Source organism: Caretta caretta, chromosome 17 (genome assembly GCF_965140235.1).
Source record: "Caretta caretta isolate rCarCar2 chromosome 17, rCarCar1.hap1, whole genome shotgun sequence".
In the NCBI taxonomy this organism is placed as follows: Eukaryota; Metazoa; Chordata; order Testudines; family Cheloniidae; genus Caretta; species Caretta caretta.
The window spans coordinates 7,827,312-7,888,259 of NC_134222.1; the positions used below are offsets into that span (position 1 = coordinate 7,827,312).

At 42.6% G+C, this 60,948-nt stretch overlaps 1 protein-coding gene and 1 long non-coding RNA gene across 3 annotated transcripts; one reads left to right on the forward strand and one right to left on the reverse strand.

Moving 5' to 3' along the window:
* Positions 1–23,229: 23,229 nt before the first annotated feature.
* LOC125623945 (uncharacterized) lies at positions 23,230–38,697 on the reverse strand. Its single transcript, XR_007353161.2, has 2 exons — positions 38,530–38,697; positions 23,230–23,705 (listed from the first exon to the last, which is right to left on the reverse strand). It is a non-coding gene; the product is annotated as an uncharacterized LOC125623945 (long non-coding RNA).
* Positions 38,698–38,705: 8 nt separating this feature from the next.
* LHX1 (LIM homeobox 1) lies at positions 38,706–53,249 on the forward strand. Of its 2 annotated transcripts, none has more exons than XM_048824113.2 (5): positions 38,706–40,150; positions 43,644–43,870; positions 45,446–45,723; positions 49,106–49,271; positions 51,463–53,249. In XM_048824113.2, exons 1-5 carry the CDS (start codon positions 39,981–39,983, stop codon positions 51,840–51,842), a joined length of 1,221 nt encoding a protein of 406 aa, XP_048680070.1. In that variant the 5' UTR covers positions 38,706–39,980; the 3' UTR covers positions 51,843–53,249. The 2 variants fall into 2 exon arrangements, with proteins under 2 accessions (XP_048680070.1, XP_048680071.1); XM_048824114.2 differs by having other exon boundaries at positions 45,488–45,723.
* Positions 53,250–60,948: the final 7,699 nt, after the last annotated feature.

Here is a 60,948-nt window from a genome sequence, read left to right on the forward strand (position 1 = left end):
AATCAGGGCGAACCTTCAAAAGAACTTAGCTCCCATTTAGACACCTCAGTAAAGTCCACAATTTCAAAAGAACTGAATTCTGTCGCTAATTGTGGGTACTGAGCATTTGAAAATCTGGTCCTGAAAAAACCTTGGGCCAGAATTGCAAAAAAGCACAAGTGTGGCCCACAAAATTGGAGGCCATTTTTGAAATTTTGATCATGGAGTTTTTACCCCATGTGTATTCTACAGTTTTTATTTGGAGCTGTGTGACTAGACAGACACACACATACACGATGCAGATTCTCAAGTATTTTAACTACTTTGCTTCAGCCATTTCTATGTCCACCAGCAGCAGAAGACTCAGAAATACCCATTTCTTCGTTAATTTTGCAGACATTTGAAATGCACTTGATGAAGTTTCAGCAGTGGGATTTTTGTGAAATGCTGAGAGGACACTGGCTCCTTCCAATGGCTTTTTTAGCCTATTGTTTCATATGTCTGTCTAGAGGCTTAAAAAAAATACACCATCTCTGACCCTCATGTCTTCTCAGTATTGTTGTTCTGTTGAGGCCTTTAAGGAGCAAGTGAGGTCTTCGAGAGATAATAGTGAAAAAGCATCTCCATTCCTCTCTACATTATTTGTTTGACTCTCATTGACTTGAATGGACTTTGGATCAGGGCTCTAAAACCTGGATTTGAGGCACTTTTGGAACGGGAATGCCTTTTTCCATTCCTTTACTGTCATTTCCCCCATCTCGTGTTATTTAACTGTGTAAAGCATTTGAGGGTAACGTTTGCATGAAAGACACTCTAAAAATGTATTCTGCCTACTGGTGGCCTTATCTCAAATGCCCCCAAACGATAGGAATGAGTCAAAATCCAGTGACAGATCCCAACATATGTTTTACAACTGGCCACCTGTTAGTGTAATGGGCCAATCCAAAACCCTGGCTCCAAACATTTCCAGACTTTTTGACATGGAAATTTGAATCTGGATTTTGCAATTTGGGCTCAATCTCAAATTTTATACTATCATTGATTTATCCCGTAGTAGCATCCAGAGGCCCATTGTGCTAGGTGCTGTACAAACACTAAATAAGAGACAGTCCCTGCCCTTGTAGTTCTCAGTTTCCGGAGGAGCATGTGGATAGGTCAGATTGGCAGACCCCCTGGGGATTTTTCGCCTTCTTCTGCAGCATGGGGCACTTGGTTTAAATTGTGTAAATGGTGGATTCTCTGTAATTTAGTAACTCTTAGGGGTCTATTACAGGAATGGGTGGGTGAGGTTCTGTGGCTTGCAATGTGCAGGAGGTCAGACTAGATCAGTGCTTCTCAACCTATTTACCATTGTGGGCCACATATGCAGCTCTCTATGTTATGTGGGCTGCATCCACGCAATATATATACTACCTGTATGGCCCTGAAGATATCACATGGGCCACGGCTGTGTGTTGATTGGGCCATGGGTTGAGAACCACTGGACAAGATGATCATGATGGTCCCTTCTGACCTTAGTCTAGGTGTCTATGAATATACTGGTTTCAGAGTAGCAGCCGTGATAGTCTGTATTCGCAAAAAGAAAAGGAGGACTTGTGGCACCTTAGAGACTAACCAATTTATTTGAGCATAAGCTTTCGTGAGCTACAGCTCACTTCATCGGATGCATTCAGTGGAAAATACAGTGAGGAGATTTATATACACACAGAACATGAAAAAATGGGTGTTTATCATGCACACTGTAAGGAGAGTGACCTCTTAAGATGAGCTATTACCAGCAGGAGAGTGGGGGGGGGGGGGAGGGGAACCTTTTGTATCAGTGTCTCACAAGACAGTGCACCTGGAGGCAGTGCAGAGGACCCTGGGATATCTACCTAGAGTGAAGCCTGCCTGTTGCTGCTACAACTGGATGCTGTGTGGATGAAACATGCCAGCATAAGCAGCCAAATGTGAAGGCTGTCCATTCAAATAGTTTTATTGGTGGCACTATGCTGGCAGAACTTTTGCTGATAAAACTCTGGTGTAGACAGGCTTTAGCTGAGTAAAGAGGAAAGATCAAAAACAAAGCATGATAAGAATTTGCTCCCACTTAATCCTCCTCCTCCTACACACACACACACACATACAATTTTCCTATTCTAAAGAGTTCTAGACTTTTAAACAAAATAAGTTATTCATATATAAAACTTAGGAAATTTGGAGTTCCCCTTTTCCTGTGTTGTCACTACCTTAGTCTTTGATGTTGTGAAAAGAGGGGCAAATCCTTTTAGAAACATGTAAATTGGTAAACAGACCTGGTGTCACTCTGAGTCATACCTCCTCACGGGTGTTCATTGAGATTAAGAGCTTTTCTTCTCTCTCCTTCTACTTACATTGATACGTGATTGTTTTAACAGATACTAAAAGGGGAAACAGCAGAGTAAACAGGTTGCTAATAATTTCAATACAGCAGCTTCAGGAAAGCAGGAGGTATTTGAACTTAAACCTACAGTGATTGACTCATTTGTATTTCGATAGCCCCCAAAATTGCTAGTCTCCCGTAATTAAAATAGCAGACACTGGTTCGCAGTATCTTCAGGAGATACTTGGGGAACAGGTGCTGGAATGTTGATGTGTTGATGATCTGTGAATGGCAAACAATAAAAGGCAAACTAGGACCAACCATCTAGGAAAAACATCATTATCAGGCACAGTTTTATTTTGGGTACTTGTTAATTAATACAGCAGAGGCCTGTCTTAGCAAGTGTTCCTGCACAAACAGTGTGTACTAGACTCTTTAAAGGCCCAATTCTGTTCTCACTTAAGTCAAAGGTGAAATTCCTACTGACTTCAGTTGCAGCAGGCTTGAACCCTAAGGGATTAACACCATATTCTTTCACACTTTTCAGTTTTGTACGTTTCAATACATTCATCATAGCATAAAACTTGGTTCTACTCAATATACCCCAAGACACTTTGCAAAGGAATGGATTAGATCAGAGAAGCAGTGATCCATAATCTCTGGACCGGCTGAGATATGCTCAGCACATGTCCAACGTTGGAGTAAAAGTGGCTTTAAATTATCTTCATGCCTCCCAATCCCCAAAGCCAAGCAAAGCAGTGGATCCAGCCCAGTGACTCTCCAGATACTTAGGACCAGATGATACACACCTTCCTCAGGCAACACCAGAGTTTTGCCTGCATAATGTATGCAGGATCTAGTCTTCAGTGCACACCTACAGTCCTGTATGCTATAGAATCTGTTTTACCAAGATGGAAAGCATTAGCCAGGAAGGACGTCACTCAGATTTATCCGTCTCCTTCATTAACTGTGATGTGTCACCCATGTAGGGATATGAACCTCTTACTGCTACCAGTCAATGGAATCACTTCTTCAGCTCAAGTGGATTGAGGCTGTTGTTTTAGAGCAGAAAGTCATCGTGGGTTCAATCCTTGCTGATGACCTGTGGATTTAAAGATTTTATTAAAGCTAATGTTAAAAAAATTATATAATACATAGGTTGAGAAAAGAGTATCTGTACATCTGGGTATACTGCTTAGATTATCCAAAAATACAAAGTTTGTTTTTAAAGTCATAAAATACATATAGTGCATAATCAGCAATAACCCAAATTTAGGTGAATGAATTTAAGAATACAGTTTAGCGATCTAGCATCCATGCATTCGGGTACATTACTCATGAAAAAAGTTGTACAGAGAGTTGGTGGCAGAAAGCAAAAGATATCAATGAGTGAAGATTGGCTCTCAGTAACTGAGAATTTAGGATAGGTTGTCCATTTAGAGAAAAAAACAGTCCATCAGGAAAATATCTGAGTTACTTTCCCAGACTGCGCATCTGATCGGCATTCCAGCTCATCCCTCCTGGTATTGCCAATGTCTGGTGATGTGTTCTATGTAGATGTCCCTCGACCACCTGATGGCATCCGACACCATGAGTTGCCGCATCAGCCGAGCGTAGCATTGACCAACTCCACGTTCTCTCAGTACTTGCTCGTTACCAGGGTCCCATACACCCAAAGACAGTCAGTGGGTGAATTTGGACCACGTAGCCCCTACCTCTCAGGGTGTCGGGCAGAGGGGCATATTTCTCCAGCTTCGAGATCGGGAGTCATGGAAAGCCAGGGTCTTTATTACACCTGAACCTTGGCCAGTTCTTTTGGATACCATCAGATACTGGCAGAAGGAGCCTTGCCTTAACATTTCATCCAAAGGACAGATGTTCCTTTTAACAAGTCTTCCTGTAGGAATCTACTTGTTACTACATTAACTTCTCTGAAGCCCAGAAAATGCATTGTTTTCTCAGGTGCTTGGCAAAGACACATCTTAGAAGTACATTTTTTCCCAAGAATATATTTTGGTTTGAGCTACATACAAGATGTTTAGTAGCACACTGTTCCACTCAATGGATATTGGTTCCAGCAGGCTTTCACTGTGCTAAGTTTGCCTTGTAAATCATATAAAGATTCAAAATGCCTCGTGTATGAATCACATTCAGGGAAGACCCCAAACAAACACTCAGTACAGATGCTGCCTTATGTTAGCCTGATTCTTCCTTTATACTTAAAGCATGCATCATATTTTGTGCTGACTTAACACAACATGGATAGTTGTACTTTCCAAGTAGCTAGCAACCCTTAATCAATGTTAATTGGCTCTAATTAGCATATGTTAATTAATGATATTTACTACAAATTAAAGGTATGAGTGCTCCCAGAGGGTTTCCTGTTCATCCAATTAGTGCCAATTAGTTGCAATTAACACGTGTAAATGAGATGCCATTGAACCCAAAACAAACAGCACATAGTCTGCTATATTCGCTTGCAGTTGAACTTACATACATTGTGCTGGAGGGGAATAAAAGAGAAGGACTACAGAGAGGTTTTAAATAACTAAAAGGTCCCCAACATATATTTAAACCCGTCTCATTATGTCTTATTTCTTGTCTCACTCTGTAAAAGCAAATTGAGAGGAAGTTGATCTGTATAAAAGCCCCTGACAAAATAAAAGGCATGTATCTTGTCTTGTTGGAATGTAAAAAGGACTATACATTTTTGTACAAACAAACAAAGAGCTGATGAGTCAGTATTCATGCCCAGCTACTGTGTGTTATCCATTCACAGGGAGTGACGTTCAGCCTGTGGAGAGGGCCAGCACATTATGAACACTTAAGTCCCATGTATGCCCTGTTTAGAGGGCTAAAGTGGGACTTACATGATGCACAGACTTTGTGCTGGGCCAATGGACAGAGGTGAATTTCAGCCAGAAGGCTGAGCGCTAAAGAAATCTGAGTGGGCTTAAGTGTAGATCTGGAAACCTGGGAACTGTTCCAGTGACTTGCTCTGTGACTTCGGGTTGTTACCAGATTGTCCAAGGAATTTAGGCACCTACAGATGCAGATGGGCTTCTCAGTGAGACCAGCCCTACCTTTGCCTCCGATGACTTACTGGCCTTCATAGCTGGCTGAATGCACAGGGGACCGTGAGCTGATCCCCAAAAGTAACTTAGGCCCAGATCCTCAAAGGCATTTAGGCACTTGAAATCCCATTGAAATCAACAGGAGCTAGGAGCCTAAATACCATTAAGGATCTTGGCTTTACTTCCCTCCCCACAGAGCAGAGGGGAATGATCATTCCCCGAGTCACAATATTGTTTCTGGGGCAGTGCCGCTACATGCCATCCCTTACTTGGGACAGATTGTGATGTTACAGTCTAAGTTTCTGTGAGTGCAAAGTGTTGTTAATATCTGTTTTGGGAGGGAGGTATGAATGCCAGGTTAGGTTCCATTATGTTCATATACTTGGGTTCTCCCTACTGGACATCACATGACTCCAAATCACCCTTATGGAAAATTCCTATTGAAATTGATAGAAAATGATCTCCTTTCCAAAGGTTTGGGTTGGGTTTTTTAACCATCCTGTTGTGTTTAATAGAGGACCGTATCTCTGCTACAGAATTCTATGGAACAGCTCATTAACTCCTATAGAAAGGATCACATCCTCCATTAAACTGTATAGATTTTTAGAATCGTTTGTATAGAAGCCTATTCAATTTCCACAGAGACCTATTGGTTTCATTCTTCCTATAGGACTTTTCCATAATAATGGCAATGATAGGAGTTAGGGCTGTGTGAAGCTACCAAGGAGTCATGGGTGAAAATGAATTTGCCAGTCTTCAAAAAAAAACCCATCTTTTAATTTTCCTTGTATGTTTGTAGATGTCCAGAATTTTAATCTGCGTTTGGAAAGGGGTGGGTTTTTGTGCTGGTTTTGACAATGATAAGGATGGGTTTGGCCTACATTCTCAACACATCCATCTGATCAGAATGCTAAACAGCAAAGCAGATCTGCTTTAATGTATCCCTGCAATCTAGAGCACCCACCCCCATGACCAGTCAGAGTTTTGGAAAGCCTTCATGAACTCCTATACAGCTGAGAGGAAGTGTGATCTAGCACATGCAGCCCCAGCCTAGGACTCCTGGGTTCTGTTGTGAGCTCTGAAACTGACTGGTTGTGTAATCTCTTAGTGCCTCATTTTCCTGATCTGTAAAATGGGGATAATATTTACCTCCCCCACAAGGGTGATATGGGATTTAATTAACTACTGATAAAACCGATTGCAAGTCCTGGATAAAAGGCACTGTATCAGTGCAGAGTATTAATACTATTATATGAAACATGAATCTTGTGCTCTTGGTGTTGCAGGAATTTCACAAAAAAGAAAAGGCACATAGCTGGTAAATACATATTCCTGATTACTTCCCACTGCTGCATTTTTTCCTACAGAATCCTCAGTGCCCCCACACACACACACCAAAAAATGTGGTTTCAGCACATTTAGGTTCCTTTTTATCCCTGAAGATAAACATGTTTTCAAAAGTTTCTTGCCATCAGCTTAGATTCCACTTGCAGTCTGGCAGGCAGCAGAACAAATTGTGATAATTGTGTTTAATTAAAAAGCGTAAATGGATTATCTTCAGGTATGGATGATTTATTTAACTAATCAGTCTGATCACAGTGAATATATAGTCTGAAGAATGGAAATAATTTGGGCAAATCCTCTTCTCATCAGCCTGCTAACTGCCCAAAAGTATATTAGGATTACAGGGCAAAGAAAGTAGGACAGTGTCCAGAGAGAACACTTTACCACAGTGTGTGTCATTTCCGACTAGGAGATCTTGAGGGATCTATTTAAATATACCCTTGCACAGGATTCAGCCTTTCCTTCAAAACTACATCCCCTTCTCCAAGGACAATCATTGTGAATAAGGGATTTATGGTCTCATATTTATGTCCTTGATGTTCTAAATTATTGGCCCAATCCTGCAAAACAGTTTCTCATGTGCACACAGTGATTGTGCCAGGGCATCCCCCTGGATTCAATAGGACACTGAGTGAGAATAAAAATGGAAGACTAGTCCCTGCATGGAAACTCGATTAATTCTTTGCATGTGTTTGTACAGTGCCTGGCATGCTGGGGGCCTGGTTTAGGCACTGTTGCAATATAAATACTAAATCAGAATAATAAATATAAATGTGTCTGAAAAGCCAAGTGTACACTGGGACAGAGTCTAAATTGACCCTGACCTCCATAGCATTACTAAAGTAATGGATTTGCACAAAATAGGAGCGGCCTATTTGTTGATTGGGATTGACAGGTGGCGCCCACACCAAAGCAACAGAAGACCCGCCCTCTCAAGCCAGGGAGGGGTCATAGGCGCTGCTTTGTGCAGGAGGTCAGACTAGATGATCATAGTGCTCCCTTCTGACCTAAGTATCTATGAATCTATGACATTAACCAGTAGTAGACACTGAGTAGAGAACACCCACTGCTGTGAGGTTGGCAGCTCCAGTCCTCTTTTATTCACAAAGTAGGGGCAGCAGCACTGCATATTGACACCCTGCCAATATGACTCAATATTATCCTGCAAAGATCACCCCTACGGACGAGACACTCAGTCTTCCAAGTCCATTTGCTCCGAGATTGCCAGCAAGGATGCCAATTTTGGCCAGTCTTGGTGGTATGTTTTGAGGCTGACGCCTGTCTACTGAGAACCAGCCACTTGACCAGCTCACTTCATTTCACATAGACCATCTCAACAGTTATCACACTGCGAAGGCATTTGCTCAGTTCAGTCCTGAGTGGCATTGAATCCAGGGATGCCTAAGAGAATAAGACTCTATATTAAGCATCCCTATAGTCGTTCAGTCCCCCAGCTCGCTGGAGTTAAACGCGACCTTCCCTCCCCAGTTAAATCATCCCAAGCACACTTTGTTCATTTTAAATTGTGACTTCTCTGATCTGGGTTGCCGTTTTTAAATAGAAACCATCCCGTAAATCTCACCATTCCCTCCCACCACTTAGCACTTTTTCCCTCTCCTCTGTTAGTAGGCAACCTTCCTTCACAGTTCTATTAACTGGTGCTTGGAGAATCCCTTTTCCGTTATATTGTAGTGTCAATAACTTAATCTTCCTCAGTAACATTAAGAATCTGCGGCACAGTTTGCTGCCCATTCACACTGTGTGTTGAAAATATTTCTTGTTGCATTCTTCTTGTGTTAATGGGTGATGTTTAATAAAAATGCCAATTAGCTTACCCTAAGGATACCCACGTACACCAAAATCTGGCATTTAAATTAGAAATTATGATTTAATAATTTATCCAGAAATGCACAAATGCAACCGTTTGATAATTATTGAAAGGAGACTTCATAAATATGAGATCACTGTGATTGGTTACTAAAGCTAAGCTACAGAAATGCCCGGTAAGGTAATAGCACGGAGCCAGACTGTGAACCCCTTGCCCCCATTCAGGAACAGTTACTCACAGAAGTAGTCTCAATTAAATCAATGGAACTATTCTTGCAAGTAACTGCTCACCAGTGGAAGCAAGGGATTTCCAATCTGTACCTAGTCTATATTACTATTATTTATTATTTGTTTTGCGATAGGACCTGGGAGTCCCAGTCATGGATCAGGACCATCGTACTAGGTGCTGTACACAGAACCCAAAGATGGGTCCTGCCCCAAAGAACTTACAATTGAAGTAATTGTGGATTTGATATTTTGAACATTTTAATATAACTTTATTGATTAGTTGGCGATTGGTCATGCTTTGAGCAGGGGGTTGGACTAGATGACCTCCTGAGGTCCCTTCCAACCCGGATATTCTATGATTCTATGAACTTTGGAAAGTTACATTCCCGTAGTAAGAGTTGCATCAGCTCTCCGTGATCCTGGGAAGGATTCCTTGTCTGTTCCAGCTGACGTTGTTTGGGAATGAATGATATTAAAATGAATGGACAGTTAAGAATTATGCGTTCAGAGGCCTGGATACCTCAGGGGATTGCTATATGGGAGACAGAAGCATTTGCTTCTGAGTCACCAAGCCCAAGTCACTAGTGGGTAAAATTCACCCTTGAGCAAGGGCCAGGACAAAGGACTGTGGATCACTCTCAAAACAGGGCGTAAGTGGGATTTATGTGGTGACTAGGCATTGTGCTGGCTCCTCTGCGCAGGCAAGGATTTCGCCCTAGTGAATGGCCGTCATTACCATCTGAAGGCTGTTTGGCTATTTATGGGAAATAAGCTGGCACTCTTAGTCCAGTTCCCAGGGAACAGGTGTCCCCATTACAAAAGCCTTCCTCCTAATTGTCCCTCTCATCATCTCTCTGCTGAACTTGCCAAAGGATGGGCCCTGAAGACTGGACTGCCATCTCACCATGACAGAAGAGTACATTCAGGTCTAGGCTGAGGCCTATTGTCTGGCAGGGTTTGCTGCTGTACTGTACCTGCTCTGTGGACAAAGACGAATCTAGTATCCAGGCTCAACCAAGCTTTTATATGACTTAGGAATTTGGGCAGCCTGGTGATCTGGTAGTAACCTGCCACCCAGAGATCTGAGCTCAAGACAAAATCTTTATTTCCAGGCTGGGAGCACTGTGCACTAGCCCGTTGGGCAGAGGGGCATACCTCATACCGCTGTATGGTTTCTCATCTGGCTGTCTTGGGAATGACATTGCTTGACTGTGAAGAGAGGCATGTCCAGTCCTCCTACAGTGGAAGGATAGTGGCTGCAATACATCCAGGCTTGGATGGGAGGTGTAAAGGGGAGAGACTTGCAGAGATCCACAGGGCTGCTACACAGTTTTAGTAAATCCCTTTAGAAAAGGAAACCAACATTATCCTAAAGGATGGGGGTGGATGGAACCACTTCTAGATACTGAGGGCGGGACTTTCACAGTCATTAGAAATTAATGGTAATTGGGCATCCAAAACCCATTAGCAGCTTTGCAAATCTCACCCTGCATATTCTGTGTAACTCGGTGAGGCCAAGCGCTACATTAACCGGCACTGCTAGCTTCATAGCTTTCCAAAACCACGTAAAGCAGGCACGTACGCAGGGCAGTGGCAAGCTTCATTTGCAGACTGGATCTGCAATAACCGGAATAAATGTGCAATAAAATGCAACTGTAGTTTGCGTAGCCTCTTTCATATGTGTTCAATAAGACCGATTAAATAGTAGCAGAGGGGGAGAGAAACTGGGAGACAGATGCAAGGGGGGACACATCTTTTACCATGATTCAAAATGAGCGCGAGTTTGATGTGATAGATTCAGCAAGGCCATTTCAAACACAGGCTGCAGAAGAGAAAGCTCTTCCGCCAACCATGGTGAGAGTGTGTCAAGAGATGGCGAGCAGCCGGGTGTTAGGCAGACAGAGGGAGCAAATAGGACAGGAAGGATGGTCTTGAGGTTAAGGTGCCATAACGGCACTCAAAAGATCTGGGTTCCACTCCCACTCTGCCATTGACTCATACTGGATGAGTCACTTCACCCCTTGGGGCCTTCTCAATATGTAAAATGGAGATTAACATTTACCTACTGGAGCGGTGGTGAAGATTAATGTCTATGAGGCATTTGGATAATACAGTGATGAGGGCCATATAAATACCTAGATAGATATTTACAATGTCATGACCATCCTATTGGTTATCACCAGGGATTGAAGCCAGCCTCTCCTGATCTAAGAGCATGATCCACTACAGCTTGAGTTAAAGGATTAAGAGCCAGATTTTTAAAAGTATTTAGGCACCAAACTCCCTTTGAATACCTTTAAAAATCTGGCCTTGATTCCCCTTACTTAGCAGCTGGAGCAAACTCCTAACCTCCTGTGGATTGAGCACAGAAAAAAGATGAGCAACACACACTGAACAGTGGGCTAAGTAAACATTAGGTATCTGGAGGAAGCTCCTGTGGGGTTTCAAAACCAATCAGGCCATTTTGAACTGGACCCTTCTCTGAAGGTGGCACTCCTAGGATTGCTTGATGATAAAGGTGATGTGATCGTTAGTCCAGAGATGCGTTTTCAGGAAGCATCTTCATAAAATAAAATTTCTGAAATGTTGCTTAAAAGCACCCACACTAGGAAAAATCCACTGCTCAAGTAATATAACAAGAAAAAATAATTAAGGTCTAATGAGGCCAATGTTCCACCCTAACACCTTTTCAGTTTCATTTAAAACCTCTACTAATTTGCCAGGAAAAATAGTCTTCACTTGGGTCTGATTATTTGAATCATGTTCTGTCTCTTCATTTAAATGAGAGGTTCACATAAAGAATTTTTTAATATATATTTTAAATTACAATCCTGACTTTTTCCTATTTGATGATAGTGTATGACTCTTGGTCAGAAGGCCATGATTTTTTGCTGTGATTTCCAAAGCATTTAAAGTGAAATCAGTGCAATAGATATTGAAACAATGTAATAGATAATTCCATATATTTAACCAAAGACAGACCCCACGACACAATATTTGGTTAGCAGAAAGAAGAGAAAACCCTTGACAAAAAGACTGGCAGACTGGGATTTTTATATGTGTATGTATATTTAGCTCTGATATTCTGATCTCTCTCAATTTATATCAGGCGTATTTCCATGAACTCCAGTGTTAGTTATTGCAAGTCGAGGCAAATTCAGCAAGTTTGCTGTTGTCAGAGTGGTGATGGCTAAGAGGCAGAGTGATGATAGCTAAGCACAGCAAACTTGGCTTCCCTTTTGATCAACAAACCCAGGTTTGCTGCCAGTGAAGCCTGGTCATTGCTGACTAGAGCTCCTGCTCCACTGATTTCCTCCCTCTCCGCCTGTAAATAAACAATGAGATAGGAAGAGACTTGTCCTGCATTTGTAACTAAAAACACACATGCATCCATCTGACTGCAATCCCCATACCCATATTCACACACACACACAAATCCTGACTTTCACACACGCCTCATGGTCCTATCCACACACAGAGACAGATCCTTGCACACATACACCACGTTCATATCTGCTTTGTGTACCACATGCTGTATAACAACAAGAGAGGACTCCGTTTTTAAAAAAAATAAACTGGCTCTTTATTAAGAGAAGTATTTACAGAAATGTTGCAACTGCTGCTAATGTTCTAGCCAGGTGCACACAGACTGACTTCCTCGTGCCTCCTCCAAACTCTTCCCTCCTGCAACCTGTGCTCTTCCCTCCAAGTTCCATGCAGGTTGCTGCAATAACATCCACACACAGGCAGATCTGTGCCACATACATATGTGCACACAGGCATTTCTATGCATACTCTTGGCTGACCACATCAGTGTGCGCACTTAGGCAGGTGCTTGCACGCATTCACACACACACATGCCATGTTGACTTGTGCATGCAATGGAACTATCCTGCAATGGATATTGAAACTATAGCTTGCCTGACTCTCTGTGAATTATCTTCTACAATTACAGATTCAGAGACACACGCTGTTCACAATAGATGCAATGAGGACTCGAACTGGTCCCTCAACCAAAAAAAAAAAAGTTTGCCCATTAAATATTACCCATTCATCCCATTATGTTGCTTATGTTATGTTGTATTAGCATAGGCTGTGCCCTAATAAAAAGAGGCCTTAAGACTTAAGTCTTGCCACCAAAATGGGAGTGTGAGAACCCTGTGTTTATAGCAGATTCCTGCCATAAATTCAAGGAGTGGACACCCAACCCAGATTAATTGCAGCTAAGAAAAGCAAAAGGCAACTATACAAGGGAAGCAGAGATTTACTGCATAAACCACGGTACCACTGTTTTGTGCCATTCAGTAAAACGGCATTACCACAAGATAAATCAAAGCAACTCAGGATAGTGCGTATCAGTAATGGTGCAGTATCTGTGGGTCACCTTGCACCTTCATATCTCAGGATGTTGGCAAGGGAAGGGGTCTCACCTGTAATTCCTGTACCGTAGAGCCTTATTCATCCACACTAAAGACTGAGAGGTACTTTGCAAATTGCCCTGCTTTGTGAATTAGTGAGTGTGTGATGAAACAAGGCTAAAGCAAATCAAGGAGGCTACATCACAAAATATCTTTTTTTTCTTTGCCCACTTATTTTGGCAAGTACTGCTTACAGTTATTCGGGATGGTGCTTCGGTGTCGGGGAATGTACAATGGTACATTCTGTAAAAGTGATGAAAGCTTAGCTGGGTGGAGCAGAAGGGTGGGTCTTGTGGCTAAGGCACTAGAATGGGACTCGGATTTGGGTCCCATTCCTAGCTCTGCAACGTACCTCCAGCATCATCTTGGGCAAGTCACTTGGGCAGAGATGTTCAAAGCCTTCTAGGGGATTTGGATACACAGTTCCCATTAATTTTAATCTCTCTATGCCTCAGTTCCCCAATTGCAAAATGGAGATAATATTTCCTTTCTCCCACCCTTTGTCTGTTGTGTCTACTTAGGCTCCACTCCTGCAAACATTCACGTGTCCTTAATTTTACACACCCCATTGAAATCAGTAGGACTACATTCCTGCTCAAAAGTAAGGACCCTCACAAATGTTTGCAGGATAGAACCCTTCAGCAGTAAACTATTTAGGGCAGGGATTCTCTCTTGATATACATATGTACAGCTCCAAGCACAATGTGACCCCCATCTCAGGTGGGGCCTCCAGGTGCTACTGTAATACAAATTAAACTGATTCATAATCTCAGATTATTGTTTCTGATGTTAAATTGGAGTGAGACTGGCAGGGTTCTAGGGAGGTTTTGCAGATAAACAAAGAAAGAAAACATGAAGTTCTACTTCAATTCCTACGTAAATGCAGGTTTAACGATATCCTCTGCTCCTGCAACCTTTGCTGATGCATCTGCCAGAAACTCCTCAACTGCAGAGCCCCCAGCCTTCATCTATCTTGACCACCCCACATGCAAATCTTACTTTTATTAAGGTTCTCCATTGTAATTGACGTTGTCAGTGGCACCATATTGATTAAACATCACTCTGGAGGGCTAAGTACAGAGCGGCAAATACCCCAGCAAAGACATTACTAGAGATATGAGCCAGGTGGAACAAAGGCTCATCACCAGGTTGAACTTTGGCAGCCTTACAACTCCAATTACCGATGCTTCCCAAAATTTTGCTGCTTTGGGGTTGTTTTCTTGTTTTAATCCGGATCGTTTCTGTGACTTAGCCATTTTGTGGCCTTGAATTATTATTTTATGTGCCAAAAAATTGCTGTCCTGTTTTTGGTTTTAGTTTTTTTAAGCTTCTGGCTCTAGGAATCATTCCTCTGCTTAGCACTCAAATGTCATTGTGGTAGCAGCTGCTCGGTTTGCCTCTTGCTGGCCGCAGGAATTTTGTGCTTCTCAATTTAAAGGTAAATCAATACAGTCATCTCAACTGAACTTTTCTGTGTCGGGCGGCAGGGGTTAAATCTTTGACTGTGCAGGTCTCTGAACAGATACCCCATAGCCAGATTCTGATCTCATTTACTCCACTGTAAATCCAGAGTAACTCCAGATTCCAACTCCAGATTTGCAGTGGCCTAAATAAAATCAAAATCCGTCTGTGTGTGGTCGTTGTTGATCTGGTAGGTAGCCATCATATAGTCCTGCTTATTATTGAATTTGGTTCACATGTGTCTGCATTGGCCTCTTCTCTGCAAAATACTTTTTCTTCAATCAGCTCTAAAATTAAAAAAGAGTTAGAGGAGTGAGTTGAGTGGAAATAGTTGCAGATACTGTGACGTTGGTTTTACCTGGGTTTTTCCCCTGTATCTCCTGCACAAAATGTAGATCAGAAAGTTCAACAAACAACGCAGCTTCCACAACCTCAGATGATGCAGTATGGCCTTTATCCAAAGTCAGTTGAAGTGAATGAAAAGACTCCCATTGATTTCAGCCAGCTTTGGATCAGGCTCTTAGAAAAGCCAAATTGCATACGAAGTTTTATTTAAGTACTGATTACAACTATTAAAACACATGCACAATTACAGAGACCTCCATCTGGACTGCTCCTAACCGTTTGCATGCATAGCTGCTTATAGGCAAAGGGATGCAATTTGTCAGTTCTCAACTGGCAGAGCATCAGTTACAAACTCCTCCTCTGTGCAGAGATCAACTCTTCCAATGATGCTTAATAGGTGGTGATGGTGATCTTTAGTGGCTAGTAATACTTGGTGGCTAATAATAATTTGTATGACTATAGTATCTTTCATCCGAGGATCTCAAAGAAGCATTTATCATTCAGACTTTACACAAACCTTTATAAGTCAAGTAACTTCTGTGTTTCCCATTTTACAAATAGGAAAACTCTGGTATAGAGTGTCACTTGCCTGAAATCCTGTAGTTAGTCATTAGCAGAGCCAAGAACAGAATCCAGGAGTTCTGATTCCCAGTTTTACGCTCCAACCACCATACCTCACTCCCTCTCTACTATACTTTTGACTTTGTAAGAATCGTATCGGTTTTCTTAATGAAAACTAGAGCTGGTCAACTACCAGAAAACGTTTTTACAAAAAAGAAATTCCAAATTTTGAAATCCTTATTCTAGAGATTTAAAAAAAAGAACAATTTTTGATTTATTTGAAATGCTTTGAGTTTCACAGAGTTTTATTGGATAATTTTTGTCGCTGAAATGTTTCTTTTTGTTTTGTTTTGTTTTGCAGTTGTCCTTTTTAAAACAAAACAAAACTTTTTTTCTCCTTTCCCCTTTTGCCAATGAACAAGGGGGACAAACGTTGGGGGTGGAAGGGAGAGAGAGAAAAAAATTATCAACCAAAAAACTGCATTTTTCACTTTTTCATTTTTGATAAAACTGGAAATTTCAGGGGGAAATTTTCATGCAAATTTAAAAGGTCAAAAAATAACCCCTTTTTGATAAAAATATGTTTCATGTGAAAAAATTAAAATAATTTCACTGAATAGATAACTGTATACCTAGTACATTTTTCTGGCATGGGAAGTATCCTACACATGGCAGGGTTTGAGAGAGAAGAAGAGGGTATTCCACTAAACCAAATACAAGGTGCTTTAAAATAACCGGGAAGGCCTAGACAAAAGAGCCTTTATAATTTTGAATTATAAATTGGGCCTTATCCTTTATGAAAAGAATCTCAGAGCGTTTTCACAACTCAAAGGTTCTGGCTGTGCAGCCATCTCGCATAACTGAATTGTCCAGGGTCTGTTCAACTGTGTCACAAATAAGATTTTAGATAAGCAAGAGCCCGCTCTTTGTTTTGACTGAAGATGTATTAAGATGAAGTAGTTAGTAATAGTAATACATAGTAAGGGATGTATTCAGGGACAGAGTGGGTAGCTAGTACCTCTCTTCTCTCTGTCTATCCGTGCTCTGATTATAGCTCCCTTCAATGTAGCATTTGACCACTTCTGTAATATCTCTGATGATCATACAGCTTAATGTGTTGACTCTCCTTGTCCTCAGGTAGGTATCCGTGGGTGTGTCTACTTTGCTGCTTAATTGTACAATGTGATTCTCAAGCTCTGTTCAGGGCCTCTGACGTACAGCCAGAGTAGAATATGGGCCAGATTCTCAGCTGCTGTAAATCAGCATAGGTCTATTGAAGCCAATGATTCCCACCAGCCGGGATTCTGGGCTTGTATGCTGTCAGCTCAAGCTTCCTCTCATTCAGACGGGCCTTGTAGGATTAAAATGCATGACCCATCAAGATTTCCTCTTTAAAGACAGTAGCACACATTAAAGTCCCTAAAGTCTAGCTGACCCTATTTGGATTCCTTTTGTGTTCCTCAATTGTATATGGACATTACAAAGAGGAATCTAGTTGAGTGTCTTCCTGGCCCCATTTCATTGCCCCTGACTATCTCAGACAGTTCGTTGCTGATTCTGTGGCCATGAGGCTGATGTATCTTGCCAACTTCAATTCCTATCAAATATGTGGCAGAAGAAGGGTTATATTAAGGTCACTCCTCCTTGATCACATGGTTCTGAGGGTGTCACTTGGAAAACCCCTGGGGATCCCAGAATCAGTGGCATCCGTAGCCTCTAACAGCTGGGGCGAATTTTGGAGTCAAGGTGAGAATCATAGCTCGCCTAGAGGTCACTGCCCTATTAATGATTTTACAGTCCTTTGCTTTTTACACCGAATCCCAGTCAAAATAAACAAAGTTTATGACAAGTTAGGGTTTGGGGGCTGAACTGTAAACAAATGTGTCTTTGAAGAGTGACAATGAAATAAATCATGATTGCTTAATTGGCACACTTGATAATGCCATTATGATAAACAAGGGACTGTCGGGAATGCATTTGATGATGCCTATGGCATGGTTTGGGAGAAATATTTTTCATCCTCATGGGAGAGCCCAGAGTGTCTGGTGATTAGGGCAGAGGAATGAGTCAACAGAACCCCTGGGTTCTTTCCCCAGTTTTGCCACCGACTCACTATGCAAGTCGCAGGTTAATCCCTTGTCTTTATTACTCACCATCTGTAAAATGGATTTCCCTAAAAACTTGCTGGACTGTTGTGAAGTTTAATTAATTAATATTTGCTGCGTGCTTAAAAGTTCCTGTGAAGATGCTCTGTGTGTATTGTATACGAAGTCGGTAAGCAACTAGAGTAAAATCTCATTATACCGTGCATCCCAGCACTGCTACCATTATCCCATAGAATGTATTTCTGAAGATGCTCTTGCCATGCTTCATAGAGCTCAATTAAACATTTCATAGCTCCAATTTCTATAGGTCCTGATTCAACGACCTTTGACTTCTATAGACTCTTATGATGGAGTAGCCCAATGTATAAAAAAGTTATATCACTTTCTTTACGGAGTTCATCTGTCCACACAGGTCTACATAGCTCTTTTCCATTTCTAATTGCAGGAGGAGTTGGGGAATGGGATTTTCAAAAGTGCTTTAGCCAGTGGGAGTTTTCACACTGACTTCAGAGGGAGCAAAGGTAGGCCAACACCGAGCACGTCCGTAAAGTCTATCCATATTTTCACCGTCATGCCTGTGGTGCAGTGCCCTAAAAAAAAGAAAAGTCCAGCCCAAGCCGCTCCATCAGCCAACAATACACTAGGCAGTGAAGAACACAAGATCTGTGGTTTATACATAGTTGTGAAACTGCCATGGTACGAAGGCTCCCCAGAGGAATGGCATTCGAGCCTCAGCAGGGAAAAACGGCATTGAATCTTTACTCCGGCGGTTGATTCAGGCACCCCGTCTCCTGAGTGGAGACTCATGTCTTTTTAAAACATGAATTTAACCGGGGCCGATAAATTAAATTGACTCAAAAGTGGGCACACAGACTTGCACGGATTTAACTAAACCTGTGTAACTTGGTGCATCAACCAGGCCTTACTGGTTTAAAGCAATCAAAATAATCCTAGTTTAAACTGAAATAAGGATTTCCAGAGGGCTTTTTGCACCAGTTTAACTAAACCAATTAGAAGATCACACTTTTAATTAAACTGATACAACTTCCTCCTGTAGACAAGCCTTCGGTCTTTCCTGGTGAGGAGGCGTCCACACCACACAAAAAGGCACCATTAGAATTGGCACTCACTGGAACCCTTGTTGGCAATTTCAGCAAAGAACAGCCCTCAAGATAAAGAGTTAGGTACATTAGTAGGAGCAATATAGAAAGGCTTGAAGCGTCTGTACCCATTCTACGGGTATTCTTTGGATAAGTAGAGGACTTTCTTTTGCAGGGCTGCAATATGGCATCTTTTACCACCCCTAAATGGGAAAGAGTGGAGGGAGAAGAGGTTGGAGGGGGAGGAATATGGGGTTGGATCTGCCTGGCGCAGAACACTCTAGCTGTGGTTGAGCAAAACACTTGATTTCAGTGGTACTATTCTCATGCTTAATGTTTGATCACATGCTTAAGGGTTTGATCCTGCACCATTCAAATCAATGAGGGTTTTCCATTGATTTGAATGGGATCAGACTCAAGCCCTAAATGCATTGCTGGATCAGGGCCAGAGGTTTCAGCACTATGTAGGATCCAGCCGATAAAGGAAGAGGCGATAGGGAAGAGGGAAAGGAAGGTAGAGACCAAAGAAATACAGATATGAAGTCTTACATGTTCAATTTCCTCAGATGTGCAGGTCTCTCTTGTTAATATTAAGCAACCCATGACAACACCGTTGCTCTGCATTTTCTAAAGGAATAACTATTAGCCTGATAAACAAACCTAGAAGTGTCCTAAGTTCAACAGAATGTCTCCTCTATAGAGATTTTATGATAAATGTAACTAGGTAATAGGTATGCAAAAAAATAAAACAGAGAAAATTAACACTGGCATTGCGCTAGGATGTTCACTATAAATGCTGGATTCTTATAGGTAAGGGGGAGAAAAAAACCCACAATCCTTTCTTAAAACCCAGTGATACAGGCTAATTTATATGCAGTTATTCACGTGTGCAGTAAATTCCAATTATGTTTACAGATGTCTGCTTAACATTTATGGAAAAGGAACCTCAGCATGTCTGAAATATCCATATAAGGAGCTTGGACTGGGCTTTCTATTTTTTTAACCCAATACCAATATAATTATATTTTGCAGATTTAAAAAAAAAGAAAATCCAGCTGAGCTCTCTGCTAGAAGGTTTAAGATTCAGTGTATTTGTTTTGGTTATATGACCATACTGTAAACATTTTAAGACTCTACCATCTTTTAAAATGGCTTTATACACCACTAGTAAGGGTTAGTCAGTTTTGCAAAAAACCAAATAAGTAAATTTAAAAAATATGTAGGTCTCCAAACGGCTTGTTCACTCTTCATCTGGGAATTTCTCATGCTGGAAAATATTGCCTGGTTGTTCTCCTTTGAACACCTCTCTGTTATGTATCTGACAAGTGTGTAACACTCTCACCCCTAGGGACACTGGCATTTTGTTCACAAATATGTGAAAAAAACACAGAACTGTTGTTGTTTTAAATCCTTTTTTCCCTAGTAGTGCATGTTCATTGAATTATTGTCAGTTTTGCCCATTTCGTTACTGATTTGTGGAATGTGTTGTTATGCTGTTTGTGATGACGATGACAATAATACTTGTATATAATTATTCGTATTACCCATCAGCCCCTGTTGAGATCAAAGCCCCGCTGCACTAGGTGCTGTACATATATGTAGTGAGAAATGTCCCCACCCCAAAGATTTTACAATCTAAACAGACAAGAGTGTGAGAGAAACAGAAGCACAGAGAGATGAATTTTCTAACTGTGACAATAATGCATTTACACAGCACCTTTCATACCAAGATGTTCATATCCCTATTTTTGGTGGGGAAACTGAGCAACAGAGAGGCTACGTGACTTGCAGTCACAGTGAGTCAGTGGCAAAAGAAGGAGCAGGTCCGAGTAATCCTGACACCCAGTCGCCTGCTCTAAGTGGCAATTACATTCCCAATAATGTTGCTACCTCTCTAATGAAATCTCCTGATGCACTGTACTGAATCGGTAGCACTTTGCGCCCACTCCTGCACTGGTGTAAATTACTGTACGAGGCACGGGGCAATGGAGACTCTGGCCCTGAAAGTGAAGGTTTGTTTCTTGCTATTCCTCTGTCTGAGGATATTGAAACTGCCCATTCTCTCTTCATCTGAAACACCTATATTTTGCTACAGCACATGCTCATGGCATCACAGTAAGGGACTAACTGGAGTCTGAAGACTCTGTCAATCCATGGGACAGGGACAGTCGGCATCCACGCAACATCCCCAACATTTACAAGGCACGGCCATGAAGAACGAGCGAAAATCACTTAGTAAAGGAATTTTTTTTTTTAAGGCAAAGTTGCTTATTTGTGTGTATCCACCTCACTTTTCCATTGGACACTGCTGGCTGATCTCACACACAGCATCCCCCGCAGCAATCTTATGTGTATTTGGTAGTTACTTAACACACCATGTTAGCATGCAGGAACTGTGTAGCAACTTCAGCAAGTAACTAAACTGCAAATCACCACTGCCATTGTTCAGTGACCCATCAGGCATTTTAAACACTGTCTCAGTACTTCTCTGAGCAGAGTTAGTCCATTTTGCCATTGTTTAATCAGAGGCTATGAGAAGGCCTGCTTTTTCTTTTGCTAAATAACTACAGATCTGTAATATTAAAGCAGGCAAGCTCAGGTGTGTGAATTTAAACTACACGTGTATTTGGAAATGGAATATTTTTTTCTCCTCCTTCTGAAGCGCTAACCCAGTTAGAATATTAATCTGGGATTGTAAAAGCTACTGTATGAAATCATTTCTCCAGAACACACACAGCCCTAAACCATTCTTCAAATATTGAAGCAATCCTGCCGCACCAGAGGACTTTGTTTTGTGTATTTGCTCGTCCGGCCTACAGACTGAGGTGGGAACTGAATCTTTCCATGTGTTTCCTTGTGGAGACAACATAATCTCCAGCAGGTATGCACAAAAGATTTGTTTTGAATTAACACCTTATTGGTTTTGTGTAAAGTCATCTGAGGGCTCAACAGCGAGCAGAGATTATGCCCGCTGCACTTAAAGCATACGCAGGAGTCATATCAGAACAGCAGACCCGGCTATGCTGTCACGCCGTATTTTGTAACATTTTCTCAAGGTGTTCAGACACCAGAGTGATGAATGTGGTTGTCATAAATATAAAGGGAAGGGTAAACACCTTTAAATCCCTCTTTGGCCAGAGGAAAGACCCTTTCACCTGTAAAGGGTTAAGAAGCTAGGATAACCTCGCTGGCACCTGACCAAAATGACCAATGAGGAGACAAGATACTTTCAAAGCTGAGGTGGGGGAGAAACAAAGGTTCTCTCTGTCTGTGTTGCCTTTGCCGGGACCAGAGCAGGAATGCAGGTCAGAACTCCTGTAAAGGGTTAATAAGCAATCTAGTTAGATATGCCTTAGATTCTGTTTTGTTTAAATGGCTGGTAAAATAAGTTGTGCTGAATGGAAAGGATATTCCTGTTTTTGTGTCTTTTTGTAACTTAAGGTTTTGCCTAGAGGGATTCTCTATGTTTTGAATCTGATTACCCTGTAAGGTATTTACCATCCTGATTTTACAGAGGTGATTCTTTTACTTTTTCTTCAATTAAAATTCTTCTTTTAAGAACCTGATTGCTTTTTCATTGTTCTTAAGATCCAAGGGTTTGGGTCTGTGTTCACCTATGCAAATTGGTGAGGATTTTTATCAAGCCTTCCCCAGGAAAAGGGGGTGTAGGGTTTGGAAGGATTTTGAGGGGGGAAGATGTTTCCAAGCGGGCTCTTTCCCTGTTATATATTTGTTAGACACTTGGTGGTGGCAGCAATAAAGTCCAGGGGCAAAAGGTAAAATAGTTTGTACCTTGGGGAAATTTTAACCTAAGCTGGTAAAAATAAGCTTGGGGTTTTTTCATACAGGTCCCCACATCTGTACCCTGAAGTTCAGAGTGGGGAAGGAACCTTGACAGTGGTGAAAGGGCTTAAGATCAAACCCACTGAAGTCAATGGAAAATACTCTTATTGATGGGCTTTGGATGAGGCCCTATATGCATTGGTAGAAGTTATAACCGGCTGCAAGCCATAGATACAACATTTGGGCTGGATTCGTATCAGTTTGGGCAGGTGGATTTGGATTCAGAACCTTGGTTTAGTCCATAACAGGAGCTAGCTGCGAAGTTCAGCTCAAAATGCCGATCGAGAACCAATCTCCACCAAAGTTTCTAGATGTTCCTTTGGGACCTGTCTCTAGTTAGAAATATGCATGAAAGGCTTGACTCTGCAAAGAGCAGTCACATTTTTGAAAAAGACTGTGTGGGGAGCAATGATCAGTCTAGAAACCAGCATGCCAGAGCCACAAGTGCCTCTAAGAAGTAAGCAAAAAATGGAACGTCCTCTCTCATTAATTATAACTTGAGCTTGCGACCATTGGTGAAATACGTATGCCTGAGTTTTAACATGATTTTTTTATTATTAACACACACATAGCGAAGTAAATAAACTGCCCACAACTCTGCAGTAAAGTTTAAAAATCCAGTTTTATTCATGGTTATTTATTAATTATCATGTATTAATCTGAATTTCCGTCACTCCTCTTTCTCAAGTAACAAACATTAACTAATTAAGGAAAGAAAGGTTTTATTTAATCAAAATGGAAGAAACACATTGGTAGGTATTATACATTGGTAGGTATTATACTTCCTAATCAAATGCAGCACACACACCGATCTCTCTGTTAGAAAAGTGCTAACAAAAATGTGGATTGTAATTTCATTGTCATCACAGAAACATGTGTGTTTGGAAAACTGCTCACAAGAGTTTGGTTTTGCTTCTAAAAAGAACACCCATTTTTAACACGGTTTAATGAAAGTCCTACTAGTATGAACTAATGGTACAGAGAGCTGTTCAGGGCTACGTTGGTCTCATATTTCATGCCTCCTATGCTGTGTAGTTCTTGTCTAGATCCTTCAGCAGCTTCTCTCCAGTCATCTTCACCTGCAGATACAGAGATATAATGAGGATATACAATGGGCTAGCTAATAAGAGGCATCAATACTTTGTAACTTGTGAATGGCAGGCTCAATGACAAGTTATGAAAGGTCATCAAAAATGAGAGGGAAAGAAATTATGTCTCAGCTCATTAGATATTCCTTTTAGGTGACATTGTTTGTTCATGTTTCTTTAAGTAGTTGATGTGATATGTTGTAACTTGTGATGTTAACAGCCTTGCTGCCGGGAAGCCTAACAGTCGTGCATTTAAAATACTTGACCGGGGAATAAGACTAGTGTATGCTGTAGTATAAACAGATAAAGTGAGGTACGGATGGTGTATTCGCCTTTTCACTCCACACTTTTGCCCCTCGTTATTTATACAGTCAGCCTTAACTCATAGAACAAAAAGTTTCCAGTATGTCCAGTGTCTTACCCAGAGAGAGAGGCCATTTCTATATTGGCAGGCTTCATAGCCATAATTCACCACCTATATAGCTCCACCAGAACAGCTGCAGCAGTGGGAAATGGAGGATAGATGGGGCGCAGGGTGCAGGATGCTAAAAAACAGCCAGTCGGGCAGCCCTATGACAATGGAAGCTGGAAGGCTGCATGTCCAGTGGATAGTGCATTGGCATGGGAGTTAGAAAACCCTAGTTCTGTTCCTGGCTCAGGCTGCTGGGTGACCTTGACTGAATCATTTCATTCTCTGTGTCTCTTTTGCGCTCCCATGCTTTGTCCATTTAGGAGTTAACTCATTGGGGCAGAGGCTTGTGTTCGTAGCACAATGGGGCCTTGATCTCACCCGGGGCCCCTAGGCACTACTGTGATATAAATAATAATCCCGTGAAATAACCTTTGAAAACGATACGAGTTCTGCATGTTCTGGGCTTGTCGGTTTTGGCCCTCTGTATGAGGCTATCAACGCATACGAGTGAAACACAAGCAATGTACCTAGAGTATCAGAGCATAGGACTCAGCGGAGGGATTGTCTGCGCGGCCTTGCAATTTGCACTATGGGGGAGTGAATTGCAGCGTGTACTTGCATGCTGCCCTGCAGCTCCCCGGTGTGGATGTTGCTGCTGCAAACTCGTTCCCATGAACATAACCCTCTTTCAAACATGACTAGGTAATACAAACCTAGGTACCTTTGCATCAGCAGTGTCAACAAGGGGCAGTTACAGTGCATGTTACAATTCACACCCCCGTAGTCCGAACTGTGGGTCCGTACAGACATAGCCTAAGTGAGGGATTCTGAGGATATCGTAGACTGCGGCAGCTACCCTCGCATAGGCCAAACTCGGCCCTCAGTTCCACCTGTAAAAACCAACTAAAACCAGGGGGATTATACAGGTGTGACTGGGACAGAGTTTGACCCAATGTTTTTTGTCTTACCTGGCTGGTGTCTCTTCTCTGTGTACCTACAGTGATATGTTTTATAGTTGTATTTGCAATTTTTCATCTCTTATTTTACGTGTAGCATGCAGGTCCATTTTCTACATGCATAGTCAAATTCAGTCAGATAAGTTCAACGAGGTATAATATGCACTGTATAATAAAATGCAAGGAATCAAGTTATAATAATATGCATGTCTATTAAAATGTGTGGTTAACCATCTCTGGCCAGTTTTGCCACTCCATTACTCCAGTTTTAGGCCATTGTAGTCTCTGTGAGTACAACTGCCCATACCAGGCCCCCTCTCTATTAGATCCTTCCTCTGACTTCACCACCATGTCTGTCAGCATAGGGGGGCCTGCAAGCCAGCCTCTGCCTGCATTTTGATAGAAGCCAGAATCAGGGATGTGAGAACTTCCACACTGCACTGCCCTTCTGCCTGCAGGTTTCCTGCCATATGCCCATCTGCATCAGGCAGACAGAATTTTGCCCTAAGCTTCTTACACTTCAACGGGTACAAAACATTTGTCTGATTCAAATTGTATAAACAACAAAGTGGACTTCTGATCATGTTGTAAAGTGGGGGGGGGAATGTCTTGTCAAAACCTATGTGCCAAATTATAGACCTATAAAAATAGAAGCCTCTAATGGAAACACTATGTAAACTCTGATATCATATTGTATTTATAGTGTGCGTAGATTACATAGGAACACCATATTAAAAAGGTATAATATATAGATGGAGAAGGATTAAATCAGCAGCCAGGAATAGAGAGCAAGGATATAAATTCATCAGTAGATTCTGATTTCATCTTAACAAACCATGAACAAAATTTGAGTTGTGTTAGATATTCCTGAAGAGGCATTAATGTTGCCGTCCAGGGGGCTTGCTTTCTTTTTAAATACTAAATAGAGATGCACCAACCATTTTCAAATGATAGTGAGAATGACATTGCTGATTTATCCCTGGTGTTGGTTTATTGTCATTTCATTTTACTTAGACAGTCCTATCCATTTTATTTCAATTATTTTTCTCTCCAATGCTCAAACATCCTACTTGGTGATGATACAGAAACCTGAAGCCACTACTTTGCTGATGACCTAAAAACTTTATATTAGAAACACTCTTCTCCCAGCTGCTTGTGAAAGGCAGAATAATGTCTTGATCCTGCAAAACCCTTTCTTTATTCTCATACTCACATGAGTAGCCCTGTTGAAAGCTAATGAAACTGTTCACTTGAGTAAGCGCTGCATGATCGTTCCTATTATGAACTAAAGAATAGTTCATATTCTTCAACAGGCTGTGGATCAGGCCCTTATAGAACTTATCTGTGGATTTCTAAACATTCATTTAGGGTCCCATCACCCCATGGTATGTAAGTATCATCATCCTCTTGCAGGTGGCACAGAAAGGTGAAGTGACTTGCCCAAGGTCACACAGCAAGTCAATGGCAGAGCCAAGGAGAAAGGTCCAGTAGTCCTGTTTCCTCTGCCATCACCATTAAACTTACTTCTCCCTATAAAACAAGTGTTATATAGACATTAGATAGATTAGATTGACTCACTCACTGGGAAGTTCACTGACTGTGAAATTAGTAAATTACCTAGGCCCAAAGAATTTAGAAAAACAATATAATCCTGGGGGTGCTGAAATAATTAATTTGCTAATCAGCTACACCTTGCTTTTTTAATTTGCAAATAGTACTCTGGTTTGTTGCCTATTTCAGCCACCTCAGAAAGAACAATATTTCAGGAAGCATGCCACCTTCTCTCAGAGTACTACTGTCTATGTGTATTCTGCACCACAGGATTGGCCAGTTCTTAATATATATAGGTTATGCTGTCCAGTGCAAACGAAACTGACCCTGTGATCCAACCTCACAAATGTTGCCAGGACATTTGTGAAACTAGGTTTAGAAAAAAAAAGCTTCTGAATTTTAATAATTTTCTGTTTTGTGCTGTTTGTCGCCTTGTGTCACTTTGTTGTTGCCATTTGCATTAAATCATCTCAAATGCAGAGTTTGCCAGAAACGACAATTAATATGGAGAAGGGGGAAAGTATTACCATCTATTATTTGCCATAACATGAATTTAAACCAGGAAGTCAAATGATAAAATATGTGGTGAAGGAGGGAGGGAGAGGAGTACCCAAATGAGTAATAGCCTTGGGCTTCTGAGCCTGAACTTAATGTGCTAAGTAAATCCCTGAGGTTAAAAAAGTATGAAAATTGTTGCAGCTTAGGGAGATATATTTTAACTTTGCAAAAGGTCCCTGCAAATCCACCACCAGACTTTTAGATGGATACAAATATAGAATATACACAAATACTGTTTGTTGGTGTGTGTGTGTATATATATATATATGGCACTCAAAATTCTATTAACCCAGGGTGAGTTTTGGGGGTTTTTTTTGGATAGATGAGTAAAATACCCAGTAATGGCTTTTATTAATACAGTAAGGGTGAATGAGTAGATATTATGCCTGAATAGGTAAATTTTCATTACTATATCGTCTGGGAGTATAGCTAATATAAGGTATGTTTATCCATATGTGTACATAAGCGGGTGAGGGGGAGTGCGCACACATAATACATACTGTAAAGTTAAAAGCAAGTTAATGCTTATGTTCCTGAATAAGGGTTACGGTTTGCAATGCCATCTCTAAGCAAAATATAAACATCTTAAAAAATTAAATTTGAAAAAGGAAAAGCTTCCCAAGTTTAGTGTAAATTAACCGTAGCCACTTCATGACACTGCAAACAAGGTCTGGTTAGGGAAAAGGCTTTGCAGTCTAAACATATTTACCCAGTATGTCAGGCTATAGTTCAGTTGCACCAGTTTGAAGCCTACAGTCAGATTGTTACATTTGTGTACGTAGATTGAAAGGTAATTGATGCCTTTGTGTGGTGCATTTATGCCCGGCTCCAACTCTTTCTCTTGAAAACTCTGTCTTCCTATTGAGTTGACCATGCTGCTGAATTTATGAAGAGAGATGTTTTAGCAGAAATCCCCCTGAGTCTGCCATCAGTCCTAAATCCCCAGCCTGCTCTCCCTGGGAGACCTCATGACACCGAGCATGCCAAAACAGCTTCCTTTTGCCTATGCATTAGCAATTTATTTTACCTTTTTGACATCTCTCACACATAAAACCGTAAGAGAGAAATAAAATATCTGTCTCTGGGCGAAAATAAAGCTTTGCCTCCCTCCTGATCTATAGGATATAAAATAAAGCCATGGCTTTGATAGTGGCTTTTCCTTATGCTGGAGTTGCTTTTGCATACACGGAGACAATGAAGATGAATGAGCTGGGATTCGCTGCATCCTCGTGGGGTTTGTTTCACCCCCCCTTTTTTTTATGGTCTTTCTTCCCCCACCGCTCACACCCTCTTTACTTGTTTCTTTTATTTGTCTTTTAGCTGCCTTTTCTTTAAAAAAAAAACTTTTAATTTTCACACACACACTGGTTTTCCTTCTAGCAATCAGGTCTCACTCTCACACTCAAACACATTCACACACACACACAGTTGTTCTCTCTCACCCATTTGCTACAGTTGTTTGTGAACTACTGGCTTTGGTCAAGAGAAAGAAACAACCCAGGGGTAGACAAGAGTCCTGGGCACTGAGGTACGATTAAAAATGAACCTACAGAAAAAGCTGCCCTGTCTCTCAGCACTTTCCTTGTATTCTGCAGCACTTGGGTGAACCAGTGTGTTCCTGTTGTTGTTTTTTCTTCACGGGGACAAGCAGAGAAAGGCAGCTTCAGATTTCACCCTGTGCTTTCTGCAAGCCCAGTTCTGAAGTGCTAAGGATTTGTCAGCCAGCAGGAATGAGCTGACAGGCGATGGACTTCTGCTCTCTCCCCCTCGCTCATTCTCTTTCCTTTCCTCTCCCTTGGAAGGAGGCTGATTCGGCCTGATACTTGTGTGTGTTTGTTTGCCTCTCTCTCTGCCTTTTCCCAAGCAAGCTGCGGCCTGAGAGAGAGGAGAGAGTTCTCCCTTCAGGGCTGGCTCTTTCATGATTCCCCCTTTCTGATGCTTTCCCTTCCTTGCCTTCGGTCACCACTCGGGCACACACTCTTTGGACTGGTAATTATTTATTAGTTCTGTTCCCCCATAAACAATGCATGAGCTTGGAATGTGAGCGACACCATTTAGCGACGTGCCATGAAATCCAGGCAGGGGTAATCAAGATGGGAAGGAGCAGACCAAAAAAAAAAATCCCAGAAACTTCTCTGAGAGGCGCTTCTTCCCACCCCAGCTGTAACCGTGCTGGGGGTGGACTTTCCTGACACATCTCAACACTGTTTACCCTTCTGATCGATTCAAGTGTTTCAGAGTAAACTTGGGACCGCTAATACATCATTTAAAGATCTTGTTCCGGGCTCCTTAAAACCAACCTTGCAGGGCCCCTAGTGATGGATCTGGGCCAGGAATGGTTTGTTGTACTGGGGAGTTATCCAGGCTTAATTACATCTTAACTGAAATATTGGTTTAGTGCATTAGTCATCGATATAACAATCAGCCACATGCACCGTTTCCAAGACCCTTCCGGTGGGGAAAGTTTCTGTGCAAGAAGGTTTATGGGTTAGGGCCGCCGGGAAAAGTTATCCAGTGACTGGGGATCCAGGTAACAAGCAGCTACTGGACAAGAGAGTAACTTTGACTTGTGAAAATATAGACTTAAGGCTTTCTAAACTGCGGGGTTGCGTAGTCTCGAGATAATACCTGGCTTTGAGTTCATATCTCCCCCTCCCATCCCCTGCAAATCCGCTGCTTCCTTGGGTGGGGCAGGGGGTGTTCGGGCAGCTCAGTGTGACCCCTGGGCCGATGACAGGGAAACGGGGAGGCTTCTGCGGGTGGGAAGCTTAAGTCACTGGTTTTTTTTAGAGAACGGGCATGAAACACCCACAAAGGAAAGGGCAAGACGCAAGTCAGGTTAAGGAGGATGGAAAGCAGCATCTCGCAGCCCAGTGCCCCGGCAAGGATCCCCCTCTGCAGAGTCCAGGATTATGGGTGAACTGTCGCAAATTATTCCAACGTGGCTTCGATATTCTTTGTCTGGATTGTATTGCCTCTCCTCGGTATTACTGTTCATTTCTCCCCACCCCACGCAAAACAAACCAACAAACAAAAACCCCTTACATTTGGAAATCTAAGACTCCCCTGTTGCCTTTTGATCAGCTATCCAGCTCCGGCAAACTGTAACAGGAAACTGACAAAGACCCTGGATAAATTCATGTTAGTTCCCCAGATCCAGGTGTGTTCTCTTGCATTGTTTAGAGTTTAAAAGCGGTGGCGTGTTGGCGCATATTAAAAAGGGGGGGGAAGAAACATTTAATTGAATCTAATTGCTTAAATCTCTCCAAGGGGGTTCAAGCAAAGAAGCCGAGGGTGAGGGTGCAGTGTAGAAGCCAATTACGTCGGTTGTTGGCCTTTTCTTCTTGTCTCCCCGCTCCGCACACTACTGCAGGGGGGGAGGGGAGGTAGGGAATTCGGACAATGATGCGGAGATTCAGTTGGATTATTGGCTTTTGGGAGTAAAAGAACAGCTGTTCCAATGACAAGGCTACAGGGGACAGATCTATAAGATCCATCGAATTTCTTAGCCCTGGTGTGCTGCAGAGTTGGAAAGTCGGGGGGAAATGGTGGGCTGAGTTGGGTGTGTAGTCAATATCTGGCCCTGGCAGATGTCTAGGGCTCCCAAAGTTTCAGAGAGGATCCCACACCACTTACAACACTGTGAAGACAAATCCTGCTAGAACTTAATTTTGTCTCTAAGAGCCAGGGGAGGTAGAACTGGAGGAGTTTGTGTTGTCGCTTCCACGTCCAAGGGATATATTCACGTGCCAAAAATTGTCCCCTGCTTCCTTGGGTTGGGCCCACTGGACGGTTTGCTTCCCCCAAATGGCACATGAAATTCACCTATTGCAAGTACTTTTGTTTAAGCAGTCTGCGTTGGGGAAAAATCAGCCCCTGGACACAAATTGCATTTGAAAGGGGCATTTAAACCTCTATCTCGGGCATTAATCGGAGACATCTATTGCCACCGATTTCCTTTAATGTTGTAATATGATTTGTCAAGGAGTTGCCCCCTGTCTTTTTTTAAAAAAGAAAGCTGCCTACAAGCAGAGATCAGCTGTGTCAGGAAGAGGAGTCAGACTCATTGCGTTCATTTTGTTTTTTATTTGGTTCTACTGAGAAACGTAGCATTTAAAACTTTTCATGTGTATATACCCATTTTAATATCCACTACATTGCTGGTTATTGCAGTGATCTGAGAAGTAAATCTGATTATTGACGACGATGGGACAAACAGTAGTGTGCCAGTGCTCTCCAGCGTTAGACACCCGTCCATTTGGCCAGTGACTTTCCCTAAGTGATCTTCCAAACTGTGTGCAGGCTGAATACAGAACAGAATAACAACGGTGTATAGATCGCCTGGGCACCAGATTTCTCAATACACCCAATCCTACCAAAACCCTGAACCGTAGAAACAAGAAATCCACTGTACTTTCAGGATGCTCTGGTTGGTCCATTGGTCTTGAAGGCATCAAAGAACTGGCTTCTTCTCCATGGGCAAGTTCAACCCATAGACATTAAATAGGAAAATAACAAACAAAAATGGTTTTTCTAATTGCCCTGAGACTTAACATAAAGAGAAAAGGAAAGAAACCAGACCCGTGGGGGGGGAGAGGACGTTCAACGACAGGTTTTGCCAACAATAGTGGCTCAAAACTAAAGGCTGGGAAAGGGGAGGATAAAGGTGACTGTCAGAGCAGTATCCCTGTGATCAGCTAGTAAAATATTCCTTGGCAAATAATTGAATTGCCAGTTTGCATTAGCAAGAGGAAGAGAGCGAGGAGAGGGAACGTGTCTGCTCTATTCACTTGTAGTGGGTGAATCCTGTTCAAACCTTAAAAGTGCAGGCTGTCCTCTTTCGGAGTGAGCCCCGAAACAAAAGGCTTGAAAAGGAAAAGAAAGGAAGCTCAGGTAATCTTGGCTTGCTCGCTGTTGATTAGAAATAGTTAGCATGGGCTAGCATGACACTAGCAGACAGAGATCTAGGCGGGGTGGGGGGGAGAGAGGGAGGCTTTTGCTTTCTCCCCCACCCCCAGTCGCTTGGTATCTCTCCAGTTATCAGCAGTGATTTGGTAACTCTGTGCCCATTACCTGAAGGAGGAAAGCCAATTACCGGGCGGATTAATTACTGGGAGAGTGCAAGCCTCGTGTGGTGGGGTTTGTCTCGTTTCTAGGAGAGTGTCTCCCGACTGAGCCAGCCGGAGGAAAGGACCTGGTAAATGTCCCCCAGCAGTGAAAGTGCAGAAGAGATCTCCCTGGCCAGCTCCAGGCGAGCTGTTGCTGTCTTGTTGCGTTTGGTCCCAGCCCCTGGGAGGTTTTTTTTTCAAGTGAGAGGTGATGTAGTCGCACTCAGCTGATCAAAGCTGCGCTGGGTCCGGACTAATATTTCTCACTTTATTACGAAGTGTCACTCAGGGCCGTTGCATGCCTGAAGATCAGAACAGTCCCCCAAACAGCATAACCTAGGCAGCGATGTGGGATCACCGAGGTTAATGTCACGTGCATCCCGGGAGCAATCCGTCTCCTTTTCCTGTGTGCACCGCTGCAAACTTTCAACTTGAACTTTTCAACTCAGCCTTTCTTTGGCTTGGTTTAAATGTTACAAAGCCAAAAGGGGGGAAAGAGGGCAAGCAAATCACTTAGCCCCCGCGGCAAGGGCTGCGGGAGAAAGGAGCCGAGCCGGAGTCCACCACTGCCCTAAGCACAGAAAGGAAACGCTTTCCCTTGATCCGTTTCCCGGGAATATTCCGCCTGCAGCCCTCTGTATATTTACAGATCAAGGCAACGCGTCCCGATTTTAAAGGAAGTTTCTTCACTGATCGAGCTTTTAAAATCCGACAGAACAGCAAATGTGTCAAACCTTGGGTGCCCCGCAAAGCTATCCTGTGGGTACCTCTAACCGCGTGTTAGAATAACTCAAACGGCAAGACTCTCCAATGCCTTCTGTCTGGAGTTTTGCAATTCCTGCTGAGCGCAGTTGCTAGTCTACACAAGTCTAGGCTGAGTCTATAGAGAGGATGGGGAGACTATAATATTTGTACAACACTAGTGCCCCATAAAGGAGAGAGATAAATCCCATTACCGAGCGCAGTGATGTAGAAAGACGGATGATAAGCAGGGCGAGGTTTAACTAAAAGAACGGGAAAGACACCAACAAAACGCAGGTCCAGACCCAGCCGAAAGGGAGGACCTGGCTTTTGGCTTGTCCTAAACGTCAAATAGAATTTAAATGGATTTTACCTCATTTTTGTTTCCCCTTTTAAAAACTGGGGCGACATTAAAAATAGTCACAATGAGTGAGTTTGTGTTAAAGTGTGGGGATAGTCCCCCACGTTCCAACAATAAATCCGTGACACAGGAGTGTGTGTGTGTGTCACATACACACACGCGCGCGCACACACTTCAATTTCCTTCCTATCTCATAAGCGAATTGCAATCTGGTTTTTTAATAATAAAAACCAGAATGAAAACAAAGCTTGATGAAACTGGGGGGGGGGTGGATCCTCGTCCAAGAAGTCAGTGAAGATCCCCCCCCCCCCCGAGTTATACTGTTCTGTGTAAAACTCCCCTAGATTTGTAGAATATTTATTCATCTCTCACCGACAAACTTCAGTGCTGACTTTCCAGCTCATTGCTTACATCTTCCCGATTACAAGCCAGTCTCTCTCATCATCACACCAATTCTATCGAGCAGCGTGTCAATATCATCCGAGTGAATGTACCTTTCTTGCCCTCCAAAAGAACAAAGAGAGGAGGTGGGGCAGAGAACCCATCTGACAAAAGGGGGGACACAAGTCGGGGTTCCAAGAGGGGTAAGTGGGGAGAGGGAACGAGTCAGAAAGGGACACCTTGAGTCAGCTGTTACAACTGGGGATTTGAACTCTTTGTGCAGAAACCTGTCCGGCCGTGTCTCTGCCAGCGAGAGAAGTGATGTGTCTTTCCTCCTAGACAGCCATAGATTGGTGAGTGACATCGGTTTGGTTAGTCGGTGCAAAAGAGGGGTTGGGGGGTTGGGTTGATTTGAGCGTTTTGTCTTGGTTTTATTTTTTGCTCACTGCGACGTAAATACGATGTAAATAATAGCCCTGACATTTTCGATGGATGGCTGAGGACATTCAAATCACAACCCTCCCTCTCCGAGTTGGCTGGGCACTCCAGGGAATAGGGCCGTAAATGCAGCTGGCCTGGGTCACTAAACGTCTTCCCCTGCAATGCAAGCCTGGGGCAGGAAAGGCTCCCTGGAGCCTGCTGCTGATCCCACTTCCCAGAGAAGGGATTACGGACTCCTTCAGTGTGAACGGCTCCTAGGGAAAGACCTGGGAGAATCTTCCCCACTCCGCTTCCCCTTTGGCACTCCACGCTTACCTGGAACAATCCCTTCCTGTGTCTTTAGCAGAGTTAGCTAGATTGGGACAGGACACGGGCTAGAATTATCCAGAAACAGGTATGGACTGTCCCTGCTCCGGATTGCAGGATATCTTCTCAAAGGATGAATCAAACAACGCACAGGGAATGGGAAGCTAAGGAACTGTTTTGTCTTTTGTCCAAGCCAAACTCCAGACCCGAAGTCTGTCTGTAGGATCTGGAGCGGTGTGAGGGTTTTTTGCTTTTTGTTTTAACCCCCATAGAGTTCCTCCCATTACATCACGTTAATGACCCGCTACAGCAAGTGGCCTGTAAAGCAGGAAGCAAACTCTGTGCCTTTTAGAATTATTCGCCCCAGCCAGAAAATGGCTTGCCAGGAAATCATGACAATAAATCAATGTTCCTTTCAAAATGTATCTGATCAAAAGGCAGGTTTGCTTTAGCGGTTTGGCGCTGGAAGTGTGGTGCTTTCCAGGCCAGTGCTCCAGTCTCCTAAAATCATTAGGGGGAAAACAGTGAAAGCAGGTTGTAATCTCTCTGTGGGCACTTCAGTAGTTCCCAGTCATGACCTGGGTCCCTCCTCTCAGAGTCCTGCATCCTGGGCAGGCCCGCTTCACTGCACATTTTACAAAACTCACTCCAGATCCAGGACTGTGTTGTGAACCAGAGGGATTCGTTCCCACAATGAAATGACACTGACTTCCCATAGAATGATGTGGCCTTTGCAAAGCCGGTTCCTATCTAACTGCCGCGGGAGGAAACCCATCTTAATTTAACTGGAGAGAATTGTGTGTGTGTTCAATACAAAATGTCTAGTCTGAGCAAGGTGGGTGGAAAGGGAACACAAATGTTGTTGGTTGAAAGGCAAAACCAAATGGCACTGAAGGACGGGATTGGTGCACAAACAGCGAATAAGGAGTGATGCTCCCGGGCATCTGAATGCAAATGTATTTAAGCAAATGCCAGTACATCTAACATGCCAGTTGGAGTGCCAAACATTTTATATGATCAGATGACTTTATTAATCTTCCTTGCAAACTCCTGGGCTTCAGTTTCCACAGCGAGGCATCACAACCGACCCTCTCCTGATTTATCAGGGTAGAACCCTAATAGTTTTCGTTTAAAGAAACAAAGAATTCTTATTGTTCTCTGTCTGGTTTTGGGAGAAGGTATTTTTCAGTTTGGAGTAGAAGAGGCAAACTACATCCAGGGATTATTTGTGTTAGAAGAGTCTGGGGTCTCCCCCTACATTTAAAACAAGTGGAAAGTTGTTTAAACAGACATAGTGAATCCCACCTTAGCCTTTACGGAAAGAGGGAGAAACCCTGCCCTGGCAGAGTGTCAGATCCATTGTCTTTGGGTTCATTTTGCAGGGGCTTCCTGTTTAAGGTCCATTTCAGCAAGGGTCCCTGGGTACCTTTCCCCTGACAAACTCTTCGGAGGCGGGGTTTCTACCACCGCTGTGTGTATATATACACGTATAATCTACAACCACCGCTGTGTGTTTATACACACGTATAATCTCTCTCTATTTCTCACCAGATGCTTTTGCTAACGCCTTAAAAAACACGCACACCATGGAAAGATGATGTGCATAAGATGCTCATCTTCTCTCTCTTATTCATCCCTGACCAACACATGTCACTTGGGGGCCGGCAGTCAAAGGGAAGAGGTCCCTTGATAGCTGAGTACAGCTGTCGCCTTATAGGGTCTATAGGACCATGGCCATCCCAGACATCCCTTCCCTCTGTTTTACATGAGAAGAAGCCCATATGCAGGGCGAAAAGGGGGTTGAGGATGTGGAAAGGGAGCGGCGGGGGCTTTGTAGATGGATGTATTGATTCCAGGGTTTAACGTTTTACCAATAAACTCGGAGAGGATGGAAACCAGCAAGCTCAGGGAGGGCGGCTGGGAGAGAGAGCCCGGGCGCTTTGGGTCCCATCCGGCAGACACGGGTGTGTGTTTCTGTGTGTGTCAGGCCAACTGAGCCGTGCCTGGCTTTAAAGCTCCAGTTCCCACAACGCTGGCAAAGGAGGAGGAGTTGGAGTGGGGTGGAGAGGTCTTCAGTTTGCAGTCCAAGCGCTGGGTCCTTGGGCTGCAGCCGGAGCTGAGAAATGGAGCAGCTGCCGGGGTTTAAACAAACAAATAAAGACAGGAGATCGGTATCGAAAAGGGGCTTTGTGCCCGCCTGGATCTGTTTGAGAGCCGCCCCTTATATACCTATGTTATCCCGCCACTGGCGCAGACTCCCAACTTCGTCTCCAGTGGTTTCCCCCTCAGGCTTTATTCGGTCTGTGTAGCTTAAACCAGAACGTTATCCCAACTGTTTGCTTCTCGGTGTGAACGTCCAATAGGCGTCAGCCATCCGGAGGGGAACAGAGTGGATGGAATTCGCTGCTGGGCGACAGGATGAGCAGAATTGGGGTTGATGTTTTTAATGATGAGGGAAAAATTGATATGAACTAAACTGAAGTGAGGCGAGTTAGGAATATGACGAAACCGTAACGTAGTTTCGCGAAAGGGAAGTCTTTAGCCCCGCTTTTAGTCCACTTTGATTCGAAGGGACAGCCGCTGAGCTAGCAGGGGATGGATCCGAGTTCTGAACTACAACTCAATCCGAAGTTAAAGTTGGAGTGTCCTCTTCGGATGCGTTTTACCACAAATTGCCTTCCTGCAAATAGCCCATATTTTTAAAACTTCCCGAAACGGAATGATGGACTATTAGAATTATTTTCAAGAAAAACACAGCGAGGTTTGGTTTAAATGGTTTTCTCCAGCCTTTAAACCGTTAACGTTTAAAAAACAAAATAAAGGGATCGCCTTTCTTTGCTAATTAACATTCAGTCAAAACCGCTAGTTAGCAAGAAAAGAATTAAGAAGGGGAGGAGACTTTGTTACAGAAATGTATTTGGGAATCCGAGCAGGATACATTATAATAAAATTTATATTGGAAGAATTTTTTTTCTTCTAGGGGGACAGTTTTTCAATCATCAACAAGTTCAAACTTCATCAACTGCATGGTAAACCTTTCTCAAGACTTTACACATCAATTTCCAAATAAAGGCCATTTCTGACGCAGTTGTCATATATTTACATTATCCCCATACAATATTATCTCACAAGACAAACGTAAATGCAAAACCCAAAGAGAAACCAAATATTTTCCTAACTGATCAGTCATTAGCCAAATCCCTTTAAGGTAACATCGAATTAATTTTTATTTGCAAAGAGGTTCATTAAATAAACTGCGTTTATCATTTGATTCCAATTTTATATTACAAATGCTGGAAATTAATCATTTCGGAGTAGTTGATTTTTTAAAAAATATCCCAACATGAATATTAAAGAACATGAATAAATACATATACTCTGTTGAAAACCGGGAAAATATTAGTTTATATCGGATCGAAGGTATATGAGTTCTCTGTCCAGGTTTAAGCCTTCTGAAAACTCATAAAGCTCTGTCTATAAATTAAGGGGCACCTTAGTTCTTGTCCACCCAAAAGTTCAAACAAAATATCCTTTTCTCTAGCAGAATGGAGTGTTCCATAAAGCCAATAAACAATATGATGTGGCTCAGACAGCAGGAGAGTTTTCACACTTTTCTTTTTCCTTTCCCAAAAGATGGGTCTTCGGGGGGGGTTTTTTCTGGTCATAAATAAAGCAAAATGTTCTAAACTGTGTTTACTCAAAGGCAATTACCGTCTGCTGTGTAAAAACTCAACCTTGCTTTCCTGAAAACTGTCTTCCATTTATTAGCCCCTAAACTTTCTTCTCTTTGCATGTCTTGTAAAGATTACTAATTTGTCCTTCTTTGAGTCAGTAAAATTATTAGCAAAGGTCATTACATTAAATCAGGACACTTGGCTGTAACCTCCTATCCATAAAGATGCCCTGCTCAACAACAACCATAACAAGACCCCAATATTTAAATTATATTTATACAGGCACAGTTCACCTCTTGAGCTAGAAAAAAATATATATTACCTACCAGTCAGTTTTATCACTCTCTCTGTGTGTCTCTCTGCTGGGCACACCTTGTGAGCTATCGCTCATAAACCACTACAGCCACTCCTGTTCCTTAGCCATCTCTTCCCCCAAAGTGCACTTCAGGTACCTTACCAAATAATCATTGGAAAGAAAAAAAAAAAAAGAAAAGAAAATGTGGCCTTACCTAACAATTTTGACAATGGGTCGCTTCCTCTTATTCTCTATAAATGGGTCTCACTGTACCATCCCAGCTTGGGAAGGATGCTTAATGGGTTGCTGAGGTGGGAGGAGGGCAGCGGGACGGCGATTGGCTGGCCGCGGCCGTGACGTGGGAGATCGGTGCATAAGGCTCTGGCTCCTAGGCTGCCGGGAACATGCAGTCCAGCGAGAAGCTGCCTGGAGCGGGGATCGGAGCCGCGCAGAGAGCGACACGCACACGCCAGACGGGAGAGAGAGGCTCGCCTCTTCAAAGACCTTTCTTTTTCTTAACCAGAGCCTCCGGCCCTGCAGACCCGCCTCTTCGCCCGCCGGTTGGAACACCTCGCCGAGCGCCGCGCAGAAGACTGTCAAGAGAGCAAAACAAAACAAAAAAACAAACAAAAAAAAATACCAAAAGCCAAACAAACAAAAAGCCAACAACAACAAAACTAACCCACCACCGCCACCACAACAAAAAGCATGCAATGCACTGTTGTCTCTGCATGGACAAGGCTAGGAGTTTTGACTAGTGGACTAGACAAATAAACAGGGGTAGGTAAACCTGTCTTGCTGAAATATACAAGGGGGCGTTTGAACTTGTGTCAAGAAGACTGTAGCCACATCCAGCGAGAGGAGATACATCTGGCTGATTTATAGTATGAAAATATATCTGTCTATATAACAACAAGCATCTCCCCCCTCCCTCCCTCTCCGGGGCGGCATCCATGACAGATTAGGGCAATGAGACTAGGTTAGGATCCAAAGCTCCTTTTGATTATTTTATTTTTTTTGTTCCTTCCTTTTGATTTCTCGTTGGGAAAAGCAGATGCACTTTGACTCCTGACTGCTCTACCTCAGACCTGAGAAAACTCATCGCATTTGTTTTTTAATTATTAATTATTATTATTATTATTTTGATGCGCGTTGATCTGTGTTATTGTTGGTTTTTTATTATTATTAATTATTATTTTATTGGCCGGGATTCTGCTGTTGTATTGAAAAGCTGGGCCGTCGGTGTTTTTGTTTTTGTTTCTTTTCTTTGGGGATTTGTGTACCCCTGCTAGGACATTTGAAAGAAGATTTTCTCCCTCCCTTTCCCCCTTTTGTTTCCCCCCTTTTCTCCTGCAAGGCTTTTAAAACACACACAAAAACCGACGCTGGTGTAATCTCTTCTTTTTTTAATTTTTTTTTTTTTTTTTTTTTTGCTTGACATCTGGGAGCCAACCCCCCCCACTCTCAAAATAACCAAAGACAATGGTGCACTGTGCCGGCTGCAAACGGCCCATCTTGGACCGGTTTTTGTTGAATGTACTGGACAGGGCTTGGCATGTGAAGTGTGTTCAGTGCTGTGAATGTAAATGCAATTTGACAGAGAAATGCTTTTCCAGAGAAGGCAAGCTTTACTGCAAAAACGACTTCTTTCGGTAAGTACCGGACTCCCCCGCCGGAAGCCGTGGCTCACAATTCTCCTTTTTAACCCATTTTTTTAATAGGAGCGATGCTTTTTTATTATTATTATTATTATTATTATTATTTTTGTATTCCCCATCCTGGGCCTCTCCCCAGCGCGCACACACAAATATCCTTCAGCTCTCTTGCTCAAGGTGATGTCGTGGGAAGGGTGCAAAAGGAGGGAGGGCCTTTGGGTTTGTTGCAGTGTTACCCGGAGAGGGCGGGCATGAGTTTGCCTTGGCAAAGGGGAAATGTCCGAGGGAGAGGAGGAGAGAAAGGCGGCTGGGGTCACCTCTTCGGCTGTCCAGCGCCCCGGGGAGCGGAGAGGTTATCGCGGATCGTTGGCGTGTGTCCGTCAAGGGCCGGGCCCCTGGGCGCAGAGCAGGGAAAAAACTTCCGTTCCAAAGTTCGCTTTGAACTAGTGACTTCTTGGGTGCGCCTTAAAAGGCCTGATTCCTGAGAGACACCCCCGCCCCCCGCCTTGTATCTACCCCCGGTCCCCCTCTCCTCCCCCAGAAAATATAAGTAAGAGAAACGATCCAGCTGAGGTTTCTTTTGGGCCGTCTCTTTCTGTGCCCATTTCAAAGGCGGGGGCTGGTGAGAGTGGCAGGGACTAGAACTGGCTTCTTCCTCTGGGAAAAAAAAACACCCCAGTCTCTAGCGTGTAATGCCAACCCAGTGGGTGCAGAGTCTGGTCTGGTTTAAATCAGCCACCAAAGGACGATTCTCTGCCGCAAGCCGGGTGCTCTCCTCCCTCGGTTACACTTCAGAGAGAATTATAGGGATTAGAAGATCTAGCCCCCCCCCCCCCCCGCTCCCCTGCAGTTTCATAACATTTTACAACTTCCCAGAGAATTTGTTGTTGTTTATTTGGGGGGGAAAGGGAGGTAATTCATATTATTTAGTCTACCTGCAAATGTTAGAATCACCAGACTATATTGTATTGTGATCCTAGACCCAACAGGAACGATTATCCAATGAAACATCCTCCCCCATCTTTAAAACAAATCTAAGAATTGCGTAGCCCCCATGTATTTAACAATATTTCCCTGGGGCTTACGAGGGGCATTAAAATGATCGTTGGCCAGAGGTGTACATCGTTATCCTTAAAATAAGATCATGTACGTGATCTCTCCCTTGCCCTACGTTGCCAGTCTTGGGGTGAAATCCTGGCCCTATGGAAATCAATGGGAGTTTGCCATTGAGTTCTTTGGAGCACTGGGAGTTGAAAGGCCCAGATAAAATGCAGTTTTCGCTGCTGCCAGGCAAAGTGCAAGTCTTTTTAAAAAGTCCCTAAAATACGGAAGAGACAAGAATCTTCCCCGCGTTTTTCCCCGCCAACTGAAGTGCATTATATTGACGAAAAGCTAATATCACAAGCGCAATTATTTGTATATTTGAGAGACTTTTTAAAAACAAATCACACTCTCTTCGGCTGGATTTAACTTTGATGATAAGAGGAAAAGCCAGCGCTCTGCTTTGGGAGTTTGATGCCCTCCTTATCAGTGAGGACGTTACTTAAACGATATTACAGGAAGAATGCAATATCCGCCTCGATTACGATTTTTTTTTAACAGCCACGCGATCTACAGTAGAAAGATCCACCCCCCCCCCCCGTCCCTTAAAAGTTTGTCTGGAGAACCTTGTGCCCCTGTTTGCAGCCCCTGTGTATTCAGAAGTGATCATTCAATAGGAAATAACACATTTGCTATCTGAGGCTCTCGGGCAAAGCTAGAACTGGGGGAAGTCTGCGTGGAGGCTGCCGCGTTAAAGCTGTCTGCGGTTTTTAGTCAATATGTGATAACTGGATTTGAATAATAAACGTGTTTCTCCAAGAGGAAGCTGCCTGTATACAAACAAATCCCCCTCTTACCCCACCCCCGACGCAGCAGATGTAATAATCCACATCCCACCCTGTATCCCTGTCAGAAAAACACTTCACAACCACCTCCCTTCCCCACCCCACCCCCCTCCAGCATCCACGGCTCTGGGATGAGAGCACCCCCAAAACCGAGGTGATTATAGTGGATCCAGCTGCCACGCTGCAGAGAAGCAATACCAGGGTTTCAACTTCCCGGGTCTTGCCTGGGACAGTCCACACTGACTTGTTGGCGAGATAGAGCCCGGCCCACGGAAATTGACTCGCTCCGCAAAATTTGATTCTCTTGCAAAAATCTGCTAATTCTTTAAATTGTCCTTGGGGTCTTTTCCCCCCTTGTAAATTGTCCCCTCTATGGAAATGGAAAGGCCGGATCTCTCTCCCTTTGCGGAGAGCGTGTGCCTGGCTCTCACACAAACCTCTCGAGTAAATTTCCTTCCTTGTCTTGCTTATGTGTTATGAAATTAAATTGTATTTATTGATTTCAATATGCAGAAACACAAAGGCTCTGGTTTATACTCGTTTGCATTCTCCTTTTCCCTCTGCCATTTCCGCATTGCCAAGGGATATTCAGCTAAGGCGGCCTTCCTTTTAAAAAATGGTTTAAAGTCCTCAAACCGAGTAAAGTGCAAATATTTGTCAGATCCGTGCGGCAGATCCCAACCACAGGATACGGGCTGCAAATATTTCTCGGGGCTGTGTTCTATTCAGTTAAAAACCTAGAGGAAGATTTATAGACCCCTGCTTTTAAAATAATGTAAATGGTCCTACGTGTATAAATGTTCATAGACAGGCCTGTAGGGCAAATGGCAACCACATTTATTACAAGTACAGGGAAATAGGTTATTTTAAAACAAGCATTATATTTTCATCTGCACCAGGAGTTCAGGTGTATTGCAAAAGGCTAATATTGTACAACCAGGCTAAAATATATGAACCGGGTGTCTTTCTCCTCCCTCCCCCGAAGTTTTTAAGTGGTGACCGATCAAATGCAAGCACTGGCCTTCCAATGTTCCAAGCAATCCTACAGTCTTTATAGACCCAGCCCCTTCATCCAGGGCGCGCACACACAATGCAAGGCCCTTGACAAATTGATAATATATAAGAAACTCTGCTTAATGTTTATTAGAGCGTCGTTAATCAATGTGTCAAGGTTTAAAGGGGAAACTCTCCACAACCCAGCTGCAATGTTTTAATTAATCTTCCAGCAATATATCCTCTTCCCAAATCACTTCTTTTTAACACATAATTCACGATCGAGATACAATATAATACAATATAATGGAGGAAATTTTTCTGCATGGATCAACACTGCACTTTTATAGGAAAAAATGCTTTTTTAAAATGTTCGTTGAAGGCAATGGGGGGGGGCTGGGGTTATTCACTTATATAAGTTTAGCAGCTTTAACGAAATGTGGCCCTATTTCCTACTTCTTTTCCCCCCGAATAAAAAGAAAAAAATTAATTTCGAAATACTGCTAGTACAGTATTTATTTTTTAAATTCTGCTAGTACTAGACTCTTGCGGGTCACCCATATGACGCGCTGATCCTGGTGTTTGTTCTTCCACCCTTTCTCCCTTGCTAGGTGTTTTGGGACCAAGTGTGCCGGCTGCTCCCAGGGGATCTCCCCCAGTGACTTGGTCAGGAGGGCGAGGAGCAAAGTGTTCCACTTGAACTGTTTTACTTGTATGATGTGTAACAAACAGCTCTCCACCGGCGAGGAGCTCTATATTATCGACGAGAACAAGTTTGTCTGCAAAGAAGATTATCTAAATAACAGCCATACTGCCAAAGAGACCAGCCTGCACTCAGGTGAGGAGTCCTCTGCCAGTCACTCTCCAGCCAGGCTCCCAGCTGCCTGGCCAAAGGCTAAAATACAGCTTGGGTCTGCAAAGAGGGATGTCTGGCACTTGGGGCCTGATCCAAAGCCCACTGAGAGCTCCCATTGATTTCAGTGGGCTTTGGATCTCTGTGAGTGTGTGTGTGCGCGCGCGCGCACGTACACATATACACACCATAGTATTTTAATCAACCTGAAGACTCCAGGGGACCTCTCTCTTATCCCTCTTTGTGTAAGGAAAGTTCTACAAAATTGCTTGCTTGTTCTCCCTTGTTATTTATATATATATATATATATATAGGCAAGTAAAGATTTTGGGCCACCCCTCAGCAAGCTCAACTTTCCCATCTTATAATAGAAGCTAAATTGGGAGCAGGAAACCTTCCTGATTTGCAGATGCGTTGATAACTCAGTCACTTGGGTGCAGCTCTGAAATGCAACATATGCACATTGCAAGGGGAAGACGATCAGTAGTCATTTACCGTTTTTAATTGTATACTTACGTTTAATTTTTGAACGGTACATTTTTGCCATCAGAAATGACTGTCGGGTGCAGGCTGATAGTGCATTATAAACACAAATATTTGTTCAGACTATACATAGTCGGTTTCGTTTCCGTTTGTAATAACATGGGAGCCTTCTGAGTGGGGGATCTTGGGTGAGAGAAGTCTGCCCCTTTACATTCCGACTTTATAACCAGTCTCCCAAGCTAGTGTCGCACGCCCTTTCAGGTCTGATTAAATAGAAAAGGAGAACGTGATTGATGCCACTGGGCAATATTTTCAGAGCATGAATTTTGACTCCTACAGGAACGATTCTTGAGCAGTCTGTGAGGAACAGGGCAAACTATTTCAGGCAGTGTTATTGCCCAGCAACTGCCGTGCCCACTTGCAATCTGATACATGGTATATTGTACCGCTTGGAATTTTGCAACTGTTGCATTTGGAGTCCCTATAAGTAGAATCACGGCAGAGGAAGAGATGCGAGGTCTTGCAAGATATGAGGGCTGCTTTGCCGAAATCAATACTAAATATCAATTAGATAAACATTTGCAGCGGTGAAAGGCAGATTTAAAAGTTGAAATGTATTTTATTTTTATTTAATCTACCGGCACCCAATGCTCTGAAATACAATGAATGCATTTTTGACACCGAGGTAGGTTTTTAAAAAAGCTTTAGACAAGGTCAGATGAGTTGATTATAGTGATCTCTTCCGGCCTTCAAAATCTATGGATGTTGCATTTAAATTCATGCTCATTTTTATGGGGAGTGGGTTATGATATTCAAGTTTCCAGTAAAAACGAGTGCCCTAGGAAAGATCAGAGAAACCCATGCCCTTCCCCAAACTGTAGGGAGTGGGGGGGGGGTCGCGGGGGGAGCGGAAAGGGGGCTGGAGCTGGGGGAAAGTTCTGAAGGTTTTCCAGGTGCATGGAAAACTGTCTCAGCTCCACTCAGCGCCTGCGATGTGTGGGGCTAGGGTGAAGGCAATGCTCAGCGCAGCCGATGTGAGTGTGATTCCCCCCCACCACCCCTTTTCCTTTTGCCTAGCCACTACCGGCAGTGACCCCAGTCTGTCTCCGGATTCCCAAGATCCTTCCCAAGACGACGCGAAAGACTCGGAGAGTGCAAACGTGTCAGACAAGGAAGCTGGCAGCAACGAGAATGATGATCAGAACCTGGGGGCCAAGAGAAGGGGTCCCCGCACCACAATCAAAGCCAAACAACTAGAGACACTGAAAGCAGCCTTCGCAGCTACCCCCAAACCCACCAGGCACATCAGGGAACAGCTGGCCCAAGAAACCGGGCTCAACATGCGAGTCATACAGGTACCAAAATCCAGTCCCAGCCTCAGCTACCTTGGGGCCAGTTTGTGTGTACAGCTCGCTTGCTTGTGTTTGGGAGGAGGGTTTTCCAGTCGGTTAATCGCCCCATCCAAAGCCCACTGAAAAGCTCCTGCTGACTTTGAGTCAGGCCCCATGCGAGGGTCTCCAAACAAACCCCCAAAATACAATTCGTCTGGTTTCAAAGTTAAACTTTCAATGATGCACTTTCCAGTTCCGCACCATCTCAATGAAAGGGGAGAGAAGGGACTGACTTGCCAAGCGAGTTAAAGAGTCGGGACTTATAATAATGCCTCCCCTGGCTTTATAATAAAGCCTCCAGAGAGGCAAGATACCCAGACCCCCGCTCACGCTGCGCAGTCCTTACTCCGTCCACTGAAATCAACGGGGCCGCTTCTGGAGCAAATCTAGTGTGAGAATCTAGCCCCTAGCGACTCTGTGCACAGAATTGCAGGAGACCTATTTATCCCTCCCATAGCCATGGTAATAAAGGGAAAGCAAAGGCTTGTGTGTTTAGGATACTGGTCAGTTTCCAAAACAAAAGAAAGAAAAAACAAGGGAAATCAGCGTTCTAGTTGGGCATTTATATATATAATTGCAATGTAAGTTTTTGATCCTAATATATAGAAACAGCTGCTTTATGTGGTCAGAGCCTGTTGTTTATTGAACTTCCTCCTGTGGGGCTGGGTTGAGAGATCCCTGAGAGGGTTAAAACCTTTCATGCATTTTGTACCCACCTTTCCTTTGGCTCCTTACATATACAGGAAACGTATAAAGCTTTGACTTTGTTCCAAAAAGGACCAGCAGTATTTGTACCGGGAAGGCATACAAAAAGTAGAAAACGGGGAAGCACCCAGAGGAAGTCTTTCTGCAGGAAAACAGAGAAAAGAGGGAAAGGAAAACGTACTGTAAGCCCGGGAGAAACGGCCAGGAAGAAATGAAGGAAAGGGAGTTGTCCAGAATATATTGTAATATTGACAGCGTGCCTCGAGCAGAGCAAATAATCCAACCCAAATTTAAGGGTACCCGCTGGTTTTCAAGATGACCAGATCGAGGAATATTTAGCGTTATTCTTTCCAAGTTGTGGTTTTTTGTTTTTTTTGTTGTTTTTTTTTAAACAAACCTACCATTTCTAGAGTGACCTTTTGGGCGGACCCTCTCAAACTGAAGAGAAATGTGAACTGCCATCGCTGCTAGAAATAGTCCTGGCCTTTCCTAGCCGTCCTGTTCCTACAGTGACCCGTGCACGTTACGGGGGATCAGCCCTGCAGCCTTCGCCCGAGCAAGATTCCCGCAACGCTCAAGGGAAGTTTTGCCTGCGTGAAAACTGCAGAGATTTGACTCCTAACACCGGGCTTTATTTAACAAAAACATGCAACCCTGCTTCTTGCAGAAAGTGCTAAAGAAGCTGCGAATGGTATCGAAATTAATAACCATAAATGTGAGGGGTTAATGGATAAATAAGAATGACAATGCGCTGGAATTATTAAAAGGTTTATAAACCCGCAGCGCTGGGGGTAATGGGGGGTTAAAGGACCATTAAGGCGAGGTTAGATTGGAGAGTCTCAGTGTGAGGATAATTAGGAGTAATCTTGTCAGGGTAATAAGAATTAACTCAATCATTCTTGACCTGCAGCTGGAGTGCTATAAGCAAAGAACCAAGGGCCTGATTTGAAATGTTCAATTCAACACTGACTGTACATTTGAGGACAGTTTAGAGATATATATGTATAGACACGTGTCTATATATATGTGTCTACACACAGAGAGCTGTGCGTGTATATGTTAATTAGCTTGTTTATAGATATGAATAAAGGGTGTATCTGTGTACATTATGTGTGTGTATATATATAATTATGTGAATTCATATACACACAATATACACTCTACATATGCATACACACAATAATGTACATACATACATTCAATGCTGTATGTATGTATGTGTAAATATAGTGTGTGTCTGTGTGTGTACGGAGGGAAGTTTGTGTAACCTGAGTTGTATTGTTCATGGGAAATATATTTGCCATGTTGTTAAAATTGGAACAACAGAGGACCTGATCTTCAGTGAGTTTTGCCTGAATACAGATGACAGGACTGAGCACCGGTATCCGCTGTTTTTCCCTTAAAAGAAGCGTAACCTCCGTCTTTGTTTGCCCTGAGCTGGGTTTCGCCGGCCCAGTATGTGAGACCGCGGGCGTTAATTAGTGACCCCGGGAGTTAAGGCGCTGAGGGCTTGGTTTTGGTTTTATTTAAAAGAAAAGCGCACCTCTTTATTTAAAACCCATTCTTAGAATCCGTCTGCGAGGCCAAAAGATTTATTATTATTATTATTATTATTATTTTAAATCTTGCTGAAGCCCTTGGAGAAATTGCTCCCGGGGATTCCCAGAGGTTTTCATTTATTTATTTATTTATGTTTAGCCTTTCCAGGCCATTTTTTAGGCGGCCCTGTCTTTATTTTGAGAATGAAAACCCATCCCCAGCTGACCCGGCCCCGCGCCGCGGGCCTTGGGCTGAAGCCACGTCTCTCACTGTTGCCGGCTCTGGGACTCCCCCTCTCGCCTGGGCTGTTACAAAGCGGGAGTCAGTTCATTGTATTCTGGGTGTCGAAAATTCAAGTCAGAAAAGACAGAGGCTTTCCCAGGGGTGGGGGCCAGAAAGCCCCTAAAAACCCGTCGCTGTCTGGAGCCTGTCTCCAGTGATATACAGGCTGTCACCGGCGCCCAGATGGGTTCACGCACTTTGCTATTCATCAGCCGCCTCTCCTGCCCCGGGGGCTCCGCGGAGGGTCCTAGGGGGGAAAGAGGTGCTGGCTCCTAATTCGGTTGCACCCCGGGATGGAGCCAGGCTTGACACCGGAGCGGAATGGGGGCAGAAAGAGCAAACAAACACGACAACTAACCCTAGGAAAGTGGGGGCTGAGCCACCCAGAGGGAGTCAAAATCCTGCCTCCCTTTTCATAGACTAAAGGGACAGTTCCTGGCGCGGGGGAGTTTGAACCCTGGATAAAAATCTTTCCCTTGGTGAAGGACTGAGTGGGCCGGGTCCCAGGGTCTGTTCTGCAGGGGAGGGTAAAATATCTATCTGCGCCTCTGCCTTGGTGTGTCTGGGTTTTATGCAGGGCTGCATCTGTCTAAGGAAGGGCAGCCTTTGTGCCCGCGGGGAGAGGGGCTGTAAGAGGGGCAGTGCAGGGGCGCGGTACCGCTGTGGTGCGCGCACACACGACCCTGGCTCTGTGTGGACGCGGCTAGGTGCCGGGTGGCTCGAGAGGCCGAGTGGCCAGCCCCGCTTGCCGGGGGGAAGGGGAGCTCAGCCCGGCCCAGGCGGCTCTTTCATCTCTCCCGTCTCCTTTTGCCGCTCCCAGGTGTGGTTCCAGAACCGGCGCTCCAAGGAGAGACGCATGAAGCAGCTGAGCGCGCTGGGGGCCCGCCGGCACGCCTTCTTCCGCAGCCCCCGCAGGATGAGGCCGCTGGTGGACCGGCTGGAGCCCGGGGAGCTCATCCCCAACGGGCCCTTCTCTTTCTATGGAGGTGGGTGAGAGCGCCGGGTAGAGAGGCGCCGCAGGTGAAGAGAAACAAAGGTCAGGCCAAGTGCCCCAGCCCCAACAGCTGGCAGGGCTGGAAGGGGAAGAAATTTCTCCTAAGGGGGATCCCCCCCCAACAACAAACCCAGCTACCCCCCAGGAACAGCGACAGGCAGGGAACGCTTCCCCCCCTCACCCCCCGGCAGCTGCGCAGCATAGAAGCAAAAGATTTTTCTCTCCGTCTCACATAGGGGGGAGGATTTCAGTACGTGGGACAGGTGGGCAGATAGGTAGCTCCCATCAGGGAAGCACTAACCCGCTGGAGGGACACACAACCTGAAGGAGAGAATTTAAAAAGACAGGAAGGAAAGCTGCTGAAAATGTCACCCCTCAATTGAGAATGGCCCCTGCTCTCATTCGATGTTTTTTAGTAGTGGGGGGGGGGGATTTTCTCTCCGCCTGGGCTTTGGGTATTCTTCTTAGGGGAGGTTTCTCTCCTTCAGGCCTGTTTTCATCTCCAGAAATCTTGCATAAATAATTGAGCACTCTGTGAATATTTATGGACTCCCTGTTTTCTAGAGCCAAGTTGAAATCTATTGGCAAAGTTTGGGGGAGGGCTTATTTGAGTGTGTTGCATGTTAGGAAGGGGAGGGGGAAGCATAGAAGGTCTAACATTTCTGGGTGGTGGAGGACTTATTTCCCAGATCCCTGTAAATACAAAAGAGGGGACTGGCTGTGAAATCAGGACTGATTATCAACCTCTGGCTGCCACTAATGAATCACTGGAAATAAAGCTCTGAAGAGGGAAAGGGAAAGGCTACCTCTCTCTTCCTTGCCTTGACTGGTCCGTGGCTCTTCCTGAGATTTGTATGATTATAAATTAGCTACTTTCGAGAGAATGTGTAGAAAGCCTTCCATTTCCACTCCAGCTGGAATTAGTGCGCAAAAGGGCGGTGAGGGAAATAAACAAACACTTTAGCCTCGCAAAACCAGTCCGGGGGAGGGGGAAATGAAGGGAAGGCGAGGGCACAAAAATGAAGAATGCAATCTAATGTAGTGAGCCAGAGCCTGTGTAGTCCCATCCTGCAGTCAGCTGGGCTCTGTGTAGAAATAAACTCTTTGATCCGTGGCATTTTCCTGAAGTGAGAATAAGGACCGGGCATAAAACAACAGAATCCGCCAGTATTGTTTTCAGAAGCCTTTTAAAAGAACGGCCATCTGGTTAATTTCACAGTCATTCACTGCTCATCCTTTCCCTTTTTGTCTTTATTTAAATCGGTGAAGTTTCCCCTACATTCCTTGGCCAAAGTAATTTGAGGTGGTGTGAAAGCTCCATCGTGAACAGGGCTGAGGGACATTTCAGTAGATCAAATGACAGACATTTAGGAAAGGTGCTATATGTGTTCTTTGGGCCCCCATCAACTGGGATGGGTCCCTCCGGCTCAAACAATTTGAACCAAGTCTTTCCAATGGACCAGGATGCAGAATATCATATCAGCTAAGCAGTATTGGCTTTTAAATTGAGTGCATTTATTTTTCTTTGTTTTTATCAAAACGGTGACTTTTTTAGAGAAAGGAGGATGGAATTCCTTTGCAGACTTGCCAAAATTTGAAAAATGAAGCAGATCCCTGCTTGGGCAAAGTACATAATACCAGTGCACCCTAAAACCCCAAAATTCTTTTACTTACTGTGAGCTCTTTGGAGCAGGTGAGGTACTCTGCGTGTTTTAAGATGGTACAGCAGCTAGCCCAGTTGGGCACTGGGGAATGAAATACGCTAACAGGCCAGCCTCTCCCTGAAGCTAAGCACCTGAACCTACATTCAGGGCCAGATTTTTCTAAGTGTTTAGCACCTCTCTAGGCACCTGAGTGAAGTGGCCAGATTGGCAAAAGTGTTCTGTCCCCAGCTCCCATTGGGCTCAACTGGGAAGTAAGGGCTACTGGGCGCCAAGCTACTTTATTTCGGTGTCTACCTGGGTGCTGAGACATTAGGCTTTGCTTAGGTGCCTAACTGAGGGCCTGATTCAAAGCCCAACAAGCTCAATGGAAAGACTCCTGTTGATTTTAATTAGCTTTGGACCAGGTTAAGGCACCTAGTTTGCCTTTAGGCTATCTAGTTCTTTTATTGTTTTACACTTGGTTCCTTTGCATTATTCTCCCTCCCTCTCTCTCTCTCTCTCTCTCTCTTTGTCTGGTAGATTATCAGAGCGAGTATTATGGCCCTGGAAGCAATTATGATTTCTTCCCACAAGGACCCCCTTCATCTCAAGCTCAGACACCAGTCGATCTCCCCTTTGTGCCCTCTTCTGGGCCATCAGGAACTCCTCTGGGTGGACTGGATCACCCATTACCCGGACACCACCCTTCTAGTGAGGCTCAGCGCTTCACTGACATAATGTCGCACCCACCTGGAGACTCACCCAGCCCTGAGCCCAACCTTCCAGGTTCTTTGCACTCCATGTCTGCAGAAGTTTTTGGTCCAAGTCCTCCGTTTTCTTCAATATCCGTCAACGGTGGTGCTAATTATGGCAATCACTTGTCACATCCACCAGAAATGAATGAAGCCGCTGTGTGGTAGCTTTAAAACAAACTGGGTCTAAGTAAGTGATGATCTTCTAGTCTGCTTATGTTATGGTGTACAGAAATGAATAAATATAACATCTCTCTTGCCCTAAGACAATTTTACTGTGGGAATGAACTGAATCCAAATCACTCCAAGGCAAGCTTTGCTATAGACCGGGACAATCTTCATAATATGGTTGTAACAAACAAACAAAAAAGCGACATTTTTTGGTACCATTGAAAAGACACTGGTGAAGCTGTACAGTAAAGTGCTGCCCTGCTATAGGATGGCATAGGTTGAATACCCTGTTGGATGTCACCCTAAGAGCCACAATCCTTAGGAGCTTTTCGTTTAAAAAACAAAAAGAACAAAAGAAAGGTCAAAGAAAGGGAGGGGGGAAGTGTGAAGAGCGCTAGTATTCCTGGTTAAGGATGGTTCTGGCATTATGAATTTGTTTGTTAATTTTGTCTCTCAGAAAGTTCAACAACAACAAACTCTTTTTAGCTTCAGAAACATGAGCCTGCTGACTATCAGGTGGGACTTTTTGTTTTTTAATTATTTTGCCAAAATAACAAATACTAAATGTAAAGCCCTCAGCATCAACTCTTCTACCTTCACAAAGCTACACACACAAAAAAATCCTCATAATAACAAAGGTCGCCAACCAGACCTCTAACTAAAAATGACTTGAAACAAACAAATAAAAAAAGTATTCTACCTTCACAAAAAAACCTAAACAAAAGACTCTACTGACCTAAAAACAGTCAACTGTTTACGTAGAATGTTAAATTCAGGAGTTCAATGTTTTACTAATAAATCCTGTTTTAGAACCTCTTGTTCAAAAGCAAAATATTTTGAGCAACCAACCAAAATATATCACTTTCTTTTCTGTAGATGTTATATGACAGATTGCAGGGCTTGTGGTTCACTGTGCTCGTTGTAAAAGGTGTTGTTTACAGAAGGCAAAGAAGAAGAAGAAAAAAAAAAAAACACATGAAAACCAGACAGTTGCCAAATAAAGTAATTATATAGCACAAATACTGTAAGGTGCTTTGCACCAGCAACCTGAGCAAGTGTTTTTTGTTTTTTATTTAAAGTGTTACAAGGTTAAACAAACAAACATCTTTGCTAATTTTTAGTCCTGTTGAACATTCATGGAATTGTTAATATGACTTATATAGACCCACACAGGTTTTATTTTTGTGTCTTTAAAAGAAAAGTCCAAAATATTTAAATTTTATGGTCAAATATGCAGTCAACAGCTGCTGCTTTTTTCTTTATATATTAAATTTCTCATATGTCTTTTATTGTTCTAATAAACCTAAGCTTGTGTGACCTCCAGTGCATATTAGACCATTCACTGTATGAAAGAAAACATGTTGGATAAAATTTGTGAGTTTTTAATAAAATTAGAAAATCTGATGTTTAGATAACTTGTGTTTCATTTGATGTTTTAAATAATTTTAAATGGGTCCTCTGAGTATAATAGCCCTGAAAAGATACATCCACTATACTCATATTATATATATCTATTTTGCTTTGGTAGAAGTCTAAATCCTGTTGCCAATGAAAATAGATGTTGTTATCTGTAGTTTCATCCTCTCTTTGCACCTCAATTGATACAGTGCAAAAATATGTTCATCTTTTAATTAAATTACAGAATTGGAAACGTATCAAATTGTTTAACATATTAGTTCATTCTAGGTCTATGGTAAGATACAAAACGTGTCCAAGATGTTCATTTTTATGCATATACAAAACTGTATTGTGAATATGTCAAAACCCTGTAAATATATGGTGTAGGGTTGGTCCATTTTTAGCTCAATTTATTTTCCATAGGAAATCCTGCTTTCTAATTTGGTGGTCTGAAACATAACATAAACTGAATGTACAGCAAAAAAATGACAATAATTTTAATCCCCTTTTCAGAGCTGATATAAAGTTCATTGTTTTATAGCATTTGGTATGTTAGAAGTTGCACTGAATACATATTGCCCCTAAAATTTTGAAAAGTTACAGATATAATATTTCAGTTGTAAATTATTACATTGTCTCAGTCTACAGTCCTTACTGAGGCAAAAATACTATTGATGGCTGATTAAGGAGTACAAGGTTGGGTCTAGGCTTGATAAGCCACATAGTTAAAATGCTGTCCAAGTGCTCATTTAGTAGGGAGACGGGAGTGGAATTATATATATTCTCCATTCCTGAGTTTGGCTGTTTCTTTCTTTTGTTTTAAGTAGGCCCAGAAATTTTGCTCTTACCTACAGACTCCTGTATCGCCAGTTCTGTAGTCTTGATTATTTATCTCTTTGTGGTGAGGGGAAAAATCAGAATGCTTTAAAATTGCATGGTATGTAATTTTTTATTGGTGGTTTCACATTTTGTTGATGAACACCTAGGCTTATAGACCCAGCAGAGGGGACATTTAGTTTAAGCAATACTTCAGTTTAAACACAGAATGTCTTATAAATATAAACGATCTGCAAGGGATCTGTTAGCATTCTTTTTTTTTAAATCATGCTTCATTAAATGCAGGGGAGACTTTTTAAGCTCATCGGCTCTGTGTGTAACTCATTTCTTTATCTGCTTTATTGTTTTTATATCAGGTGCTTCTGATTTTTTGGTCCATTTTGCATTTATATAATGAAATCACGGGAGATCTGCTCGTTACATATTTTGATTTAACTGGACTGATGCTCTTTATATCTACTACCATTTGCTATTAGGGGACTGGTCTACACTGCTGTTTTCTTGTTGTGTCAGTTATTTTACATGAAGAATTTCACCAATCAGGCATAATCTGTAGAATTTGTCCCAAGTGGTTTCCCCCCCCCCCCCCTTTCTTTCTTGGAGTGAGTTACTTGTCCAGTGTATTAAGTATTTTTTTTTTTTATGTAGCACACAGGTAGAAATGTGATGTAACTCAGATTTAGGTCATACTGGGCCAGAGGAAAGCCTGAGTTTACTGGACCCAATCCTGCAGTCCTTATTTCAGACAAAGCTGCTGATTCGAGTGGCATAAGTTTTGCCTGACTATGGGCACTATCCACAAGGCTGTGAGAACTCTGGCTCTGATCCATCAAAGCACTTTAGCACATGCTTAATTTTAAGCACTTGAGTAGTCCCAGGCATAAAGTTAAGCACACACCTAAGCGCTTTGTTGGATTGGAGCCAGAGTGCTCAGCTCTAGAGTTCTGGACTCTGATTAACAAGGTAGATACTTAGGAAGGGCCTAATCCTGTGTTGTTTGCACAGTCAAAACTCCTATTGAAATCGCTGGGATATTGGACCCTATGCAAGCCCTTGCTTACATGTGCAGTTCTATTGAGGAGCAGTACTCCTGAGTAAGGGTTTTCAGGGTAAGACCCTCTGAGTACGTGTGTTTGTGTGAATATTTTATATATGCGTGTGTGTATGTGTTATATATAACCACACATATGTGCGCGAAGATGCACACAATGGACTTTCAGGCCTGTTTTAAAAAAATATCCTCTTTTGATCTCTCCTTGCTTAACCATTACCGGTTCTGGTGCCTTCCAGGAGAGTGTCTGTGTTTCTACTACTTTGCCGTAGAAAGGGCAGACGGATGACGCAAGACTGTGTCCAGGCCTAGATCTGTGCACCAAACTTGCACTGACATATTGGCATTTGACACACAGATCGAGAGCAGTATGTAGCCTTTATGTTATGGCAGTGTAAGGATTGCTCAGCATTTGAATGTGTAAGACTAAGGACTTGTGCAAATGCTTCACAGCAATGTATTATTTACTAGAAAAAAGTGTGTGAAAACAAGGAACGCACTATTTATAGTAAACCAATTTTAATTGAACAAGATGTTTCTATCGACTAATCAAAGTGATCCTAAAACTAGTGTGTGTCTCCAGCATTCAAATAACAACTCTTCAGTCACAAATTATGGACCCTATTCTCCCTCACTATCATTGCTGGAAACTCCCATTGATGGCAGTAGCAGCTTCCTTTCTGCGTTAGTAATTTCTATTATCTATTTACTCAGGCCAATGCTTGAGGGAGTGTTGGGGGATTTGTAAAGATCTGTATCCTAAGGTGAAGATGTACCTAAATTATGATTTGTAGATAATTATGTATATTATTTTAATATATGTATGTGTGCCCAGATCCTGAGTGATAGGCGCATGATACAAATCTATAAATAAATACAATTTAAGAATATGATTGGTGATTTACATACTTTTACCATTCAACGAAGGGTCCAAAACTGCAATCCTTACTCAAGCAAAAATCCCCTGGGCTTTTCTGGGATTTTTCCCTGAGCAGAAATTATTTAATTAGGCCTCAGTTGCTTTAATAATGGTATTTATAAGAAACTGGTGTTTCCCTTTCAGTTTTCAGGCTTGTAAACAGCTACGTATAAGACTTCACATATATTTAAGCTTCGCCAAGGCATGCCCATTTCTTCACCTAGACAACTGTTAAACTGAGAGAGGACAAAGTCATCAAAGGGTTACATCACTGGTGAAATTAAATGTACTAGGGACAAGAGGAATCAGTTTAGAAAAGTCTTGTACACCATCACTCTGTCACTGTAGTTGGATAGCCAGAAATACTTACTACAACAGTACTCTCAAAGCTCCAACTAAAATGAAAGGGGCTGTTTAAAAAAGGCTTTCAGTCCACAATGATTACCACCCCTTGTTAGCTTTCTCCTTTGCGTGGTGTTTTGTGGACAGATACTTACTTGGCATTTTTCTTCAAACCCAGTTGCAAAATATATCCGTGGTCATGGCATCACTAATTTTTCAAATAAGGTCAAATACAAATTTTAATGATAAACTGTGGACCAGGTCCACAAAGTTAGGGCCCTTAAGGTCCAGTAGATCCTTCACTGATAAAAATGGGAGCTTTGTAAAAAGATTGAGGGTAGACAGTGTCCTTTATGTAGGAACTGAATTTTCAGTTAGTAAAGTCACAGTTCCATTCGGCATCACAGAATAGGGAAAGGGGAAAAAAAAGAAAAAAAAGGCCAGGCTTTTTTAGGACTAACAATTTTTCTGTACTTTGCCACTTGTGCATGTTATCACCTGATTTGGTTCCCGCAGCTGTCTTAACTGTGCAAAATAGCTGCACAGTTGTGCACCTAAAACAACAGAATCTGTGTCTTAGACTGTTGTCATCAGGCTCTATAAGTAAGACCGCAGTGGGATGAATGGGGTGACTCGCTTCTTCTGAAGTTCTTGTTTCAGGCTGTCTGCAGATTCTGGAAGATAGTTCTGCACTAGTTACTCTCTGTTCAATGTTTGGAAGGTTTTCTTTGTGGCTCTAAGAACTAGTAACTTCCTTTTTTCTTGTTTTTTTTATGAAAGCTTGCACTCTGCAGAATCTGAATCAGGGGGATGGGGGGGTGGACCTGATAAATACATCAGGCAGAATGGATTCATATATTTCTCACCACATAATAAAGTGTTGAGAATTGCCATTGACTGACACACACACAGCTGCCATGACATCACTGGGTCTTCCACGTATGGCCCTATGACTCCCATCCAGCAAAGCACTTAACCATGTGCTTTAATTTAAACAAATGAATAGCCGGATTGAATTCTGTGCGATGACTCATGCTTAAATATTTTTCTGAACTGATGCCTCTGCCAAGAGAGGGCTAAGCGTCTGACACTAGATCAAGACCATCCTGGACAAATGTATTTTGTACATAGAAAATAAATGTTGCACTCTTATGTTCCCCTGCAATTGTAGAGTGTATATATATGTGTTTTGGTCTGTGTGTCAGAGATGCCCTTGGTCAAGAATATACTTTACTGTCTCGTATAAATTATTCTCCTAATCTTTACAGTGCCGCTCTGTGTTTTTATAATTCCTGTATATCAGTAGCATCTTTAAACCCTACATGGATTTAAAATGTGTTTAAATATATTGTAAATTCAAGAACGTACAATAAGGCTGGGATTTCCAAGGAGAGTTGGACACTTAGCTCTTTCAGGCACTTTTGATAATCCCTCCCCAAATAAATAAAAGCAGATGAAAGAAGTCATTGAATAAATCTTGCCTTAATGTCTTTACTAGATCTGGAGAAAAAAATTTAATTGGTTGTTGCAGTGAATTTTGAATAAATTTTTTTTTTTAACTGAAAACAAAAGTTTTTTGGTTTCCTCTTACCCTCCTCTCCTTTCCCCTACCCCCTTCCTTTTCCAGTGGAAAAAAAATTGTTGCTGGAAACAATTTTTAGTTGCAAAAAATTGTCCCATAAAAATGAAATATTTCAGCTAATTTTTTGTTGTTGTTGGGGGGAAAAATGCCATTTTCCATTGCAAAATGTTTAGGGCCATATACTGCCTCCATGTATGAGTCGAATTCTGCCCTTGATGATGCAATTCAGTTTACTTCAGTGGATCCAACTCTGATGCATGTAACTGCCATTGATATCTATGGGAATTCTGCCACAGACTGATGCATGTAGTCTGCAGCCCAACTTGTAACCACCGTTCTAGCTCACAAAGGTAAGAAACGAATGCTGAGTGATATTGAACACTGAAATGTTAAGTGGATGATCAGCACATTGTTTAGTATACATGTTTGGATTGTTTTACATTTCTATATGCATTTCCTTGATTTTGCATTTATAAAAAAGAAGCACTTAAAAATAAAAGCAATGTATTATTATTAGTTGTATGTCTTGATACAGTACCCAAAGTGTGCTATGCTCTTTCGTAGATTTGCCAAGGCTGACCTGTAATCTGAGAGTCTTCCAAATGCCAAAAAGCCACCTATGTATGTCACAGGAACAAGGGAAAATATGAATGAGAGAACTGAGAAGATGATATTTTTATAGTACATTCTTCCCACAGCACACCTGTACATCTGTTACACATTTAGATCAATATTTTTATTTTAGCAAATAAGCATCTAGATCTACAGTAACATTAAAGGGGAAATATTAAAGGAACCATGGTAACTAGTTTTGGGATTCATGTTTCCAAGTTTGTGAAGAGAAAGAAGGCTTTACGATACCTGGTATGAATATAAATGCTTTCAGGATTGTGTTAAAAATTAAATGAAAAAATATTTGTATTATGATTTATTTATTATACAAACATTGTTTTGCATGATTATGAATCTAAACAGCAGCAGCAGCAGCAACATGGCTTTAGGGCATGTGATCCAGAAACTGAAACAGACTAGTCTGTCTCTGTCTGTTTTAATTATCCAAGCTGAGTGAAATGCAAAAAGGAAACAAACAGAATAAATTGGAAGAAGGAAATTGGATTTCTGAAATATTTTAACAATCTCTGGTGTTTTAATAGTCGGGATTTTTTGTTTGGTTTTGGTTTATCTTGACGGGGTACCTTTAACAAAGATTCTAAATGACTAGCCGCTGCACATTTTGGCCCCAGTCCGACACAGCTCTCAAACATGTGACTAACTTTAAGGATATGACTCGTCCCAGTGGGTCTGAGTCTCCATTGTCCTGTACGTTGTGCTGCCATGTATACCAATGCAAAGTGAGGGCAAAGCTACCACTCGCTGAGTGGTATTTTTGTAATGTTCTACACCCACTTTGCTCTAGTGTAAATGGTTGCACAAGGTGCAGGGCATCAGAGAATTAGGCCTGTTGGCTTCAATAGGATTACTCATATGTGTGAAGTTGTACATGATCTTAAATGCCTTGTTGGATCAAAAGGGACTTTATGCAGAACAACAGGCCTATTAATCTCAATGGGTGAAATCCTGCCCCATTGAAGTCAATGACAAAAATCCCAGTGACTTCAGTGGGGCGAGGATTTCACCCAATAGGACTAGAGTAAATCAAACAGAATTTGGCTTATGGTGCATTCACCATGGGTAAAATGATAGATTGGGAGCATTTTGTGTAACCATCCCTAAAAGCCCCCTTTTCAGATACGAGTATTTTGTATTTATGAGGTTAGGGCAGCGAACACCCATCCTACCATTGGTACTATTTGGGGGTTTGGAAATGTAATTATGTATGGTATATTGGCAGTAGACCCCTGGATGGCTGAGTGTGTGTGTGTGTATGTATGTGTGTTTGTGTGTATACACACACACACACAAGTACCTATTTCTGCTATTTAATTTTTGATAAATTATATACATATTTGTTATTTCTTTATATTAAATATATGCATGCTCCTCCCTTACTTTAATAATATAGGCTTGTATTCTAGAACCAAAATGCCTGTTAAACCTAATAATAATAATAATAATAATAATAAAAATCCAGAACAAGCAGCCACAGGAGACACTGTCTGTGTCCACATTTTATAATATCAGGCTTTACGAACAAATAAGGTAAGGAACCTTAATTGTGTATTGCAGCAAAAGCAAATATAAGAAATATACAATGTAGCGTTTTATAGCCATCTTTTCATAGCCTCAAAATGTAATTTACAAAACAAAATTTGCATCCTTATGTTTTTCTATTCCATCCTCAAAGCTGAAAAAAGCATTTAAACCCTACGTTGTGTAAAATCCAGGGGTTTGATATATAATAAACATGGGCATTAGAATGAAAGGTTATATATGTAATACAAATATTATACAATTTTAATTTTGTATGCTGTTCTTTGTATATATCACAATACTTTACAGGGAGTCTTTCTGGGAACTATTTTGAGAGCTTGTCCCAGTAACGTAGGATTTGAGGATTTTTAGTCTTTCCTCATAATGGTGTTTTACAGGGTTCTCCAAAGTCTCATTGGAAGTTGATAGCTGAGCAATAAGCTGCCTAGGCTGCTGAAGGAAATGGTAATTAATGATATTCCTCTGCCCTCTGTAGGACAACTGGCTGCACTGAACTCTTCTGCTTCAGAGGGAATAATACTGGATCATGGAGTAAAGCAACAAACGCATGACACCTTGGTTGCTGCCTGGCACAGACGTTTCTGCATTCTAATTAGAAATAACGTCTGGATTAATTTTATAGCATTTAAAAGCAGATAAGCAGTGGGGAGAATTTTTGTTGATTGGAAGAAGGAGGGGATGAGAGAGAATCATGCTGAATTTTTCTCTTAGCTAGAAGTGGATCTGCTTTTGGATCGGCGTTTGTAACTTGAACCTACCATCGTAAGGGACAGAATCCAAACACAGAATGTGAATAAACTTA

Coding starts and splice junctions, on each gene's coding strand:
- LHX1 (XM_048824113.2), top strand. CDS start 39,981: ATGGTGCACTGTGCCGGCTGCAAACGGCCCATCTTGGACCGGTTTTTG. Junction 45,724..49,105: donor TCAACATGCGAGTCATACAG/GTACCAAAATCC, acceptor TGCCGCTCCCAG/GTGTGGTTCCAGAACCGGCG. Junction 49,272..51,462: donor GCCCTTCTCTTTCTATGGAG/GTGGGTGAGAGC, acceptor TTTGTCTGGTAG/ATTATCAGAGCGAGTATTAT.